Raw genomic sequence first — 72,089 nt, 5'->3', positions numbered from 1 at the left:
AAAGCTTCATCAATTAGTAAATCAACCAAGCTAGAAAAGTTACTAATTCTTTCACGATCATCTTGATAAACTTTCTAATAGGCACTAGAGGGGAATTTTGGCTTGTTCCCTGTGGCATTCTTGAATCTGTACATATAAGTTCCCTGTGGAAGTAGGATCTATATCATGCTCCTTTTGGACGTACAATCTTTAGTGCACGAAGTAAATCTTTTGTGATCTTGTAACTTTTCTATAGGCACAACCTCCATGCCTAATTCTTTTCCAAGCCAAACCAGTTCACCTAAACCTCTGTATACATCGTCTCCTTAGCCTTAATTGTTGCTGATTAACCAGAGGTCCGAAAAACATAGCCAGAACATCATTAACCACAGCCAGTTTGGCCAAATTATAACCACAATCTAAATAGCTTAATTAGCCATAATCTAGCCAGAATTCATTTTTCTCACCTTTAGCCACAACCCATCCTTATCACACCTTTCTTTTAGCTTTCATTGTTCTCTGTATTTACCTCCCATTAGAGTCCACTATTTTCAGGAAGCATGACCATGGTGCCTAAAACCTTCCTAGCGTGCAACCATGGCCCATAACCCTCTTCTCTTCATACCATACGAGCCATAATTTTATTTTCCCCCCATTATCCCCTAAAATTTGGATCAGACAATCTACACTTCCAATCAGCAAGTTAAATCATCATAGACGAACAAAAAAAAAAAAAAAAAACAAATTCTTAGATACAGATCTGTAAAAGAGTACCTCTTCAACATTGAGATCCATATATGAGGAAAAAATGATTAATAATTTTGCTTTTTTGAAAAAAAAGAACCAAGATATTTTATTGATACCTGACATTCAATAAGAGTGCCTCCAGACTGCACCAAGTCGTCAACAATTACGACATGCCGACCCTCAGGGTTGCCTTCCTTAATTCGAACTATCCTCTTATCACCTTCACGAACTTTTGCACAAACAACCTGGCATTCACAACTTACAAGGAAAATTCAGGGAAAGATTACAAATAATAAAGATTGGCACATTCTATGCTCTAGACCAACAATCTAACCATAGGAAAATTTAGCAGTTGCTTGTGAAAACGCTTCCATGCACCATCATCTGGGAATGCTATTGTTACCTGTAGAGAAGGAAGAAGAAAGAAGATAAATTAGTTTATCGAAGTGTTAGCAGATAAAGTGCTTCCTCTAAAAATCTAACTTGAAGCTACGACATGACAGAACTAATGTAAGTAAACGCTTTTCCTAAAATATGTAATCATGAACAACAAAAAGTGATGATACCACAGGTTATAATGGAAAAATAACAACAGTACACACATTATCGGCATCAGGAAGCTGGCGAAGACGTTGCAACAACAGAGGTATACCACTTTCAAAGCAAGGCAAGACATCATCCCCAAAGTAGAATCTTTCCTGAGAAAATCATGATTAAGATATCAATACATGGCAAGATTAATTCTTGGTAATGGCGCGAATCCTTATGTACAGCTACTAAAATTTCATGAGACAGATACCCTTACGGGAAAAGGCTCAGTACATACATATGCAATGGAAACAGAAAACAGAAAATTTTGAATAGAAACATGAGACTCAAGCCATGCAAAAGTAGCAGGTTTTAATCAAGGCAATAATTCACTTATTGATTATCGATTTTTTTATATGAAATTCTTCAACAACAATAAAGAACAGTACATACACCAGATCCAAAACCAGAAGCATATAAAAACAAAATTGGCAATTAAAATAAGTAATAGCTAGAGAACAAAGCCATCTCCCCAGATTTTAAGTCATAATTGTAACCACAAAGATATTGCAAATGGTTCAAATTTGAAAAATAAAGTTAAAAGCTTGAAAGTGAGAAATATAACAAAGTATTACAAGAAAACTTTATGTTATAGAAGAGGATATGAATGAAAAAAATAATATCAAAAAGTTATCTGAAACATGAAATAAAAACTCACACATTAGAAAATGTTGATTAATACAACTTTATTACAAGGTAAATTTGAGATTAATGCCACCAATTTTTTTTTTTTTTAAAAAAAAGATGGCATTTCAAGGATTAAAGCATAAGCACGAAACATAAACAAATCTTTTTCATATAATAAACCAAAAATCTGGAGATACAACCTACGCATAAGATATTAAAAAAAATATATAAGTTAAACTTTATCATAATAGGACACTCTAGCAATATGCTTCAAGCCGGCTTTTAGATATTCACGAATCCATGTGTGTGTTCCCAAATAGGGAATCTGAAGTTAAAATATTCATAAAAAGAGGCATTGTTTAGCAATATAACATTTAGAAGGAAGTCAATAGCCTCAAAATAGAAGGATGACAGGTGAGGAAAAACTGGAAGTAGATAATGGAAACCTGGAAATGTAGTCCTAAGAGATGGAAATTAGGCAACAACAAAACATGGCGGCAGCCAGCAACAGCATTTCATCCTGAGTAATTACTTATAAGATAAGATGCAGATATTTGCTATATGGAACAATAAAGCAGAGTCAATCAAAACATAAATAAGTTAATGAAGATGCATATAAGTTCATGGAAAATGACAAATCCAAGGATATAAATTCCAGATTTATCTGCAAAGAAATGCAACCTGCAGAGCATGTATGTCATAGATGACCACACTGGTTGGACCGCCCCTAGATTTAGGGATCATTGACAATATGCGTGCCATTGTAAATGCAGTAGCCACATCTCCTTCTTCTTCCACACGTTCGAAAGAACCAGTTGGGAAGAATGGTAAAACCAATGTAAAGGAGGCAATGAAGAGTTTTGGCAATGCAAATATTGCAGAAATCTGCTCAAAAATTACTCCAGGAGAACTGAAAGAAGCTAAAAAAGCAACGTGCTGCCCTCTAATATCATGTGCATTCTTGATAAAGAGATTTGGGAATCCATCATCAAAGCTTCTGCAATAAGCAGAACAATGCATCAGTTCTCTTAAATTAACATAAGCAACAGAGAGCATTAGTTATTGCATGGTAATTTAAGCTTCTTGACTTTGTATCGTTATTGGAAATTTGTATTAGAGAAAGGGAGAAAAAAAACTCTACTGAGTAGTAATGGACAAAGTCAAGATGAACAAGTTCAATATAAGCAAGAAATTTTATTAGCCTGCTACATAGAACAAGTATTAGGAACATCCGATGCACCCATACATGTAAAAGCATTGTTTGTGGTTTGCAGGATTAAGAGGCATGGAAGAAGAAGTATTATTCCCAAAAACAAGTGCAAATTTTGCGTGACATATGAGCTAAAGTCAAGAAAGGATTGGACAATCAAGATTTGCATTAACTTTACTTCCCTAGGCACTGCATTCTGCTTCCCAGGGCCTTCATTCTGCTGAATTAGCTTACTGCAAATTCTATTGAGGCTATTACTGGTTCAATAGTTTTATTTATGGATTCTAGTAACTTAAGTACCATTTCTTTCCCTTCAAATTTACTGCACCAATTGCCACAAAATTTTAAAGAAAGAAGCTTCTTACACAATGTCTTACATAATCAAAGTAATTAAAATGAATAAGAAATTGCTATATAAATATATGTCATCAAAAGGACAGTTAATGGCAATAAAATCAGCATTACACATGTTCCACTTACTTTTAGCTTCCTGCAATTTCCAAGCAAGAATACTTCACAAAGTTGCCTTAATAAGATGGGTAATATATGTGACTCCATAAGCAGATATCACAAGTGATCTGAAAATTTGTCTTCGTATATCAAACATACCAGAAGCTAGAAAATATTTCTCAGAGAAAATCATTCCGTCTATTGACAACTTAAAGTCATACAAAAACTTTCTATGATATATGAGAATGTTTAAATAAAATTAGTTTCCACAGCAAACTCAATGAAATGACTGCACTTCAATCCAGACTACACATGCCACAATGTCGATAATTGTACCTTATCTAAATAAAAGAAAAGAAAAAAAGCATGGTGGTATTCACAAAATTAATGTGCACCAAGCAGGTTTCTTTGTAAAGTACAATTTCAATGGAGAAAAGCACCAAAAAGTGGGCTAACACTATAAGACTAAACAGGGGAGCACCGAAAGGAGAGACAGATACCCCCAACTTGTCCCCCACCCCCTCCTCCACCAAACAAAAAAAAAAAAAAGAAGATTAAGAGATCTTTAAAAAAAATGGAAAAAAAAAAAAAACAAAAAGAATCTTCAGTGTACCGGCAAAAAAGGTCTCTACAATCTTCTTCTTCATAAATTGAAAAAAAAAAAAAAAAAAACATGAAACAATATATGAAGAACCAAAAGGTGTCATATTTTAGAAGATATACATATATGTGTATGTACAGACCTACATAATATGCATATATGCAGAAATACGTGCTCATGCCTTTAAACATACACAAAAAGACATTTGCATACGCATACATAGGCAACTTTAATTGGCAAGAACAAGCATCATCATCATCATATAAATGAAACTAAATAAACCTCGATCAACTAAACAAATGGAAATCTTAAAATATGCCACTGTCAAACATATTAATTTCCTTAAAACATATAAGTTCATCCATGATCATCTATCAGAAAGATGATATAGAATGGGTGCTTGAATGTACTGGTCAAAGATGAAAGGCCAAATTCGGAATGGCCTAGCTTACCATAATCACTTCACAATCCTACTCGAATGGTAACTGATGTATCAAGCATCGTTAGAGAAAAGTTCACAGTCCTCGTAAGAAGACTACAGCAGTAGCCATGGCAAGTTATCTGAGTCATCAGATAGAAATCCTATAGAAATCCTTGATTACATTCCATATCACATCCATAAACTTCAGAATTCTTCTGCTAAACTTCTTTGGTGGGTTCATGGCTATGGTTCATTCTTCTTCTTCTTTTATTTTCCTTTTTTTTTTTTTTGGCTTCTTCCTCCTTGCTTATCTCTTGTTAACTCCATTTGTTGTGCCAATCTGAGAAGGTTGGGTATTGTGTGCCTTCTATGGCCTTTTTTGGTTGAAATTGTAAGTTTTTGCAAGTTGCATGCGAGTAACCTTGTTTTTTTATTTAACAGATCTGTAAGTCATGAACTCAGCACCTCTATTTCACAACACAAAAGAACAATAAAACAGAATAAAAGAAAAACACTTTACCAACCCAGTGACCTTCCATTTCACAGACAAGACCCGCAACTTCAAAAAGCAAGACGCACCTAAAAGCATAAAAATTTGATCCTTATGGGAAAAATCCCAAATCCATCTAATAAAATTATATTATCTATCATCTTTGCTTAAAATTTTTCCAAACAGAAGCCTCATAATCCAGAAATTTATGAGTTCAGCACTTTTATGGAAAAATAAAGAAATAAAAACCTAAGAATACATCACCAGTGGTGCCAGAAAGAATAAAAATCTAATCTTTGGGGAAATTTGACAAATCCAGCTCGCAGAATAACCTGTCTAACTATGTTTTTCAAAAAGTTTTCCAAATAAACACCTCGGAATTCAGTATTTCATTGACTCGGCATTTCTTCGGCACAAAAAGAGGAGAGTCTAGGCAACAACCTAATCATTTTACATGTGGTACAAGCATCTCAAAAAAATCACGGGCCGCCCCGAAAACGACCAGAAAACCAGATCTTCAGGGGAAAAATCACGAGACCAACAGCAAGCAAACTAATCCACATACCAATCTACCTATTTATATGTAAAGATGTGAACAGAGAACGAAGAAAAGGACCATAAGAGGTGAGAGGAAGACCTCCAAGAGATGGATTGGAGCTGAATGGCGTCGGATTGCTCCGCAACCTTCCTCGCGAGCTCTTCGCACTCCGCGCAGTAGAAGAGATGTATCGGCTTCTTCGCTCTCTTCTCCATCGCCGCTCTCTTTCTCTCTCCCTCCACCCGCCGCCAACTTCTTTTGGGAAATTTTAGAATGTGAGCTGAGCTGAACCCTCCCAAGAAAATTGGGATTTTTCTTGGCACACCTTCTGGACCCAACTCTAGTCCTCGCCGTGTTGACCGCTCTTAAAAAGGAAGTGATCCAACCAGGTCAATTTCCCAGTCTTTGAATTCAGATGCTAGAGGGTGTGTATCCACCATCCATGATCTAGAGGATGGGGTGTGCTTTACATATACAGACATGCATAGATGAAAATGGCCTACATATACTTACATACATGCATGCATATATACATACATGCATGCATACATACGTACATATAATGGTGCTCTTGTGCCCGTAGAGGTTATGGCGCAATTCATGCAGTTCGTCGGTGGCTAATGCTAAACCCTATATGCATGTATGTTTAGCCCTGCATTTAAAAGAGAACATATTGTGGTCCAACAAGATTTTCATGCGGAATGTATCTTTGTCGATATTATTTTAATGACTTCATATGATGTTGACAAGGATTTGAAAATTCGAGTACTCGAGTTTTTGAGTAGATTGGCATGGAGAAATGGAGTGATGCAAATATTTTGGATGGAAGAGATCATGAGTCCGCTATTGGAGGATGCTTGTATAAATATTTTTAAATTATTGCAAGTGTGGTATTGCCGGAAGCATTGGTTATATATGGAGATATAGTCTAGATGAGCTTCACCGTTAGTTTGAAAGTTTAGACCAAACTTGATTTAATTTTCATCATTGGAACCTCGATTTGAATTAAATTTCGAACCAAGCAAAAAAAAAGCTTAAGCGATTAGCTTAAAAAAAAAATCCGAAATCGAGCTAAAAATCAACTCAAATTTAATTCAAACATAAATTAGTATTTGATGAATTTAAAATTAAATAAATAGTCAAGTTTTTGAAAATCACCTTAATACCATCATAAACTATTGGGATTTTTTTTCTCTTGGCTTGAAATCAATTTTGAACGTAGTTGCTCCAAGCTTGGTTCATTAGATTCAAGCAGAGCTTGAACTGAGCTTTTCTAAGCCAAGCTTGGGCTCTTCAGATAGATAACACCCTTAGCTACATCACATAGATGCGAAGTAGAGGGGCTGGTGAAAGCTAATTTACGTCGGTCCACTGTCCAGAGAATATAGTGTCATCTGCTTAGGCTTAGCAAGGGTGCCACTGAATATAGCCGCTAGCAATCAATTATCACAATTAAAATAGGTTATTAGGATGCATGACGCACAGGAAGTCTCTAACAGTTGCCCATTGTGAGTTTGCTTTAGTTTGACCAAGTTTCCAATCTTGTTTACCAACAGTGCTTCTCATTTCTAGCTTGTGAGAATTAAGCAATCATGGTTGATTGATTCCATCCAGATTTCTTGGATCAAATATTTTGAACTACATAATCTATCATACCGACAAGGAAGATGGACGTGTTGGTAGGCACAGAAATGTGTGGTCTGGAGCGTAATAGATAAATTGCATGCGCATATGTTGGATTAAAAATAAAAGAATCTTAGTTATCAACTTGCTACTAAGTTATAATAGAATGTTTCCTATGTTAGCTAAGCGAGCTAAGATTCAATGTGCCAAACTACCGCAATCAGCAAGAAATCCATCATTATCGGCCACAATGAAGTGCGCTTTTACTGGGCACACTTTGAATTATTCTTCATGGAAGGCCCAACCTTTGCACGAGCATAAGAATAATTCTTTAAGCACGGGATAAGATACCATCCTTTCCCTTTAATTAAGCATAACTTATACAGATCACCTCTATGATCTTGATGGCAACATCACCTCCATAGTCACCTGCTAGTCAACAGCCCAATGAGCCCGGTGTTATAAAATCGACATGCGACTTTGCAGATGACGAAGGGAGAAGAGATTAAAAAAAAAAAAAGTTATTGGGGGTTTTTTCGAGGCATCTATTCAGAATTACGATTTCAATAGATATCCGATTTTCTTAGCCGGCCGAGGATTGATTGCCGTCTACATTATCAGTCTATTCGGACGACTATTGACAATATTCGAAAATTAATCGAACAATACAATCATTGATAGATTGATAACTATGTCGACATCAAATCAATCATCCAACTCAAAATCTATGATTAGGGGTTAGTGGAACGATTATAACGCACGACGAGGATATTAACCGTTCATAACTAAAAAATTGTGAGCTAGATTAATTATCCATTAAATCTGCATTGAATTCGGTAACTTTCATGTTTCCATACTTCAAGAGACAGAAATTACAAAACAACGACATATTCCATCTCTATATAAAAGGAAGTAAAAGGAGAAGAAATGTAAGATTTTTCTAGTTTAACAAGCTCTCGCTTTTATGCTCTTCCATCTGTATCTAATTTAATTATCAAAGGCTTCTGTCGGATAAATTTTGATTAGAGAACTTTTTATATATACATTCTCCATCGAGAATAAGGCACACTTACTTGGCTCGGCTCCATATTGTGGTCTTCGCTAGAGCTTAGCAGCAACAAGTTCTGTTGGGTATAAAATACCCACAGCCGAAATCCTCGACGGAATCAACTTCGATCAGCACAGTTCCGCCCGGACTCCTACGGGAGCCGGGCTCCACCGCCGACATCAGCACAGCTCCGCCCGGACTCCTACGGGAGCCGGGCTCCACCACCGACTTCGAGCAGCTCAGCTCCGCCCGGACTCCTACGGGAGCCGGGCTCCACCACCGACTTCGAGCAGCTCAGCCCCGCCCGGACTGCTACGGGAGCCGGACTCCACCGCCGACATCAGCACAGCTCCGCCGGGCTCCTACGGGAGCTGGGCTCCACCGCCGACATCAGCGTAGATCCGCCCGGACTCCTACGGGAGCCGGCTCCGCCATCGATAGCAGTACAGCTCCGCCCGGACTCCTACGGGAGCCGAGCTCCGACCTCAATATCAGCTGCTGGTAAGCTTCGTCCGGACCCCTACGGGAGCCGGACTTCACCTTTAACTTTGATTGCAGCCAGCTCCGCCCGGGCTCCTACGGGAGCTGGGCTCCACCGCCGACATCAGCGTAGGTCCGCCCGGACTCCTACGGGAGCCGGGCTCCGCCATCGATAGCAGTACAGCTCCGCCCGGACTCCTACGGGAGCCGGGCTCCGACCTCAATATCAACTGCTGGTAAGCTCCATCCGGACTCCTACGAGAGCCGGACTTCGCCTTTAATTTTAAATTGCAGGAGGACTTCGCCCGTGCTCTTAAGGGAGCCGAGCTTCATCTCCGACGCCAACGACTACAGCCGCAAGCAGACTCCGCCCGGACTCCTACGAGAGCCGGGTTCCGCCCGCAACTTCGGCCCCGAGAGGGTTCCGCCCGGACTCCCCCGGAAGTGGGGCTCCACCCACGACCCCAACCGTCAGGAGGACCTCTCCCGGACCTCAACAGAAACCGGGCTCCGGCCGCTGCCGAGCTTCAATCGACAGATCCACGCCCCCTGACAGGCCACCAAAACGACCACGACCCTGCTCCACTTCCTGTGGCGACTCCGCGCAGTTCCATCATTCCCTGACAGGCCACAGTAACCATCGCCACCCTGCTCCACTTCCTGTGGCGGATTCCGCACAGCTCCACTATCCCCTGGCAGGCCACAATAACGGCCACGAACCTGCTCCACCTCCTGCGACGGATACCATGCGATTCTCCTATCCGCTGGCAAGTCACGACAACGGACGCTGCTCCACCCCTCATAACAGATTCCACGTGGCGGGCCGCGGTGACGGCCACGTGTCTGCTCCACCATCTTTCGCAATCAATTCCCCTGACCACGGGCGGCCCACTACCAGGCGGTTACAAACGTCGCCATCAATCCGTTGCCTCCTCCGCCTATAAAAGGGAGACCCAGATACGTTATTCTTTAAGCTCATTTTTCTTATATCAAAACTCTGCTAAATTCTCCGTTCGAGCACTCCATTCTTGTTGAGACAGAGAACTGACTTGAGCGTCGGAAGGTCTTGCCGGAGCAACCCCGCCTCCGGTTTAGACTTCCCTTGCAGGTCCCGACGGCGACCGCGGCTTCCCCGACTCCAGCTTCTCCGGCGCAAGCGGATTTTTGCACCAACAGGATTGGCGCTAGAGGAAGGGCCTGTGTCTTCGCAGCACCCTTGTTCTTAAAGGAGTGTTCAACGGAGCTGCCTCCGACCGTTTCTCCGTCATCCACTCCTAATCCCCCCCCGCAAGATCGACACCCGATGCCTCCGCGCAGGGCGTCCACCCGGCGGTCCACGGCCTCCGCGGCCAGATCTCAGGCTCCGGCCTCCCCTCCCGTTTCTCAGCCTCCTCCTCCTCCCCCTCCAGCGACGGCGGTCAGCACGGAGTAGTTTGACTTGCTGGCGCAGCAGGTCAAAGGCCTCGTCGAAGCCGTACAAGCAATGCAGCAGCAGCCACGGCAGGCGTCGGCGCATCCGGAGGGGGCATCTCCGGAATGCCAGAACCCGACGGTGGGGCGGGCCACCTGGGCCAGCCGCCCCGTCCTTCCCGGGAAGGCGAATCCGAGGGTAGAGAGCCCTCAATCGGACCACGACTCCACCCCTGGAAGATCCCTGCCCCCGTTCTGCCAAAGGACCCTCGAGACTCGAAGTCGAGAGGACTTCCTGGACCGGAGGCTCCAGGAGATGAACCGGCGGATCGAAGAACTCCGCCACGCACCTCCCGCTTATGGTGAGGATATTTGCACTGACCCTCCCTTCTCCCAAATGATTATGCAGGAACCGATCCCGCCGAATTTCAAGCTTCCCCAGTTCGAAAGCTACGACGGGACGTCGGACCCGGTTGATCATCTGGAGGCCTTTCGAACGATGATGCTGCTTCACGGTGCTCCTGACGCCATCTTGTGCCGGGCTTTCCGTCTACTTTAAAGGGAGCAGCAAGAAACTGGTACTCGGCTCTGAAGTCGGGTACCATATTCTCCTTCGATCAAATGAGCCACCAATTCGTGGCCCATTTTGTCAGCAGCCGACGTCCCCGAAAGGTTCGGAGTCCCTCATCAACATCAAGCAGAGGGAAGGGGAGTCCATACGGGCCTACGTCAACCGCTTCAACATCGCGGCGTTGGAGGTCCGGAACTTGGACCAGTCAGTTGCCATGGCCGCCCTGAAAGGTGGCCTTCAGAAGAATGATCTCTTGTACTCCCTGGAGAAGAAGTACCCCAGGAATTTTGCTGATCTGCTGGCTCGGCTGAAGGATACGCCCGAGCGGAAGAGGCCTTCAAAATGAAGGACGAAGAGACTGCGAGGGAGCGTCAGGCGGGAGATTCTGGTAAGCCCGCAGTTGAGAAGAGGCCAAAGGAAGCTCGGCCTCGCTCTCGATCCCCTCCTGGACATAAGCGCGCCCATACTCCCCCCCGGGCACGCAGGCAGAGAAGCCCGGACAACAGGTTTCGGCGGGGTTCCCCGCCAGAGAAATTCCGCAACTACGCCCCCCTCAACGCCTCGAAGGCCCAGGTGCTGATGGAGGTCAGGGAGCAGCTCCCTAGGCCGGAGAGGATGCGCACGCACCCCGGGAAGCGCAACCCCAACAAGTTGTGCCTCTACCACCGCGACCACGGCCACGACACGGAGGAATGCATCCAGCTCCAGGACGAGATCGAGGATCTCATTCGGCGAGGTCGACTCGACAGATTCGTCCACCGCAGGCCTGGGGATAGAAGAGACCGGCCAAGAACCCTCCCGCCGCCTGAACCGCAGAAAGGGGAGGAGCAACCCGGGGACCGGCCGCCCATCGGGACCATCGACTCCATCACCGGAGGGCCTCAAGGAGGAGCGGGAATACTGTAAATGTATCGCTTACTATTTCGCTTTGAATCTACTTTTCTTTTTAGCTAACATGCTCCTCCCACCTAGCGTGGATGTATTATGACTGGATATGATCCATCCAAGAACACAGCCATGTCAGGAACAGGAGGAGAACCTCGTCCTGACGTGAGCAAGGTCAAAGGCCCGGTTCTTTTAGACCGGATGGGGGGAGAGGCCTCACAACGCCCTAATGTGCCCCCACAGCCTTGTTAGGGACAGGAGGAAAACCTCGCCCTAACATGAGCAAAGTCAAAGGCCCGGTTCTTTTAGACCGGATGGGGGGAGAGGCCTCACAACGCCCTAATGTGCCCCCACAGCCTTGTTAGGGACAGGAGGAAAACCTCGCCCTAACATGAGCAAAGTCAAAGGCCCGATTCTTTTAGACCGGATGGGGGGAGAGGCCTTACAACGCCCTAATGTGCCCCCACAGCCCTGTTAGGGACAAGAGGAAAACCTCGCCCTAACTTGAGCAAAGTCAAAGGCCCGATTCTTTTAGACCGGATGGGGGGAGAGGCCTTGCAACGCCCTAATGTGCCCCCACAGCCATGTCAGGAACAGGAGGAGAACCTCGTCCTGACATGAGCAAAGTTGAAGGCCCGGTTCCTTTAGACCGGAGGGGGGAGAGGCCTTACAGCGCCCTAACGCGCCCCCACAAGCCAGGCTGATAACGAGAACCTCGCACCGGCTCAAGCAAAATGAAAGGTCCGGACTCCTACGGGAGCCGGGTTCCGCCGCCCAGGAAAGCTTCACCCGGACTCCTACGGAAGCCGGGTTCCACCGCCAAGGAAGACTTCACCCGGACTCCTACGGGAGCCGGGTTCCGCCGCCAAGGAAGGCTTCACCCGGACTCCTACGGGAGCCGGGTTCCGCCGCCCAGGAAGCTTCACCCGGACTCCTACGGGAGCCGGGTTCCGCCGCCAGGAAAGCTTCACCCGGACTCCTACGGGAGCGGGTTCCGCCGCCAAGGAAAGCTTCACCCGACTCCTACGGGAGCCGGGTTCCGCCGCCAAGGAAGGCTCCGCCCGGACTCCTACGGGAGCCGAGTTCCGCCGCCCAGGAAAGCTCCACCCGGACTCCTACGGGAGCCGGGTTCCGCCGCCCAGGAAAGCTTCACCCAGACTCCTACGGGAGCCGGATTCCGCCGCCAAGGAAAGCTTCGTCCGGATTCCTAAGGAAGCCGGGCTCCATCCGCTACTTCGCCAGCAAGGGTTAAAAATGGTGGCGAGACTTGGCCACATGACGAGATCGGAGGGAAGGGAAGAGCCCCTTCCCACGACGACATCTAAGCCAAACAAGCCAAACGACGAGAAAGGGTCAACGGACGACAATATCGGTGCTACGCGTGGACAAGGTAACACAAAGCGCTTTTTCTTCATTTTCGATATACGTACTACAGGGCCAGGACGGCCAGGGAAAGAGGGACGAAACGACAAGAAGAAAGCAGCCACAAAAAGGGGATGACTACAAAAGAACTCTAAGGAGGTCCTGCTCCCTCCGACCTAGGGTTATCACCTCCATCCCTCAACCAGGACTGCCTCAGGTTCTCCACTGCTTCTTCTAGTTCTTCCTTCTTCCGCAGCGTATCTTGGAGCGTCTGACGAAGATGTCGGCTCTCTGCCTCCGCTTCTCGACGCCGCTTCCGCAGAACTTCGGACTCCGCCTCTGTATCCGCGACGGCCTTCCGCTCAAGCGCCAGTTGGATTTTCACTTGTTGAAGCTCAGCTGTCTTCTCCCCAAGAGAGACGAAAATCCCTTCGACAGTGCCTCTCAGGGCTAGGAGCTCTTCGGTATCTTGGGCGTTAGTAAGCTGCGCCCTAGTAACCAACTGCCTCTGGAGACGAACAACCTCGTCCGCCGCCTGACGGAATCTCCCTTTGTACTCTTCCACTTGCCGGCGCCAGCTGGCCCGCTGCACATCGTGGCTCATCTCAGCATCTTGAAGTTGCTTCTGGAGGTCGGAGACCTTCTGCGACCATTTTTGTTCATCATCAACCCGTGCCAGGAGCCGGGATGAGTTTCCTTCCAGCTGGCCGATCTTCCTCTTCGCAGCTGATAGCTCCACCTTAAGGACGCTGATCCTGGCTTCTTGAGCCCAAGTTCGGTCGCTGGCGCTCTTCTTACATTCCTCGAGCTCCTTTGTGAAGTTCGCCTTCCTCCGGCTGTAATCCATGATTGCCTTCACTTGGAGACTCCTGAAGTGGGCGGCCTCAGCGGCGGCTTCGGAATAGCATTTTCTCGACTTGCGGAGCTCGTCCTCCGACTTCTTCAACTTCTTCGTCAGGTGGAGGACCTCCTTTTTCAGCCGCTGGACAGCTGACTTCAGCGGGACCCCCAGGGGCAAGGGGAGTGCTTCAGCAGGGCACTGCCATCGGAAGGTGCAAACGTCAAAGACCAGCTCATTACAAGAAGAAAGGCAGAAAGGAGGAGGAGGGGGAAGGAGAGGCCATCCACAACAAGAAATCTGACTTTATTGATTAATTTTGAAGACAAACGGAAAGGAAATATGGCGACAAAAGAAAGACACAAGGTCGGAGGTCTCAGACCTCGGGGGCAGGGGGTGGAGAGCTCGGCGCGGGGGGTGCGACTGCGGTAGCGGAGGATGAAGGGCCGGCCTCATCTTCAGACTCCTCCAGAAAGCCGAGATCAAGGTCGGGGTATCTGCTGGCCACCCTCTCTCGGCAGAGCTCGAACCCCTTGGTGAACGCCTCCAGGACGAACTGGACGTTCAGTTCCTCATCTCCGCGGAGGCCTTGAACTCCTCCACCGCAAGGGTCCTGGCCTCCGAGACCAGAATCGGAGTTTGCTCGGCCAAATGGGCGACCTCGGCCTCCGCCTTCCTCGCCGACTCCTCCAAGCTTCGTCTCTCCTCCTCCCAGGCTTGTCTTTCCTCTTCCCGGGCTTGCCTCTCTCTCTCCAGGGCCTCCTGGAGGGCGACTACTTCGGCCGTCTTCGCTTGAAGGCGGGCAACCTCGGCCTGGCAGCGCTCCTCCGCCTGAAGGAGGTCCCTTCTCATACGGCTCGACGCCTCGACATAGGCGAAGAGCTGGTGCCCAATCTGCAAGGACGGATAGAGAATCACAACAAAGGCCGAGTGACCATGCAAATAAACATCCGCTTACCTCAAGGAAGGACCCCAAAGAGTCCCAAGCCCGCTGCTCGGGATCGGCGCAGTCGATCCTCTCCACGACATCGGACAGAATGCAGCCATCGAGCAGCCGCCTGATCAGATCTTTGTCGTTGAAGGGGTTCTCCGATCCCCCCTCGGAGCAGACGGACTCGTCTACAGCAGCTCGGTGGCTGCTCGCCCTGCGAGCCACCGATTTCCTCCTTCTCCCCGCGGCGGGCGCCTCCGTGGGGCGAGCCCCCGGAACAAGGGCCCCAGTCGGCGGGCTCCTTGAGGAAGCCCGGGGGATCGCTGACTCGGCATCCGAAGGAATGTCGATGGCCGGGGTCGCCTGGACGGGCGCGGCCAAGCTCGTCTCCTCCACCCTGGCCCTCTTCGCCGATCCGGAGGCCGACGCGCCCTTCCTCTTCTGAGCTCTCATAGCCTTGGCGAGCATCCGCGTGGCTTCGGCGTCCATTGCTAAAAAAACAAAAAGAACAACAGGAAAAGAAAAGAAGAAAGAAGAAGCGGCACCGATCAGTCCAGAGTCAAAAAAAAAAAAAAAAAAAAGAGAAGAAAAAAGAAGAAAGAAAGAAAGAGGAAGAAAAGAGCGAAAAAAAAAAGAAGAAATAATAATAATAAACAAAGAGAAGAAGAAGGCGAGAAAAAGAAAGATAAATACTTGCTGGATCCTGGGGGCTCAGGCCGATGTTGAAAAGAAGCTGCTCCCTCAGAAGGTTAGGAAGGGAAGGAGCGGGATAACTTAGAAGCTTCTGGGCGGCCTGGAGGTCGTCCTCTCCCAGGCTGGGAGCCCGGCGGACGGAATCCCTCAAAGACCCTCAAGGGGGCAGACCCAGTTCCAGGGTCGGGCAGTAGACGAAGAAAAATTTTCCTTCCAGTTGTAAATCGAAGAAGGGGCGCCCTTCAGCAACCCCTTCTTACCAAACTGGGGGGAGAAATACCACCAGTTCTTCGCTGAAGGATGGCGTTTGAAGGTGTAAAAGTGCCTGAAAAAGGAGAGGGATGGCTGGACCTCGGCTATGTGGCAGAGAGAGAGAAACCCTATCAAAAATCTAAAGGAATTCGGAGCCACAGAGGCGAGAGAAATGTTAAGAAGCGAAAGAAGGCGGCAACAAAGACAGGAAGCGGAAGCCGGAGTCCGGCACGAAATGCCTCCTGATACAAACAAAAGCGACCAGGAGGGGGAGCGCTGGCCCGGTCAGAGGGGCCAGGAAGCTCCAGGTCGTACTCCGAAGGAACCCCGTACCGAGCCCTTATCAGAAGGAGTTCATCCGGAGTCGACGAACATGGAATGGCGCCCGGTGCAAAAATCGGGCGGGGCCCTGCCCCGGATGCGGGTTCGTCCGCAGAGACAGGGACCTGGGGGTTCGAAGCAGAAGAACTCTCAGATCTGACGGGGGCAGAAGAGTCGGAAGATATTTTGAGCAGTTTCGGAGGGAGAACCTAAAGGATCCTAGAAAGGCAAACCGAAAGGGGAACGAGATGCCGAAGGAGACACAAAAGTAATGAAAAGAGGAGAAGCCCCTAGGCGGTAAGAAGAAGGTTGGCACTAACCTATATTGCTCTGGGGACCTGGGGAGCGAGAAGCGGGAGGCGCCTACGGCTCGAAAAGATGTTCACTAGAGCAGGCTCTCGAAGAGAAGACAGATGCCAGCAAAAAATCAGAAATGAAGTAGGACGCCTGAAGGGGGGAGGACGGGTTTAAATAGACCCTGGGATCCGGCGCCATAATGATCGCGAATCTCCCCAGGCCAGTCCACACCCGACACGTGTCCCACTCCCCCTGGCAGGCGGCTAAAAGCAACTGACGGTTGGTAGGACCATAATTGTGCCGTACCTAGGCCAGTGTACCTGCGGGATTTTCGAAGCGTCCCCTCGTACCGCTCCAATTCGAAAAGACTCCGGCACGCGCTCATTTAATGCCAAAATATCTGGAGGCGGCAGTGCGCAGAATTCGAAGAAACGGTTCCGACTGTACCCACCTTTCTCTCTGTGTACTTCCTTCGCTTGAAGTTCAAACTCGGAAGTGGGGGGACTGGTGTTGGGTATAAAATACCCACAGCCGAAATTCTCGACGGAATCAACTTCGATCAGCACAGCTCCGCCCGGACTCCTACGGGAGCCGGGCTCCACCGCCGACATCAGCACAGCTCCGCCGGACTCCTACGGGAGCCAGGCTCCACCACCGACTTCGAGCAGCTCAGCTCCGCCCGGACTCCTACGGGAGCCGGGCTCCACCACCGACTTCGAGCAGCTCAGCCCCGCCCGGACTCCTACGGGAGCCGGGCTCCACCGCCGACATCAGCACAGCTCCGCCCGGGCTCCTACGGGAGCTGGGCTCCACCGCCGACATCAGCGTAGATCCGCCCGGATTCCTACGGGAGCCGGGCTCTGCCATCGATAGCAGTACAGCTCCGCCCGGACTCCTACGGGAGCCGGGCTCCGACCTCAATATCAGCTGCTGGTAAGCTTCGTCCGGACCCCTACGGGAGCCGGACTTCACCTTTAACTTTGATTGCAGCGCAGCTCCGCTCGGGCTCCTACGGGAGCTGGGCTCCACCGCCGACATCAGCGTAGGTCCGCCCGGACTCCTACGGGAGCCGGGCTCCGCCATCGATAGCAGTACAGCTCCGCCCGGACTCCTACGGGAGCCGGGCTCCGACCTCAATATCAACTGCTGGTAAGCTCCATCCAGACTCCTACGAGAGCCGAACTTCGCCTTTAATTTTAAATTACAGGAGGACTTCGCCCGTGCTCTTAAGGGAGCCGAGCTTCATCTCCGACGCCAACGACTACAACCGCAAGCAGACTCCGCCCGGACTCCTACGAGAGCCGGGTTCCACCGCAACTTCGGCCCCGAGAGGGTTCCGCCCGGACTCCCCCGGAAGTGGGGCTCCATCCACGACCCCAACCGTCAGGAGGACCTCTCCCGGACCTCAACAGAAACCGGGCTCCGGCCGCTGTCGAGCTTCAATCGACAGATCCACGCCCCCTGACAGGCCACCAAAACGACCACGACCCTGCTCCACTTCCTGTGGCGGACTCCGCGCAGTTCCATCATTCCCTGACAGGCCATAGTAACCATCGCCACCCTGCTCCACTTCCTGTGGCGGATTCCGCACAGCTCCACTATCCCCTGGCAGGCCACAATAACGGCCACGAACCTGCTCCACCTCCTGCGACGGATACCATGCGATTCTCCTATCCGCTGGCAAGTCACGACAACGGACGCTGCTCCACCCCTCATAACAGATTCCACGTGGCGGGCCGCGGTGACGGCCACGTGTCTGCTCCACCATCTTTCGCAATCAATTCCCCTGACCACGGGCGGCCCACTACCAGGCGGTTACAAACGTCGCCATCAATCCGTTGCCTCCTCCGCCTATAAAAGGGAGACCCAGATACGTTATTCTTTAAGCTCATTTTCCTTATCTCAAAACTCTGCTAAATTCTCCGTTCGAGCACTCCATTCTTGTTGAGGCAGAGAACTGACTTGAGCGTCGGAGGGTCTTGCCGGAGCAACCCCGCCTCCGGTTTAGACTTTTCTTGCAGGTCCCGATGGCGACCGCGGCTTCTCCGACTCCAGCTTCTCCGGCGCAAGCGGATTTTTGCACCAACAAGTTCCATGGGCGTTAGGCATGGATCTGCTGATGTGATAATACCCATGTTTGCATGTAAACTTTCCGAAGTGCGTTAATTGCATGCCACGATAAACTCATGAGTATAAATCTCTCTCTCACCTAGTTTGGCACTTAGAGTTTGCTACTTTTTAATGGCCTTGAAGAAAAATAAGAGCATATATTAACTTCACTCAAATTCGCCAACTATTGGAATATCTTAGTTCCTCATGGATGCACTTCCACGTTTCCATGGCGGTGCACCGGACTAGCTTAGCCCCTCTTTTGTAGCCACCTTTTGCCTTTCTCCTTGTTACAGAAGAGACTATTAGTGGGTATATTAATTTTGAAAGACAGCCTTTATCAGCCACAATGAAGTTGTGCTTTTATTGGGCATATTTGGAATTATTCCTCATGGAAGGCTCATATTAACCTTTGAGTGAGAATAAGAATAACTCGCAAAGCATAGAATGTGATACCACCCTTCCTCACTAAGTACAACTTCCTCGTCAAATTCCCCATCCATCTAATCAAAGCTTTCCCCAATTAATTAGAAATTAGAAGATGAAGTTTCTCAAAAAAAAAAAAGGATTGATATTTTTGAGATAAAGGAGGGGAGGATTATTCAAACTAAGATATATAGGTCTAGACTAAATTAAACCAAAATCTCTGTTACCAACCAAACCAAACTTTTACTACAATTTTGATGATATTTGCCAACAGTGAAAATTTTACCACAAGGATTGTTGCATGCTACCAACCAGACTTTATCTCACTGGGTCTGTGTTTCTTTGTTGTGTTAGAGGCCTAAGATTCAAACTTTAGTGGTGGCAACCCCATCAAACTTCTCAAAAGAGAAATGTTGGATATTATTTATGGAAAGATATTGAGATGATCTAAAATGATTTGCTAAAAATATCTAAAACGAAAAGATAGTAATGTGATGCGCTTGCTCGTTGCACATACACCTCAGCCACCCAAAAATGAATGAAAACCTCAGAAAAAAAAAAAAAAAAAAAAGAGGAGGGAAACATCTAGTGACGATAACAAGTACGTACTATAGTACTTGAGCTAGCTCAGCCAAGGGACCAAGAAAAGATATAAAGGGAAAAAAAAAAAATCCAATGAGCATTGGCTTATTTTCACTTTAGTGAGCAGATTCTCACGCACGTTAAGCTTAAGAACTATTTATCATTTTCTTTTGGTAGAAGAAGAACTATTCATTGTGGGAGAATAAACTCGAGCACGTACAAAGGTACCTTTATCTAAAGAAATGATGCCGTGACCCCACAAAAAGCCAACTCCAATTATGCTCTCTCTATATAAACTCAAGTTTCTTTCCATCTTCCATACATGGTTTCCTTCGCACAAGAAGGTAAATCTCTCGTTAGAAGTTTTAAATAGTCTTTAGTTTGGCTTTACCAATTGTTTCTGATTCTTGGCATAATATCTGCAGCACGTATAGCAGTATAGCTTTTAATTCCTGGCTAAAAAGGAGAACATCTTCGAATGGTAAGCCTCAAAGTAAACCTAGAGTAGGAGTGCAAATTGAAACCATTCTATAAAGATCTGTTTCTTGAGAGAGTTAGTTTCAAGGATGGCGAAATCTTTAAAAATCTGTTCTATATTCATGATTTCACTCATAAGGTTATCATGTTTCTAATTAGGATGTGTTTGGATGCACCAACAATTTCCAATGGTCGGTGTCTTTTATAACACCCGATGAAGGATGCCACATTTATATATATTCGTTAAAGTAAATTATATATAGCCCATATAGGTTTGACAGAATATCCAAAATCTTAGAAGCATGAAATTTTTTGCTACATGAGTATCTCCATCCTCACATGTTCACATGCTCTTTTCTTTCATCCACTCATACTTCCTAAATATTTTGATTTCAAACTCCACAAGTTCAAATTAAAGAGTATGGAGAAAGCAACATAATTACTTGTAACAATTTATTTTCATTTATATAATGAATTACTATGGCTCATAAAATAAATTGATGGAGGGAGTTCCCCTCCCTTTTAGTCAAAAAAGGGGGGCTCTAAGCTTAATTCATTCTTTTTTCATTCTGATTTTTGGATCCAAGATTTTTGTGGTTATTAAATCTCATATTATTTAATGGATTAAAGAGATTAATACAAAACAATTAATGAGATTATATCGTTAATCCATTTTCCAAACTTATGTGGCTTCACAGAAGGGTAGTATGTTTCTCCTTGGAAGGTTTAAATAGTTTTTAGGGTGGCTTTAGTGGTTATTTCTGATGGAGTTTCTGGGAATAATATCAACATGCAATATAGTAGCATAGCTTTTAGTTCCTTGCTGGAAGCAAGAACATCATTATGCTGAACTTTATACTAAACCTATGTTAAAGAAGATGATCAAGTTTTTAAGGATATACTTTGATGCACCAAATTCTAGTGGATTCTATCTTAGGTAGTTACTGGTGAAGGATATCATGATTTATACATGTGCATTAAAATGGATTGCATATAACTATTGTAGGATTGAGGGAGTAATCAGAAAAAAATTGAAGCATGAAATTGTTGACTGCATGAGTTTAACTGTCCTCTCATGTGCACTTGTTATTTTCTTCTATGCAGTCACACCTCCTATATATTTTGATTTACATAGAAAGGAACTATGCAAAATAAACTTTAGGATTCTTAACAGGAATATGTATTATTTAATTGATTAAGAGCTTAATACAGAACACTAAGATTCTTTCTTTTTTTTTTTTTTTTATTTGATAAATTTGAATATATTATACCAGTCTATTATAAAAACAGCCAAGGGATTCAAGAATGAGTTTCTTATCAAACTCGATGCCCGAGGGAATCCTTCATTTGGACTTGAGAATTGGGATGAGGTGCTCCTTGGTGAGCTCAGGCAAATTCTAATTTCGCATGGAGATGCGATCAACTCCATCCAAGTGGCATACAATATAAGAGGATCATTGTTTCTTTCTCATAGGCATGGAGGAGGTGGAGATAAATTTGATTGTGTAAGCAAACTAAGTAAGTTTTTGGCATCTTTCATGTTTGTTTATATGAACATGATTGCACTAGCTTCAATGTTGTGCAGGTTAATCTAGAGTCATGGGAGAATCTTACCATGGTGAAGGGATACTATGGGCCCCTGAGAGGGCACAATGCAAGTGTTGTAAGATCACTCACTTTTGGCACCAATGGAGCCGCATATGGACCCTTTGGCATGGAGGAGGGAACACTCTTTTGTTTCAATATTCCACCTGGTGTTAGTTTTGGGGGATTCCATGGGCGTTCTGATAGCGGTTATCTTCGCGCAATTGGCATATACGTCGAGCCCATGGCTCAGTATCATCTCGACCCAAAACCTTTGGCAGCCGATTTTTCGCGCCATGGTTATGCACCGGATTAGAAAGCCATTGCGTTTGGCTCATCTTTCTCTCATGTCTCCCCTTCCCTCCTTGTTTCGACTAATGCATGCAGACAAGTCTTGATGTAAACTTCCTGAAGTTGGTTAATTGCATCCATGATGATAGATTGATGGATATAAATTTCTTTTTTGATGTAATTATTTTAGGAATTTCACTTTGAAAAAGCACTCACAATTGATATGGCACTTGCTTTTGGTCCTTTATGTCTGATCTAGCTGAGAACAACAATAGAATTTCACCATATGGGCTTTCATGGCAACGGGTATATGTCTACCGCGGAGGCAATCAAGTTGTGGTTGGTTGGCTACGAGAGTTCTTGTGGTGAAGGTGATTTCTCTAAAACTTTTCCCAATTGCTAAGTGCACGAGGAATCATACTATTTTATCAAAACTCATTATATCTTGATGTTGATCTTCCAATCTGATCTCGAAATTGAATTTTATATTATTTTATTATTATAATTATCATTACGTTATTACTGGATGCGGGTGTAAATAGAGAGGTTATTGGTGTGGGTACAATGCTTCTTGTTGAAGCGTCGAGTTGGTTTCCTGTCTCTGTGATTCAATCCGTATCTAGATTAGATTCCCGCAATGGTAGCAGAAGAGCCGCTCTGTTTAGTCCCACATCGCCATTGACAAGACAATATAATGCTTCAAGTGAGAGAAGTCTCGCGCTGTCCCTCGCCGAGCTCGGTAGCGAGAGCTTGTAACCCGAGTGGGGGCATAGGGTGGTTTGGAAGCTGGGTTAGGCCTGTGGGTCTGGGTGCAGATGGGGCTGTATGGCTGGCTCGCCCGTCCCAAGTTGGGCAGTTGAGATGCGCGGCTTGGGCGAAGGCCCGGATCGTGTCTCTCTTAAAGCGGAGGAGACCGCGTGAGGCTGGCTTCACAGAGCAGCGAATTACTTCCCGCTCCCAACGGTGGGAGGATAACGGGCCACCGCACCACGTTACCCTCCACGGCCCCCGGGCAAACCAATTAGCGGACAGCCACCTTTTTGGTCTTTTTTCCCCCCATATGCCCTTCACACATGCTTAAAATATATTTGTTTTAAACATGGGAACCAGGCATTTCTTCCGACATGTATGTTTCTTAATGCCTGCATAAAAATCTTTTATACAGATACTCTATCTTGTGCTTACAAATTCTTTCATATTCTCTTTCGAAGTCTTGTTACATCTTCTCATATTTCATGCATTCAGGCTGGCTATTCTAGGCTAGTAAGCCAATTGAGTGGTACAGAGCCTACAATATCGTCTCAGGCATTGTATCCTGGGAACATCTAGTAGCCTGCCAACATCTATTCTTGTTATTGTCCGTGTAAGTAAGCTGGATTTAAAGGAACTGTTCAAACAACAGCCATTGATTAGCTCCACAGTGGTAAAATCTCTGTAGGACTGGGGAGAAGTGACCAATAACCAACCATGCTGCCACAGGACATAGAAGAGATCGATCGTCACTACTAATCTTCTTTTGCTTCTAATGAAGACATTGAAACAAGTGCAACAAAGCATTGGGCAAGTATTTTATTTATGTTATCATCCTTAATGGAAGAAGGAGAGAAATATTTAATACTCCTTTTCTTATCCCTCTATAATGTATTGCTTTTTCTTATCTCTGTATAATATCTATAATATACTAGCAATCAGACATGTGGAATGATTATTTAAAAAGTTAATGGAAAATAGTTAATTGGAGAACGAGAGAGACAAAATACATGGAGGATTAGAGAAATAGTATCACTATTTTTATTTATCTTTTTAAGTTTGAAAAAGAGTCCAATAAGTTGGGATGCGAACAGAGATGGATGAAGGTTGCTTTTTTAATTTAGATATCTCGAAATAGTGTAGATGAAAGTTAAAGGTCAGTGTTGATAATATATCTAACTTGTTAGTCATATTTTTTTTGTAAATATACATGAAGGGAGAATTAAAGATACTTTAGCCATTAAATTTAAAGGGAGGGAATGTTTCTGTCCTTGTTCACACTCATTCTCAATAGAAATTTAAGTATTCTTTCTTTCATGATCAAGACCTATCCATTAGCCAACTTCAAACTCCCACTCAGTTCCCCACCTCTTCAGAGTTTCAGATGCTTGAATCTCTTCTCCACAACATAAACCTATCACAATCGCCAAGCAAGAAACTCTGGAGGTGGACTCCCAATGGGAAGTTTGCAACTCGAAGCCACTATCTCTTCCTAAAAAATGAAGAAATAAATTCTCAGATTGGGCAGATTATTTGAAAACTACTAATATCTGAAGAGGTGAAATTATTTGCCTGGCTATTTTATTACAATAGGATACTTACAACTGAAAATCTGAAGAAAAAAGGTGTTCAGGGACCCGACACTTACCCTCTGTGTTGTGTTCACTCAATGTTCTTATTCCACTCAACTTTGGCATCTTCTATTTAGTTCGGGTAAGAGAGGTAAGATTTCTTCTTCCTATCAGAATCTCTGGAGCAACTCTCGCACAATCGGCGAGAACAGGGAGGAATCATTAAGTTGGGATTGCTTGCAAGCCATTTACTGCTGGAGCATCCGGTTAGAACGAAACAAACGACTGTTTGCATTTGAGGCACAAGCTTTTTTCCAAACAGGTAAATCTATTGCTTGCTTATTCAATGACTGGCTGGGAAGAGTGAATAACCATTTTATCACACAAATTGGCCACTCGTTGAAAGCTATTGGAGGCTGGGTTTCTTGGGTTGGCCACAGCTAGCTTATCAGATGCCAAACAAACTAAAATTTGCATTTCCTCTTGGATGTTTCTCTGAATTAGTACCATTCGCAGAGATAACCCATGCAGTCGTTGACTGTGCCTTAGAAGGTCTCCTACATATTCTATTTTGACCGGCCTTTCGGTGAATTGAAAACTCTGGCTAAGTAAAGATACTGCCTGACTTCCAATGAACTTGGCGGGTGGTGTTAGGACTGATAACCAGAGGTGATGGCTAGCGAAATTCATAGCACTGCTATAGGTCTGGCAAGCTCAGTATGCTGACGATTCTTGGTATTATATTGGGAATGGGGATTGCACTATGAGACCTCATCCTAGCCGTTCTCTGACTGGAAGAATATCCACCGATTCGCTGAAGGTGATGTCATGGTGGTGCAACACAGATAGATCTTCAGAGGGCCTTGTATGTGGGAATTTATTAGACTCTGTTCTTCACCTGTCCACTTCTCTGTCTATAGTCTGTTCAGGTTGCAAGATTTTAGTTCATAAGTTTGTTCAAACGCTAGGCATCACTCCCCTTCACATGTACTTGGGTGTTACATCATGTGGCGGATTTTACCCATGTAATATCCTATCTATCATTATCAATATAGCTATCTATGGTGGAAGTATCTTACTTCCTCCTTTTCTCCAAAAAAAAAAAAAAAAAAAAAAGAAGGGAGGGATATAAAAACAACATATTCTTTTTTATTCAATAATATAAGATATAATGGTGTCCCTACTTCGATAATAACAATAATAAATTACTTGTGGTGGTATCCTCGCAGTTTACTCCAAAAGAGAGAAGCATTTGCACCTATGACCCTCAATAGCGAATTCGGTTTAAAAAGACATCGCTCTCAACCCTTGGCATATTCCAATGTTATGTTCTAACAAATTGGTTTACTTAAAGCTTTACACACACGAGAGAGAGAGAGAGATTACATTTCAGCACTAAGTCAAACTTCATCGAGCTTGTCTTTTTTTTTTTTTTTCCTCCTCAAATTGAAATCAGTTTTGAACCAAGCAGGTTCAAACTTGGTTCAAATAGATCTTGAACCGAGCTGTTTTAGGCCAAGCTCGGGCTCGATCTTCAGATGGTTTAATGCCCTTTAGCTATACGAGTAGAGGTGAAGTAGAGCGGCTTGTGGAAGCTAATTTACATCGTTCCACTATATAGAGATTATAGTATCTTTTGCTTAGGTTTAGCTAGGACGCCATTGAACATAGCCACTAATGATCAATTATAACAAATAAAAAACAGACTATGGGGATGCATCACACACGGGAAGTCTCTAACCACCTTCCCTTTGTGAGCTTGCTTTAGTTTGACCAAATTTCCAATCTTAATTATTTACCAACAGTGGATCTCATTTCTAGCTTGGCAGAATAAGCAATCAATATGGTCACTTGATTCGATATAGATTTCATGGATCAAATATTTCAAACTGTATAATCTATCACGCAGAGGAACTCAAATACAAGTTGAACTAATGTACTTGTTGGTGCAAAATCTGCTTGCGCCGGAGAAGCTGGAGTCGGGGAAGTCGCGGTCGCCGCCGGGACCTGCAAAGGAAGTCTAAACCGGAGGTGGGGTTGCTCCGGCAAGACCCTCCGACGCTCAAGTCAGTTCTCTGCCTCAACAAGAATGGAGTGCTCGAACGGAGAATTTAGCAGAGTTTTGAGATAAGAAATGAGCTTAAAGAATAACGTATCTGGGTGCCCCTTTTATAGGCGGAGGAAGCAATGGATTGATGGTGACGTTTGTAACCGCCTGGTAGTGGGCCGCCCATGATCAGGGGAATTGATTGCGAAAGGTAGTGGGCTAGACCCGTGGCTATTGTCATAGCCTGCCACGTAGGGCCTGTTGCAGGTAGTGGAGCGGCGTCCGTTGCCGCTAGCTGCAAGTGAGTAGTGGGATCGTGCAGCACCTGCCGCAGGGGGCGGAGCAGAATCGTGGCCGTTGACACAGCCTGTCAGAGAGTAATGGAGTCGTGTGGAATCCGCTGCAGGTAGTGGAACAGGATCATGGTTGTTATTGCGATCTGCCAAGGGGCGCGGATCCGTTGATCGAGGCTCGGCTGCGGTCGGAGTCCGGCCTCTGTAGAAGTCCGGGAAGGATCCTCCTTTCGGTTGGGGTCGTAGGTGAAGTCCGGCTCCCGTAGGAGTCCGGACGAAGCTTTCCTGCAGTGGATACTGAAAGTGGAACCCGGCTCCCGTAGGAGTCCGGGCAGAGCATTCTGCAATCAAAATTAAAGATGAAGTCCAGCTCCCGTAGGAGTCCGGACGGAGCTTACCAGCAGCTGATACTGAGGGCGGAGCCCGGCTCCCGTAGGAGTCCGGGCAGAGCCGAGCTGCTGTTGATGTCGGAGGCGGAGCCCGGCTTCCGTAGGAGTCCGGGCAGAGCTGTGTTGCAACCAAAGTTAGGGTGAAGTCCGGCTCCCGTAGGAGTCCGGTCGGAGCTTACCCGCAGTTCATGTCGGAGGCGGAGCCCGGCTCCCGTAGGAGTCCGGGCGGAGCTGAGCCGTTGTTGATGTCGGAGGCGGAGCCCGGCTCCCGTAGGAGTCCGGGCGGAGCCGTTCTGCTGTCGAGGGCGGAGCCTGGCTCCCGTAGGAGTCCGGCGGAGCCGTTCTGCTGAGGATTTCGGCTGTCGAGGGCGGAGCCCGGCTCCCGTAGGAGTCCGGGCGGAGCCGTTCTGCTGAGAATTTCGGCTGCGGGTATTTTATACCCAACAGTACTTAACCAAGATTCACACACCAACAGAGAAGATCAACTTGTTGGTAGGTATGGAAATTTGTGGTCTTGAGTGCGATAAGATCAAAATGTAGGACATGTAGTTTTTCAGGGGCTGGAGAGAGGAGAATTTTCTTTTTTTTTAAATAAAGAGAAATAAAGTGATCACTCACAATTATAATTATCTAGGTATAGATAATATGGAATTCAAAACCTATAGTGATTAAGCAAAGGGTCATGGCGATCAGGGCAAGCCTAGTTCACATTTATATAGCTGTTATATCTTTTTCAAAATAAAAAGGACCATGATAAATTTCACAGCAAGGATTATTGGATGTTGCCAACAAGCCTCATTCAGGATCCAAACTTGGTGGTGGGAAACCTGTCATAAAATTATCAGAAGAGGATTATGGATGTTATACGTGAGAAATTCTCTCTCTCTCTCTCTCTCTCTCTCTTCTTTTGGGTGATGGGATTACATGGGTCAAATTAGCCCTAAATGTGACAGTAGCATCCAAACACCAATGAAACCTCAAAAAATAACGAGAAGAAATGGATGAGAATAAATACTACATATACTTGATATCACACCTCGAATTCAATATCTGAATCAGATAAGTGATGACCACATACTTCTTAGGATAAGATCCTAAAAAATATGTAAGATTTGTATTTTCATCATTACATCAATCTAACTTAGTCAGTAATAAAAATAAATTTATTAATTTTTTATTCAATAAAAAAATAAATTTTTTAAAACTAATAAAAAATAGAACAAAGATCCAAAATATATTTTATTTAAAAATAGCTAAGTAAAAATATCTAAAATCCTATGCTTCACACTGATCAGTTCCAAGACCATTGAATCTTTTGAATCTGAAACAAAAAAAATAATAAAAAAAAAGAGCTTCACGGGCTTAGTAAGTTACTAGTACCTCTAATTTATTTAAATATTTATGTAAAAAATATAGTTTCATAAGTATAAAACAATCAACATATGTATTTTTCAATTATCCAAAGGTTGGCATTGCACTCTCATTCTCCTAATCCCTCTAACTATAGCCATGATCGGCCCTAGCTAGCCTCAAAGAAGACTAGATCCTGACTACAATATGCTATCTATTAGTTATGCACCAGTAATCATCCCACTGGAGGTCCGAAAGAAAAACTTACTTTGATATCATATAGAGAAATGTGCTTTCACCAACACATACTAGCGATCAATCCCACCTGGCTAGGTCCAGAAAGAAAAGCTAGCGTCTTGACTACAGCACCCTGTTTGTCGGTGTGTGCTAGTGATCACCCTATTTGAGATATGAAAGGTAACTAGATCTTGAATCTATATGATTATAGTTAGACTAAAGAGCAATAGACCGATAGACAACATATTTTGATGCAGAAAAAGATAATTCATTTTCTATTAAAATATGCATATTTGATCAAATATTTCGCTAATTATTTTCATATAGAGCACATAAGATAATTGATTTAAATATAATACTATAGCAATAAATAAATATATAATCAAATATCATGCACAATAAAATACATTAAGAGTAAAGGTAACTTACAATTAATTTTTGTCCTAGATTTTTGTGAAACTTCATCAATAAGAATATCAACCGAAATCTTTATGTAACGGATTTAGCCATGATCAAATTTCCTCGCTATTTGGATCTACAATTCTATTTGATCAATTCAAAGTTTTTAAGTCAAATCTCATTTTGTGGTATAGAGAAAAGTTGGAAACTTAGGCTTGACCGATTTAGACCAATTGAAATAGAGAAGAGAGAGAAAGTGAGTGTGACTTAGGTAAGATCAAAGTTGAGGGATGATCCATCAATGATCATGACATCCTGTGTAAGAATCAGATGAGGGAGATCAATTAGAATTTGTAGGAATTAATAATTAAGAAAAAAATAGAAGAAATAAGAAGAAATTGAAAATGAGAGAAGGAATAGACGGGAAAGGAAGGTAAGAGGAGAAAAGAGCAAGGGGAGAGACTTGGCAGCTGGTGGCTGGGGAGGTCGGAGTGGTTAGCTGTTCGCTAAGACAGTTGACGTACGGCGACGGCGGCCAAACCAAAGAAAACATCCAAAATTAGGTGTTTGATCGGCTAGAAATGAAAAAATCAGACTCTAATTAAGGAAAATAGAGAAGGATGAGAGAAGAAGACTCACCGACTATGGCAAAGGCCATCAAATCTCGACTGACGATGGTGATTTTTCTTTATAAAAATGGGGATGGATCTGAAACCAAAAAAAAAAAAGGTAATAAAGAGAAAGTGGAGGTTTTGGGAGGTCAGTCTTGGGCTAAGATGGCTCAACAGCCACTAGAGAGGAGGAAGGGAGGAAGAGGTGAGGGAGTGCTCGATGATGCCGAAAGCAAAGGAGGAGGGGGAGGTTTAAATAGGGAAGGATGTGAAGGATAAGACCGGTCTAATGCTGGCCATTCGCCGATTGCACGGCCTCCAATGACCATCAGCCATTCGCACCAGCTAGAAGATCCCACGTCAGCCACCATTGAGTGGCCTTATCACTGGAAGATGGGGATTGGGCAAGGGATTGGGATCTTTCCGATTCTAGTCCTATAATTTTTTTCTCAAAATACGAATCGAACTCCACAGTAGATTTGCCGATTTCAATTCAAAACTGTCCTAGGTAGGCTTGTTTCACACTTGATTTTAGTTAAAATGTTTTCAAACATACAAAAGAAGAAGCAAATCTGGTGAGAGTTGGCCTATTCTGACTTTCGTGAGCAGATTGCTAGATATCTCTAAATGCACTTATTTATTTTCTCAAAAAAAAAAAAGAATAGAATAAATTCGATCAATAATGTACATCATCTAAAGAAATGATGCTTGTGACCCCCCACCGCAAAATAAAAAAAGCCAACTCCATTGCTAGTCTAACTATTTAGGGTCATTATTTCTTTCCTTCCATTTTCCAAACTTACACGACTTCACCTAAAGGCATGTTTTTCCTTGGAATGTTTAAATAATCTTTGGTGTGGTTTACCCATTGTTTCTGATAGTTTTTCTGGGAATGGTATCTGCAGGCAACATAGCAGCGTAGCGTTTAGTATCTTGCTGAACAGGAGAACATCATTATGGTAAACTTTATATTGAACCTACATTAGAGGAGTGTTAATTGAAGCCATTCTGATCTATTTTTCGATAGAGCTTTTTTTTTGTTTTGGATGTGGGGTTCTATTTTATGTTAATGAGTTTACTGATGAGAAAATACCACCGGAAGGAGGTTAAGGATGTGCTTGGATGCACCAAATTCCGGTGGATGTTTCTGATGAAGGATGTCACAATTTACATACGTATGTTAAAATGAATTGCATATAACCATTGTAGCTTTGAGGGAATAATCAAAAGAACTTTGAAGCACGAAATTATTCTGTAATTGTCCTCTCATATGCATGTATATGTTCTTTTCTTCCATGCAGTCACTCCTCCTATATATTTTGATTTACATGGAAAGGAACAGAACCAAATAAATAAATCTTACACGAAATAACTTGCAACAATTTGTTTCTATAAATATTGTTACTTACAAGGGCTCCAGGCTAAAACTGTTTTCTGTGCATTCTATTTGGAAATTCCAGCTAGACTTTCTCGTATCATGTTATTGTGTTGCTGTTTTCTTAATGGGAATGTATGAATTAATTGATTACAGAGCTAAATACAAAACAATGTGATTCTCTCTCTCTCTCTCTCTCTTTTGATAAATTTGGATTTATTATATCAGTCTGTTATAAGAACATTCGGATTCAGCAATGAGACTTTTATAAAGCTTGGTGCCCGAGGGAATCTTTCATGTGGACCTGAGGATTGGGATAAGGTGCATATGGTAAGATGGAGCAAATTCTAATTTTGCATGGAGATGCCATCAACTCGATCCAAATGGCATATATATACCACCCCAGAAGGGTCATTAGTTCTTAAAGAAAGGCATGGAGGAGATGGAGATACATTTGATTGCGCAAGCAACTTCAGCAAGTATTGACACATCTCATGTTTGTTAGGATAAGCATTGCATGACTGCACCAAGCTTTGGATGCCGCAGGTTAATTTAGAGTCATGGGAGACTCTCACCATGGTGAAGAGATACTATGGGCCCCTGACGAGAAGTAATGCAGCTGTTGTAAGGTCTCTTACTTTTGGCACCAACAAAGCCACATATGGACCCTTTGGTGTAGAGGAGGGGAGACGCTTGTGTTTTAACATTCCTTCTGGTGTTAGTTTTGGGGTTTCCATGGGCGTTCTGATGGCCGTCATCTTCATGCGATTGGCATATATGTCAAGTCCATGGCTCAGTATCATCTGGAGCGAAGGCCGTGCTATGAACTCGCCGAACCCTGTCCACCATCGTATCCATACTAGATTTATATGACTGTTCCGTCTTACTTTTTCTTTAAGAAAAAAAAAAAAAAACTATTGCATGCAAAGCAAGTCTTGATGTAAACTTCCTGAAGTAATTATTAATGGACATAAATTCATGGACATGAATTTCTTCTTGATGTAATTATTAGTGGAATTTCACTTTGAAAAGCACTCACTTGGTATGGCACTTTGTTTTTTCTATGGTATGTCTGGCCTAGAATTAACAACAATAGAACTTCACATATGGCTTTCATGGCGACACAGGGCTGGTGATTTCTCTATGGGCAGATCCTCACAGTGATGCATATGGAATCACATTCTCCCGGTTTTACAAAGTATATTTTGATCATAGGTTAAAATTATGGCAATACACAGTATGTACATATATTCCTAAATATTCTTCGATAATTTATTTTTTATTTTTAATGAAAAATGAGAGGACAATTGTTAGAGTATTTTTATTTTTTTAAAAAAATAGCTTTTTACTCTTTAGTTACTGGACTTAATTTTGGGAAATGTTTTTAAATATCGGAAACCAGGCATTTCTTCCAATTATATGTGTGCTTCTTAATGTTGCAAATACAGTTCGAAACTATTGAGTCTTTTTTGTTTTAGATCAGCTTTGTATTATTAAGATGACTATTAGCTGAATATTTATTTTTTTTTATTTGATGATTGTTTGGCAGTAAACAATCATCTGTATCCGGCTCCTTATCCTCCATATATAGAGTTTTATTGCATGAGAGTGAATTCATTTTTTTTTAAAAAAAAATATATTTTATACAAATAGTCTCTCTTGTACTTACGAATTCTTTTATTTTTTTTTGAAGTATGGTTATATCTTCCCATATTTCATGCATTTACGTTAGCTATTCTGATTTAGCAAGCCAACTAGATAGTACTATACCAATAATCATATTATTTCAGGCATCATATCCCAAAAATATCTAGAGCATGCTCGGATGAAGAGAGGCTCCAAAATGTAAATGAAATGAGTGCACTTATTTCAACTATTTAATTGGAAAGGAATCTATTCATTTCGATTTTAATGAAAAATTGGAATACCCAATCCTCAAAATGCAATCTAAAATTTTACCTAGTATTTAAATCCGATTTTGGTTTCATTCAAAATTAAATATATTATAAATATGATTAATTTCGATTCTCATTCAATCTATTTTTTATTCCGATTCCACTTACGAATAAGACGCACCCTTGGTAGCCTGCCAACATTTATTCTTATTTTGTTGCAATAAGCAAGCTGGATTTAAAGTATTCAGACCACAGCCATCAATCAACTCCCCAACAAAATTCATTGAGGATCGGAGAGAAACGACCAACTACTGTCTATGCTGTCACAAGATACGAGATTGACTGCCTCTATTAATCTTCTTGCTTCTGCCGAAAATTCTCCAAAACTTTAGAATAAAATAAAATTAAAAATCCAGTGTAATTAACTTGTCTATGATGTATACCTATATATATATATATATATATATATATATATATTATATATATATATTATCATAAAGATATATCAGGATACAGGCTAATGCAATGCACATCCTAGCCATTAAAAAATTATATCTGCGTATATGAGAACTTTGCTGAAGCTGGCTTTATCACTCGTCAACCGGATGTGCCAGATGCTTCTACTGTTGCTTTTCATAGATTTTATTGATTTGGGATCTTCCTGCTTCCTATATCCAAAAAAAAAAAAAAAAAAGTTTTGTCTGTTATTACACGGCCTGCTGGGCGATGGGGCTTTTTTTTTTTTTTATCTGTAAGCATTTTCTAGTCCAGCATCAGTTTTTGGATAATCATCTTTTTAATCTTGTTTTTTTTTTTTTTTTTTTTTTTTTTTTTTTTTTTTTTTTTTTTTTTTTTTTTTTTTTTTTTTTTTTTTTTTTTTTTTTTTTTTTTTTATTTTTTTACACAGCTGCATTGGGATTGACATGAAGCAGCTAGCATTGAGTGCAGTATATGGAGGGTAGTCGACTAATGGATTGCTAAGCTGATTATTGTGGGCCCAACAAATTATTTGTGCACTCGAAACAAGTGCAACAAAGCAATGGGCAAGTATCTTGTTTACGCTATCATCCTTAATGGAAGAAGGAGAGAAATATTTAATACTCCACTACAGTAAAAAAAAGAGAGTTAGTCATCATTTTTTGCCAATACTTTTTGAAGTATCGAAGGTTGCGCTGACTGCCGATGCTTTTAAAAAACATCGTTTCTCAACGATGCTTAAAAGGTTGTAAAATTTCAGTATTTTCAACACCGACGCTTTTAGCAAAAACGTCGTTAAATAAAAAAAATACTGACGCTTGTTCGCATCATTATTTAACGACGCTAAAAAGCATCGTTAGGTTTGATTAATACCCCCATTCTCCTACCTTAATCTATCTGCCGCCGCCTCCTCCATCCATTCTCCATCTCCACCGACCCTATCTCCATCGATTCTCCACTGCCGGCCCTCCCACGCTCCATTCCTCGCACGTCTGCCATCGCTCGGATCACGATGATCGGTATCCCTTGCCAATGCTTGGATCGCAATCAAAAGGCCACCATAATCCCTGTGTCGGATCCCCATCAAGCGCGATGCGATCGTGGCCCCTAGTCTTAACAGCGTCCAAGTCCTATCTGCCGCCACCCGTGGGATCGTCGTCGAGTACCGACTGCGACCGCAATCCCAGAGTCTCGACCGTGATTCATAGTACATATATTATATATATATATTTTTTTTTTTTTTTGAAACAGGTGGCCAATTAGACTTTTTGTTTTTTTAAGAGAAAAGGAGTGCTTCTTGGTTGGAGAGTTTCCATCACATAGCCTCAGGAAGTCGTTAGAAAAATATTTTTGGTAGAGTAGTCCTTAAGAATCTATATAAAAATTATGTTTCACCAAAACAAGTTATTATTTATTTCAAATGTATATAAAAATCTTGAAAAATTTTTTGTCTGTTCAATTAGTTCTACTAATCTTTATTGATCGAACCCTAGTTAAGGTTAATTAGGATAATATCCTCTTATTTTAACAGTGAACTAGGCATGGGATTTAGGTTCTCACTCCCCCCTTTTCCAACTTGGGATATGGCTTGCAGGGAATATCGATGCTGGAGATGCCAGAGGACACGTGTTTTGGGTAATTGTCAATGTCACTAAGCCTGTAGAGAATAAGGGTCACTATAGAGCAAGGTGACGATGGCAACGGTTCTCTTTTGAGGGCTTACCTAACTTGTGTTATCTTTGGTGTCATCTGAAAAATTCTTAGTCGATTCAATGACATCAAAATTTAAATTTTATATTAATATAATATTTAAATAATATATTTATATTTTATTAGTAAATTTTTAATTTATCAGAGACGAATCAATCATAACATTCGTCCTAATGCAAGGATTGAACAGCGATGGTTGATCGAGTTATTCCCTATGTGACTTTCGAATCAGATGTATTTATATTTAATTGTGGATACATTAATTTTTGATACATATTTAATATCAGATAACTCAACAGCACTTCATATCATTTTTTTTAGGTATCAAAGATGATGGAGAGAAATAATTCAGATGAACTAATAGTCTTGCTCAGGACCTAACAAGATTGTGAATAGATATAACGGTTTCATAATTAATGACTTTAAATTTCATACTAAAGAACGGAAGAAATTTAGAAAAATACAGAATAGCGATGTTATGATGGAAGCGGATGGAAAATTCTATTATGGTGCACTTAAAGATATCTATGAGTTGGATTATTATGAAAAATTTAAAGTAGTATTGTTTAGATGTAATTGGGTAGACATAAACTCACCAAGAGATTTGAAACAAGATACAAATGGATTTACACTTGTAAATTTTTCAAGATTGATACATACTGGTGTGTTATTGAAGGATGATCCATTCATTTTTTCATCTCAACTTGTCAAGTATTTTATGTAAAAGACGCAAAAGATAAAGATTGGTTTACTGTCATCAAAACAAAATCTGGAGACTTATATGATATGGAAAACCAAGTGGAGGATGATGACGATGACACTTATACACAATGTATGTCCTACAATTTTGTCAGCTGATAATTTAAATGCTACGACGACATTGGTTAGAACAGAATTTGAAGGAAACACTACTGCTTGATTGTTACTGATAATAATTATTTATGATGTATATAATTTATATTAATTATTGTTTATTTTATTCCATATATTAACTGATTCTACCTTTTATTTATATAAATGCTAGGTGACATCATGTGTCGCAGGAGATGATATGCTGGTGTGCAATTCCAGTTTTCACAGATAGAGGCGGTACGTCTTCTTCAGTACAGCAGCATGAGGCCAGTTCAGCTGCACAGCATTCGAGCCCTGTCCTTCTTCATCATCAGCACAGCTCGATCCTCCTGTTCATCAGCCAGATGATGAAATAACGTGCAGGTATATATTATCTTTATGTAATTTTATTTTTATTTTATTTTATGTATATTTATGATATCGTTACTTTTATGTATTTTTTGCAGATGGATCCAAGAAAGTACGCCCCAGATGCGGATCCACAGTAGTACGAGATGTGTGGCAGATGCGTGAGAGCGAGAGAATTTTGTGGAGTGCAATCAACTAGGTCAGCCAATTAAGAAAGCTGCCTGCTTATTGACTTCATTTTTGGGGACTGTTGCTCGGAGGCCTCAGCTATGTCCGTTGGGCTATGCAAAATGGAATGACATGCTTCCAACGTATAAAGTTGAGCTCCTCCGAGTTATAGAGGTAATGAATTGATGTTCATACTGTATATTAATTGTTAATCACTTATATAATTTATTTCATTTAACTTTTTTTTTTATAGAGCAAGTTTGTTCTCCCTCCATCCACTCATGATTTTGTAATAAGTCTCTCAACCGCAAATGAAAGAATATAGAGCACAATTGAAGAGGGACTATATGAGATAGGGTATGACAGAGGAGGAGGTTGCTAGGAATTGTCCTCCTGATGTACCCCCTCATCAGTGGATGGAGTTGGTTCATTATTGGTTCTCTGAGAGGGCACAGGTATATTATCTACTCATTATCTTTTCTTTTAAATATTTTATAAAAATATTTATTTATATTATATATTATATATTATATATATAACAAGTTCTTTACTTTATTTTACAGACTTATTCTACTATTGGTAGAGCTGCACGAGCAGCTCAGTCTGTTCCTTATACATCGGGGTCGAAAGTTATGCACGACTCCGACAAGAGTTTGTATGTTCTTAAATTTCATAATTACTTCTAATTTTTATGTTGAAATATTTATATAACAATATCATTATGTATCGTGGACCATGTCTGTATCATGATACTCATATATTTTTTTAAATTATTATAACTATTTACTTAAAATTAAAATTATTTGTGTAGGTGGATGAGCATGGGAGGGAACCCGATAAAGTGGAGTTTTACCGAATGACTCATACTCATCAGGATGGTACTTTTATTCGATATGAGTCGAGAGATTTCTATGTACAGAATTATTAATATTCTATTTTTTGTAATGATTTTAATTTAATTTTGTTAGCTATTAATGTATAACTCTTATTTTCAAAATAAATACAGGAGAGGTCTACATCTCTCATTGCGGAGCGTGACGACGAGTCCGCAGCATCTACGCAGCAGAGCCGTATCGAGGTCGAGATGTTCACAGAGTTGATGGGACCAGAGCACTACAGCCAAGTGAGGGGTTATGGAGTAGGAGTCACCCCCACTCAGTTATCTGAGATTAGTAAATATACGTAGCATGCTGCAGTAGATTTTCAGGATTCACGCATCCGCAGACTCGAGACGGAGATACAAGAGATTAGACAGAGTCGTGTCGCTGAGATGGAGGAGATGCGACTAAGCCGTGCCAAGATGCAGGCCATGAGGGGACAGATTGATCGGCTTACATCTTTATTAGAGATATATGGCCCATCTCAGGTAAACACATATTATTAAATATATATTTTTATATTAATTTAATGATCTATATATTTTTATTTATAGATATGCAAATCAAGCTTTTCATATATTTTTTGTAGACTCCTGGCACATCAGGCACCCGTCGAGATGGTGGCACGTCACGTGGAGACAGCGACGACTATCACCTGTAGATTGACATCATTTTATTTTTATTGTAGTCTTATATTTATTTATATTACTCTTGATTGTAAGGACGATTAGTACTTTTTTTTATTTATATAAAACATGTCTTTTGGTTTGGTTAAATTTGCTATTGAAGTTTGCTTTTGGTGTGAATGGTGGTGATTGTACAGGTTTATGTTTGAATAATTGATATAATTTTATACAGAAATGTATGTATTTTTTTTTTGTATATAAAATCTGTATTTTTTTTTCTGTTAAAAAATGTAACGATGCTTATAAGCGTCGTTAATAGAGTGTTAACAATGCTTATAACGTCACTAGTGACTTAACTGCCGACGCTGCGAAAAGCATCTTCGAAAAAGGTGGAAGACGCGTTTCATTAACGACGCTACAAAGTACCGCTAAATTTTAATTTTACAATACTTTAAAACATCGTTAGAAAATATTGCGATCTTTTTAAAAGCATCGATGCTTGTCGTCTCCACTCTTACATAGGCAACGTTTTTGCGATGCTTTTTGAAGCGTCGTAAAGTTTTTTTTCGATGTTATTAGCATCGTAAAATACCTTTTATAGCATCGCTTTTTACCATTTTCACTGCAGTGCTCTTTTTCTTATCCCTCCTTAATGTATTGGCTATAATATACTAGCAATCAGACATGTGGAATGATGATTAAAAAAGTTAATAGAAACATAGTTAATTGGAGAACAAGAGAGATAAAATACATGGAGGATTAGAGAAATAGTATCACTATTTTTATTTATCTTTTTAAATTTTAAAAAGAGTCCAATAAGTTGGGATGTGAATAGAGATGGATGGAGGTTGGCTTTCTAAAATAGAATCTAACCATGATTTAGATATCTTGAAAACAGTCAGAGGGAAGGTAAAGGACATTGTTAATTATATATTTAACTTGTTTAGTCATATTCTTTTGCAAATATACATGAGGGGAGAACTAAGGATATTTTTGCCATAAAATCTGAAGGGATATAAAACAACAGGTTTTAATTTTATTCAACAATATAAGATATAGGGTTCCCCACTTCAATAATAACAATAATAAATAATAAATACTTGTAGTGGTACCCTCACATGGTTTACTCCAAAAGGGAAAGCATTTGGATCGATGACCCCCAACGGTAGATTTTTATAAGGAAAAAAATACATTGTTTATTTAGTCATTCAAAGATACTCCATAAATTCAAGATGTGAGAGAATCTCTACACTTCAAAGAGATTATCAAACTTGAGGCTTTATGGACTAAATTGCAGGGATTACTCTCAAGCTCCTTAGGGTCCAGTGGAACTACCAGTACATAAAGTTCCTATAGCCTCATTATTTATTGAGATGAAAATCATGGGCAAAAGATGAGCAAAAAAGATGTTCAAGTTCCAATTCAGTTGTCACATATAGACGAGTATAACCTTCTTATTTTGACTGTTGCTGTAACCTTAATGCTCTTGCTTGGAGGAACACATCCTCTTTAATACTTTGCTCTTTGCTGTGTCTTGTATATCTTTTTGTTGTATATATGCATCTGAATAAAATCGGACAGTAATTTATTGCTTTTTTTTCCATCAAAAAAAAGATGACCCCCAACAGCACGTGCGTGTGCACGCACACCTGCACCGCACACACACTTGAGAGAGAGAGAGATATTACATTTTCAAGACTAACTTAAGCTTTATCGAGCTTGGTTTTTTTGTTCAAATTGGAATCAATGTTGACCCTAGTGGGTTCAAGCTTGGTTCATTTAGCTTCAAACGGAGCTCGAAGTGAGCTTTTTTTAAGCCAAGGGCAGGCTCTTTGGAAAGTTTAATGCCCTTAGCTACATGAGATAGAGGTGAAGCAGATCGGCTCATGGAAGCTAATTTACATTGGTCCACTATCTAGAGATTATAGTGTCTTTTGCTTAGGTCTAGCTAGAGTGCCATTGGATATAGCCACTAACGATCAATTGCCACAATTACAAAAAGGCTATCGGGATGCATGATCCAGAGGAAGTCTCTAACCACCTGCCCTTTGTGAGCTTGCTTTAGTTTGACCAAATTTCCAGTTTTATTTACCAACAATGGATCTCATTTCTAGCTTGGCAGAATGAGCAATCATGGTCAATTGATTCGATTTAGATCTCACGGATCAAATATTTCAAACTCTATAATCTATCATGCATAAGAACTCAAATACAAGCTGAACTATTAGTTAACCAAGATTCACACCAATATAGAAGATCAACATGTTAGTAGGTTTGGGAATATGGGGTCTTGAGTGTAATAGCCAACTTGCTACGAAGTTTACAATAAAATGTTTCCTATGTCAGCTAGGCTAGCGAAGGTTCATCGTACCAAACTACCGCAATCAGCAAGAAAAACATCATTATCAGCCGTACTAAAGTTTGCTTTTATTGGGCGTGCTTTGAATTATTCTTCATGCAAGGCCCAACCTTTGCATGAGAATAAGAATAATATATTATTGAAGCATGGGATATGATACCATCCTTTCCCTCTAAGCATAACCTATCCAGTCAGATCACCTCTGTAGTCTTGATGGGAAGATCACCTCCACAGTCCCAATGAGCCCAAGTGCAATAAGATCAAAATGTAGGACATGCAATTTTTCAGGGGCTGGAGAGAGGAGATTTTTTTTTTTTTTTTAAATAAAGAGATCACTCACGGTTATAATTATCTAGGTATAGATAATATGAAATTCAAAACTTATAGTCATTAAGCAAAGGGTCATGGCTATTAGGGCAAGCATTGTTCACATTTATATGGCTATTGTATCTTTTTCAAAATCCAGAGGATTACCATGATATAAATTTCACCGCAAGGATTATTGGATGTTGCCAACTAACTAGCCTCATCCAGGTCCAAACTTTGGTGGTAGGAGATCTGTCATAAAATTATCAAGAGAGGATTATGGATGTTATATATGAGAATTTTTTTCTTTTTTTAAAAAAACTTTTGGTGATGGGATTACATGGTTCTTATAGTTGGATGGCGCACTTCTTTTTTGCACATGAACCTCATCCAAACACCAACGAAACCTCAAAAAATAAGGAGAAGAAACAATGACTAGAATAAATAAATCTAGTTTCATGGATCTAATATTTGATCAAACTGTATAATCTATCTTGCATAGGAACTCAAATACAAGTTGAACTATGTAGTTAATCAAGATTCACACCGACAAAGAAGATCAACGTGCCGGTCGGTACGAAAATTTGTGATCTAGAGTGTAATAGCCAACTTGTGCATATGTTACATTTTTTTTTTATTTATAGAAATAAAAGAATCTTAGTTATCGACTTGCTACTAAATTACAATCAAATGTTTCCAACGTCAGCTAAGCTAGCTAAGATTCATTGCGCCAAACTACGGCAATCAGCAAGAAATCCATCATTATAGAAGTGCACTTTTATTGGGCACGCGTTGAATTATCCTTCATGGAAGGCCCAACCTTTGCACGAGCATAAGATTAATTCTTGAAGCGTGGGATATGATACCGTCCTTCCACTCTCAGCATAATTTATCAAAAGAAGATTATGGATGTTATATTGGGAAATTTTTTCCCTTTTCTTTTTTTTTTTGGTAATGGGATTGCAAGGGTCTCAACCCAAATGTGCTCGGTGTTAAGCAAATTGATATTACATGAACCTCACCCAAACACCAACCGAAACCTCAAAAAAAAAAAAAAAAAAAAAAAAAAAAAACTTATGAGAACAAATACTACGTACACTTGATCTTAGTTAAGAGGTCTGGAAAGATATAAAAGAAGAAGCAGCAGCAAATCTGGTGAGATTTGGCCTATTTTCACTTTAGTGAGCAGGTTGCTAGACACATCTAAATGTACTTAATTACTTGTTTTCTCAAAAAAGGAATACAATAAATTGGATCAATAATGTACATCATCTAAAGCAATGATGCTGTGAACCCCCACAGCAAAAAAAAAAAAAAAAAGCCAACTCAATTGCTACTCTCACTATTTAAGGTCATCATTTCTTTCCATTTAATTCCAAGCTTACACGGCTTCACATAAATGTACGTTTCTCATTAGTCTTTAGTGTGGCTTTACTGGTTGTTTTCTGATGGAGTTTCTGAGAATAATATCTGGAGGCAATGTAGCAGTGTAGTGTCAATTAGTATCTTGTTGAACGGGAGAACATCATTATGGTAAACTTTATATTGAACCTACATTAAAAAAGTGTCAATTGAAGCTATGCCGATCTATTTTTGATAGAGGGCTTTTTTCCCCCTTTTATTAATGAGATTGATGAAAAAATACCACATCGAGCAGGTGATCAAGTTTGTGAGGATGTGCTTGGATGCCCCAAAATCCAGAAGATGCTATCTCATGCAATTACTGATGAAGCATGTCACTGTATATTTAGACATGTGCATTAAAATGAATTGCATACAATTATTGTCGGTTCGGAGGGAATAATTTAAAGAACCTTGAATCATGAAATTATTGGCTGCATGAGTCCAACTGTCCTCTCATGTGCATGTGCTTTTTTTTCCAAATTATATATATTATTTAGGATATCGTATATGTTCACAGAAAATCATATAAAATATTAAAAAGTCGTATATATTATTCAGGATGTCATATGTATTTACAGAAATTATATAAATATTAAGTGCACTATGTGGTCCAATATAATTAGATGGTATGCTCCACATCAATTTTATTGCATCACATGCAGTGCACAAAGACTTTCTCTTCTTTCATATCTCCCATTCCATGATTGTCAATTTCCTCCGATTGTTTCGACTGCTGCATGCAAAATGATTTTTGACTGTAAGCTTCTTGAAGTCAGTTAATTGCATACCATGTTAAACTCATGGACATCAATTTCCTTTTGGTGTAATTATTTTAGGAATTTCACTCAGAAAAAAGATCTCACTTTTTTTGGTAAAGTGAAAAAAGAAACTCACCTGGTGTGGCACTTTGCTTTTGCTACTTCTCTATGATCAGGCCTTCATGTATTAACTTAAAGTCCTCGGAAGCATTTTACTGCTCGCCAGCTATTGGAATATCTTAGTTCTCGTGGACACACTTCCGCACTTCCACGTCGATCCACCGGAGTAGCATATTTAGAAGGACAGAATTTATCAGCCATAATGAAGTTGTGCTTTTGTTGGGTACTTTTGGAATTATTCTTCATGGAAGGCTCATGCAACATTTTGAGAGAGAATAAGAATAACTCCCAAAGCAGAGAATGTGATGCCACCCTTTCTCACTACCTACAACTTTCTCATCTGGTCAGATCACCTCCGAAGTCACTAGCTACTCAATTCCAATGCCCACAAAAGTACCCATCCATCTAGCCAATACCTTTCTAAATCAGAAATTGCAAGATTCAATTTTTCAAAAAAAAAAATAAGAATTAATATTTTTGAGATAAAGGAGGAGAGGTTTTTTCAAACTAAGCTGGCTTGCATCAAGCCGAATAACAAAGGGTTATGACTATTGATAGGGATTGGGATAGCAATTGATTGGATGTAGGATAGGTCGATCAATATCCATATCCATCTCGTAATTAAAATCTTATATCTATACGTCCCATACCCACTTGGATAGGGTCGGATAAAGTTGGTGATATAGGTTGGATCAAGTTGGGTAGATAAGACAGATTTGATCAAATCGGATCGGATTAGATAAAGAGCTCACCATGCACATATTCTAAAATAATTATAATTTAAAAAAAATTTTGATTAAGATTATATTTAATCAAGTTCATATTAAGGTATACTATTATCGGCATCCGATCTGAATCCATTTTGGATATTTTATCAAGAATCCATATCTATTTTGATTTTAATTAAATCGGATCGGATATACGATAGATCAGCTATAATTACTATCCCTAATTATTGAGACAAACCCCAATTCATATTCATGCAGTAGCCATTTCTCTTTCAAAATTTTAAGAATATTTGCCAACGGTAAAAAATTACCATAATGGTTGTTGCATGCATGTTACCAACCACCCTTTATCTTATTGGGTCAGCATTTGTTTATTGTGTGATGGAGACTTGCCGCAATCCCATCGAATTTCTCAAAAGATAAATATTCGATTTATTTATGGAAAGATACCAAGATGACCTAAAATGATTTGTTAAAAATATCTAAAATGAAAAGATAGCAGCATGCAGTGGCAAGCCTGACATCAAATGTTGGAAAGATTATTAATAATTTTTAAATAATATTTTTAATAAATAATAAAATAAATATATATATATTCAAAAATATTATAAAAATATCAATAATATTTAATTTTATGTATAAACAAAGATAAATAAAAAATATTATCTTATGCTATTTACAAAATGATTTTGATTGTATAAAAATCTCAATAATCTTCCATTAGTTGGAGAATAAATAAAGGTTGAAGAATAAATAAACAACTATTTTTAAAAAAAAATATTATTTTTAATAAAAAATTAATATATAAATTAATTATATATTTTTTTTTCAAACCGATGAATTCGTAACGTGTGTAAGTCTAAAATATTGGAGAGGCCATCATATATATAAATATATAGATAATAAATATTTTTAATTTTAATATTGGTAGCATGATGTGCTTGCCTGTTGAATATAGACCTCACCCACCCACTGATGAATGAAAATCTTAAAAAAAAAAAAAAAAAAAAAGGTGGAGGGAAACATCTTATGATGAGAACATGAGAACAAGTGCTACAGTTGAGCTCAGCTAACAGGCCAGAAATTAAAAGACGCAAGTGAAGAAGAAAAAGAATCTGGTGCGAGTTGGCTTATTTTCACCTAGTGAGCAGATCCTCACACGTTGAACTGAATAGCCTTTTTTTTTTTTGGTAGAAGAAGAACTATTCATTGTTGGAGAATAATATTTAAACTCAAGAAATACGGTACATTTTTTATGGAAAGAACTGTGGTACCTTTATCCAAAGAGATGATGCCGGGACCTCATAAAAAGCAAGCTACAAGGCTGCTCTCTCTATATAAGCTCAAATTTCTTTTCATTTTTCAAGCTAACATGGTTTTCTTTGACATCCACACAAAGAGGTAAATCTCTCCTTGGAAGCTTTAAGTAGTCTTTTGTTTGGCTTTACCAATTGTTTCTGACATAGTTTTGGGTATAATATTGCAGCTAGTATAGCAATATAACTTTTAGTTCCTGGCTGAAAAGGAGAACATCTTCAGATGGTAAGCATTAAATTAAGTGAATCAAGAGTAGAAGTGCAAATGAAACCATTCTGTAAAGGTCTATTTCTTGGGAGAGTTAGTTTCGAGGGGGCAAAAACTTCAAAAATCTGTTCTATATTAATTAAGAAGTTTTTGGATGCATGCACTAACAATTTCCAATAGTTGGTGTCTTTTATACTAGTTGATGAAGGATGCTATATTTATACATGTCCACTACGACGAATTATATAACCGTTATAGGTTCGACAGAATAACCAAAAACCATAGAAGCATGAAATTTTTGGCTACACGAGTATTTCCATCCTCTTAATTATGTTCATATGCTCTTTTCTTGCATATACTCACGCTTCCTAGATATTTTGATTTTAAATTCCAAAATTTCAAATTAAAGAGCTTGGAGAAAGCAACATAATTTACTTGTAACTATTTTTTTCATTTACATAAAAAATTACTAGGGCTCATAATATAAATTGTGGGCTCCAAGCCAAATCCATTCTTTGTTCATTCTGATTTTTAGATCCTAGATTTTTCATTGTTATTAAATCTCATATTATTTAATGGATTACAGAGCTTAACACAAAACAATGAGATAATATTGTTAATCCTCTTTCCTAACCTATATGGCTTCACATAAAGGTATGTTTCTCCATGGAAGGTTTGAATAGTCTTTAGTGTAGCTTTACCGGTTATTTCTGATAGAGTTTCTGGGAATAATATATAGTTTCAGGCAATATTGTATTATAGCTTTTATTAGTTCCTTGTTGAATGGAAGAACATCGTTGTGGTAAACTTTATACTGAACCTACGTGAAAGGAGTGTCAATTGAAGCCCTGATCTATTTTTTGGGAGATCTTTTTTTTTTTTTGTTTTTTGGAGGGGGGATCTGTTTTATGCTAATGAGTTTACTGATGATCAAAAGATATCACATCTAGGAGGTGATTAAGTTTTGAAGGATATTGAATCTAAATTCCAGTGGATGTTAATAATGAAGGATGTCACGATATATAATATACACACACACACACACACACACATATACATACACATATACATACATACATTAAAATGAATTGCATATAACTATTGCAGGTTTGAGGGAATAATCAAAAGGACTTTGAAGCATGAAATTATTGGCTGCATGAGCGTAACTGTGCTCTTATATGCACATGTTCTTTTCTTCCATGCAGCCACGATTTCTATATATATGTTTTGATTTACATTCGAAGGAACGAAACAAAATGAATAAATCTGACACGTAATTACTTGCAACAACTTGTTTCCATAAATGCATGCAGCAACTTAATATATAGGGCTCCAAGCCAAAACTGTTTTTCCTTGCATTCTTCCTAGATTTTTCTTGTAAGTCAATATCATATTATTGTTTTCTTAATAAGAATATGTATTATTTAATTGATTGCGGAGCCTAATACAAAACAATGAGATTCTTCTGGTAATTCTCCAATAATTTTGGATTTATTATACCAGTCTATTATAAATACATCCGCACCCGGCAATGAGTTTCTTATTAAGCTTGGTGCCCGAGGGAATCTTTCATTTGGAGTCGAGAATTGGGATGAGGTGTTCAATGGTAAGCTCAGGCAAATTCTAATCTCACATGGAGATGCCATCAACTCCATCCAAGTGTCATACAGTACTACCCCAGGAGAGAGATTAGTTCTTGCTCATAAGCATGGGGGAGATGGAGATGAATTTGATTGCGTAAGCAACCTCAGCAAGTTTGACACATCTCATGTTTTCTTTTTTTTTGGATAAAATAAATGACAGCACCAATCGTTGTGTGCTGCAGGTTAATTTAGAGTCATGGGAGAGTCTTACCATGGTGAAGGGATACTATGGGCCTGTCAGGAGAAATGATCCAAGTGTTGTACGATCACTCACTTTTGGCACCAATGGAGCCACATATGGACCCTTTGGCACCGAGGAGGGGATACCCTTTTGTTTCCATATTCCTTCTGGTGTTAGTTTTGGGGGCTTCCATGGGTGTTCGGATGGCCGTTATCTTCATGCGATTGGCATATATATCAAGTCCACGGCTAGACATCATCTTGGGCCAAAACCTGAACGAGTTTACTTTGGACGCTCTGTTCATTCGGTGGAGTAAGTGTAGAAAGCTGCAAGTTTTACTGATATTTTTCTCGTGCGTCGCATCCCATGGTTGTCAATGCCCTTCAGCCAAAGCGTTGAGCATGGATCTGCTAACGTGATGACCATATCCGGGTTCGACTGCTGCATGCACAACAAATCTTGATGTAAACTTCTTGACGTACCGAGTTCATTGCATCCCATGATGATAGATTCATGGAAATAAATTTCCTTTTGATGTAATTATTTGAGGACTTCTTCCACTTTGGAAAAGCGCTCACAATTGATATTGCACTTTGTTTTTGCTACTTCCATAATGTATCTGGTCGAGAACAACAAAAGAGTTTCACCATATGGGCTTACATGGTGCCACATGTCTACTGCGGAGGTGGTCAAGCTGCTGTTGACATGAGCTCTTGTAGGTGATTTCTCTGTTGGCAGTCAAAAGCGAATTTATTGGGAAGAGTTGGCCTTGAGAATGAAAATGGAAATGGGTGGTTTGTACTCCAGCTATTTGGTTGGACCAAATCCTGTTGCCACCAGAAAGATTATCTGGTTCAGACTATCGAGCTGGAGTCCAAAAAAAAAAAAAAAAAAAAAAAAAAAAAAAAAAAAAAAAGATGAAGCAGTCTCCGATAGGCTAGTCAAACCTTTGAAAACTCACCGATCGGATTTTAGTCCCCGGGCGGTTTCAGAAATCGGATCCTGCAAAACTATCAAATATAAGAAAAGTACCCACACCGAATGGGAGGTTCCCAGCGATGGATCCTCTGATACCTAAATCAACCTCTCACGGAAGCAAATAAAAAGATCTGAATTTTTGAGGGGGATCTGTGATGATCCAAATCGAGTATGAAATGGAGTAGGGTGTAATAGAGAAATAGATTGTGAAAGTCCAATGGACTCTGGATGATACTTGTAGTATCCAGATGGGTTTCGAGATGAGCTCAAGATTGGTGGGAGAGACGGATCCAGTACATATGGAGCTCGTCTTCAAAAAATGGCATATGAAGGAAGTGTTCACTTATGTGGAGGATTTGAAGAACTTAGTGTTTGTGGACGAAGGTAGGTACCTACATATGGGGGACGTGTGCTATTATTCCCTCTAGGGCCCATAGAGGAGTGCCTAGGTTGTTAGAGAATAACAGCTTGCACATCCTGAGTTTGTTGAGACCGTATAGTGGAGGAGCAGAGGTGGTAGCTTGTTGCTTAGCGGATAGAAGGCTCTATAATTTCTTTGGCGCAGTCGTGCAAATTCATGTAGTGGTAACTTAGGCTACTCTGGCACCTGTCAACAAGAACACGTGCAAAACAACTATTGGGATGCCAGTGCATGGTGGATGGAGCATTTTGAATGTATCAAGTCCGATTTTCATTCTCTTGGAGGAAATGAGAATCCTCCAACCATTCAAAATTCAATTTCTACTCTTCTTCAGTATTCAAATCCTATTTCGATTCCGATTTTCATTCTAATCCATTTCGATTTCGATTTTGAGAAAATACCATATTTGGGAAGTGATCGAGCTTTTAAGGATACTTGGATGCACTGTATTCCAATAGATGTTCTCACATATTCGGTGGCAAAAGATGTCATGATTTATATACGTACATTAAAGTGAATTGCATATAACAATTGTAGGTTCGAGAGATTGCTCGAAAGCACTTTGAAGGATGAAATTATTGGCACGAGTTTAAATAATAACCGTCCTCCCACCTGCATGTGTTCTATTCTTCTAAGCAGCCAAAACCATTTTTCTTTGCATTCTAGTTTGAAATCCTAGATTTCCTTGCAAATCAATACTATATTATGTTTTCTTAAAAGGAATGTACTATTTTAATTGATCGCAGAGTTTAATACAAAACAAGCAGTTTCTCGTGAAGCTTGGTGCTGTAGGGGATTCATTTGGACCTGGCTGGGATGAGGCGGGCTACGGTGAGGTCAGAAAAATCCTTCTTTCGCATGGAGACGCCATCAACTCCATCCAAGTGTCATATTGTACAGAAGGAACATCAGTTCTTGCTCATAGGCATGGAGGAAGTGGAGATAAATTTGATTGTGTAAGCAACCTAAGCAAGTTTTTGGCACCTTAATTTCGTGTTTGTTTATATGAACTTGATTGCATTAGCTTAAATGTTTTGCAGATTAATCTAGAGTCGTGGGAGACTCTTACCATGGTGAAGGGATATTATGGGCCACTGGCAGGAAGATATGAGAATGTTGTAAGATCGCTCACTTTTGGCACCAATGGGGGCACGTATGGACCATTTGGCATCCAGGAGGGAACACCCTTTTGTTTCAATGTTCGATCTGGTGTTTATTTTGGGGGATTCCACGGCCATTCTGATGACCGTTATCTTCTTGCAATTGGTATATATGTCAAGCCCATGGCTACATATCATTACCGGCCGAAACCTGGACGGTCCGATGCGCCACCGTATTTTTATTCGGCAGATTAAGCCATAGCTTTTTGTTATGAATCACACTCCATGGTTGTCGATGCTTGTCGTTGTGCCAAAGCGTGAAGTATGGAAAATAGGGAGTTTAGTATTCATGACATCAATGTTTTAACTACTGGATTTGGAAAAGAAATCCTTATGCAAACACCATTTAAGGTTGCAAAACAGATCTATTTCTGCTTGGTCAAATAAGATAAAGTTTATTTCATGGAATCTAGAGATCAAAATTGCCTTTGCCCAAGGTATCTTTTTGCCCCTATCCCCTCTACGAACGTACGAGAAACAAGACAAGGACAGCTTACGATCTACCTCTGTGAACCCTTATGTACTTACCAAGTCTGGAGCAGTACACTTGAGCCGCACTGGATAATTAAGTTTGGAACAGTACATTTGAGTCACATTTGAAAGTCCAATCCCGAATGGTGCAGGTCATAGCCTTCCATCATGACAGCTTTAAAGCGACTCATGTAGCTCCAAAAAAATTCTTCATCTTTCTACTAAATAAAGAAGAGGACGTTAATACTCTTTTTTGACTTCCTGCTGCTCTAAAATTGAGCAATAAATTGAGAACCAAACTCCTCAAAAGAGTGGATGAAATTCGACTAGAGCCTGGTATACCAAACTCGAACAGCATCTTAAAGATGGCAAGGAAGAACTTGCACCACAAGCATCCAAGGTCCCTTGCAGTATTATGAGAGTCTTGAAGCTCTTCAAATAGTTGTAGAGATCAGTGGTGCCATTGTAGAACCCCATCGATGGTGTCTTGAATTGGTGAGGGATTAGCTCCCTCATAATCTGCTGCATAAAGTAAGGGCAATTGATAAACAAGGGCTCTCCATTAAAGCCAACTGGTGCTAGCGAATGACCTTGAGATAGCGATCCACCTACTGGATCTTTTGATCCAGCTCATCCTGCCACTCGGACCTCCTCTTGGGCTAGTGACTTGCAAATCCACTCACAAATGAGTCCTATGAGGAAGAAGAGAGTGAAAAAGAGGGAGAAGTAGGTTCATGCTCCTTACCTCACTTACTGCTCCTAGAGTGAGGTTAAGGGACACAGGTCACCCCTTTTGAACTAGACGATCGAGGGTAACAATGAAGGGAAGCTCGCTCGGAGCTCTGATGGATGGATCGAAAGATTTAGAGGACTTCTTCTAGGTTGGTGGGGCAAGATTGGTTACTCCATTTTAGGCTCCTTAGGAAAGGAGGAAGATTAGGGGCCATCAGAGTCGAATGATCGCTCGGCACTGGAGTGGGTTGATGGGTCGACTACTACAAGCCATGTACTATAGCCGTTAGTATCTGAACCTACTACAGGAGCTACTAGAACTACTCGAAGATGAGTGTAGGGGCAATCCGAACCTCCTGAACATTGAGATCTCAGTGATCGAGGTCAACGAATTCCATAGATACCTTCAAATGGGTGGTGGAAGATGTCGCCACAGTCTTCTTATTTTTCATACTCAGATAATTAAGAGAGAGGCTCGGAACCTCAAATATGAGTCGTGCCCTTTCTGTAGTACTAATCTATTGCCGCCGAAGAGTCAAGCTGGCTCAGATTACTGAGTTGGAGTTGAAAAAGAGGAAGAGAGATAGTCGCAGGACAACTAGCCAAGACCTTTGGAGTCGGGTAGTAGCACCAAGTCTTTAATTGATCCATTGAATTGGACTCTGCAAAACCATCAAAAATAAGAAAGTCCTTACACTAGGGGGTTTCCTTAATGGTGGACCCTTTGATGCCTAAATCAGTTTTTCATGAAAGCAAACAGAAGATATCTAAATTCTTAAAGAAGATGAGAGGTGGTGTCCAATAGAAAGTGTGGAAAGTGGGTGTAAGAGTATAGACATTAGGAGATAGAGGATTCTATGTGGAGGACGAAGATCAAAGGCAGAGTCAGAAGAACTCAGAGTTCTGTGGAGAAAATAGATTATAGTTCATATAGAATCAGTCTCTAAGAGAAGATATGCGAAGTAAGTATTCACTTATATGAAAGATTCCTAAAGAGTAGAGTTTTATAGATAAAGATGGATGCATATCGTCTTCGCAAATGTACGCCATTCACTAGCGAGCAGCGGTTGTGGGGCCATACTTTGGCTGTAAAGGAATAACGATGTGCACATTTCAAGATTGTTAAGATTACAGATTTCATTAAGTGGAGGACGAAGTGGAGCAGCAAACGAGACAACAAGATAGCAAGCGAGCTGACTGCTTGTCGTCTTGTAGATAGAAGACTCTAAAACTTCTTTAGCATAGTCATAAGAGACCACATGGTGCTTGATGATTGCTCCATTACTTTCTACTAAGGGCACGTGTCGAACTGCCATAGGATCATCATCGTCATGGTACACGATCTTTCCTTGGGTGTATCACATATAATTGGCATATATGCAAATGCCAACAAGCAGTATACATCCATCAGTGGGCATATTTCTAATTATCAGCAAGAGATGTCATTTATCAGCACAATGAAGTTATGCTTTTATTGGGCACATTTGAAATTATTCGTCATGGGAGGCTCGAATTATCCTCCGAGTGAGAATAAGAATAACCCGCAAAGCATAGAATGTGATACCACCCCTACCAACTACATCTTCCTTATCGGTTAGATGACATCCAAAGTCGCTTGCTACTCAATTGCAGTGCCCACAAAAATCCCCATCCATCGAATCAAAGCTTTTCAATGTTAGAAATTAGAAGATGTAGTTTCTTCAAACAAATAAAAGGAATTAACTTTTTTGAGATAAAGGGAGGACTACTCATGCTATAGCCAAATTGGTCCAGGCTGAATTAAGTTGGAATCTCTGGTTACAAGCAAAGGGTTGTAACTAGTGGGATAAAGCCTGGTTCATATTCATGTAGTGATTATCATTTCTCTTTCAAAATTTTGAGGATAATATTTGCCAACAATAAACATTTGACCATAAGGATTATTGCATGTTACCAAGCAAAATTTATCACACCAGGTCATCATTTCTTTATCGTATGAGAGGTGCAAGATTCAAACTAATGGTGGCAACCCGTCATATTTCTCAAAAGTGAGATATTGGATATTATTCATGAAAGGATACTGAGGTGATCTAAAATGATTTGCTAAAAATATCTAAAATGAAAAGATAGTAACATGATGCGTTTGCTTGTTCTACATAAACCTCAGCCACTCAAAGATCAATGAAAACCTCGAAAAAAAAAAAAAAAGGAACCATCTAATGATGACAAGAAGTGCTATAGTTGAGCTCAGCCAAGAGGCCAGAAAAAGATATAAAAGAAGGGAAAAAAAATCTGATGAGAGTTGTGTTTTTTTTTTTTTTTTTTTACTTTAATGAGCAGATTGTTAAACTGGAGAACCATTTAAATCATCTTTTGGGTAGAAGAAGAACCCATTATTGTTGGAGAATAAACTCAAGCACTAAGATGCCTTTATCTAAAGAAATGATGCTGTGATCCCCCGCTTACACCACCACACAAATCAAACTCCAATGCTACTCTATATATAAGCTCAGGTTTCTTTCCATTTTCCAAACATAGGGTTTCCTTCGACATCCGCAGAAAAAGGTACATCTCTTCTTAGAAGTTTTGTATAGTCTAATTGGTTTGGCTTTACCAGTTGTTTCTAATTCTTGGCATAACATCTGCAGCCACTACAGCTTTTAGTTCCAGGATGAAAAGGTGTTCACATCCTCAGATGGTAAGCTTTAAAAGGAACCTAAAGTATGAGTGCAAATTGAACCCATTATGTAAAGATTTATTTCTTGAGAGAGTTAGCTTCCAGGGAGGCGAAAACTTTAAAATTCAGTTCTATATTAATGATTTCACTCATGACAAAGAACCACATATATCTAGGAGGTAATCAAGTTTCTAATTAGGATATGTTTGGATGCTCCAACAATTTCCAATGGTTGGGGTACATCTTTTATAGTAGTTGACGAAGGATGTCATATTTATATATATACACTAAAATAAATTATATATAGCCATTATAGGTTTGACAGAATAACCAAAAACCTTAGAAGAATGAAGTTTTTGGCTACATGAGTATTTCCATCCTCTCATGTTCCCATGCTTTTTTGTTGCATGTACTCACACTTCCCAAATATTTTGATTTCAAATTAAAGAGTACGGAGAAAGTAACATAATTGCTTGCATCTACAAATTATTTTCATTTATATAATAAATAACTAGGGCTAATAAAAGAAATTGATGGGGGCCGTTCTCCTCCCTTTTACTCAACAAAGTGGGGCTCATTGTCAAATCCATTCTTTTTTCATTCTTACTTTTAGATCCTAGATTCCTGTTGTGATTAAATCTCATATTATTTAATGGATTAGAGAGGTTAATACAAGATAATGAGATTATTCTGTTAATCCATTTTTCAAACTTGGGAGGCTTAACTGTCTTTAATGTGGATTTATTGATTGTTTCTGATCGAGTTTCTGGAAATAATATCAAGTGTAAATTTTAGTTCCTCACTGCACGGGGAGAACATCATTATGGTAAACTTTATGTTGAATCTAAGTTGAGTGTCAATTGAAATATTTTTCGAGAAAGTTTTGTTTTGTTTTTCTTTGGTGGAAGGACGAGGAGGGATTTTTTTTTATATTAATTAGTTTACTGATGAGAAAATACTACATCTAGGAAGTGATCGAGTTGTTAAGGATATCTGGATGCACCAAATTCTAATAAATGTGATGAAGGATGCCGTGATCTATATCCATACATTATAACAATCATAGGTCCAAGCGAATGATCGAAAGCACTTCGAAGCATGAAATTATTGGCCGCACGATTTTAAACCGTCCTCCCACACTCACATGTTCTTTTCTTCTGAGCAGCCACAACCATCCATTTTTCATTGCATTCTATTTGGAAATCCTAGATTTCCTTGCAAATCAATACCAGATTGCTGTTTTCTCAACGGGAATGCAGTATTTTAATTGATCACAGAGTTCAGTACGAGACGACGAGGCTCTTGTTAAGCCCGGTCCTGGAGGGGATCATTCATTTGGACCTGAGGACTGGGATGAGGCGGACTACGGTGAGGTCAGGAAAATCCTAATTGTTGCGGCCAATCCCCCCATCATTCGATCACCGATATCGTACATCTACAAAAAAGAGTCCTTGCAGACCGAAAATATCTCCGATGAAGACCTTCCGACGGTCAAGTCAGAAAGGAGACTAGGCAACAGTGGAAAATCAGGAGCTCAGCAGGAGAGAGAGAAAGAGAGCTCAAGAGCTTAAAGACGCTCTTTGAAACTTAGCCCTTAGGACTTGGAACTCACCAATACTGTTGCCTTACCCCATTTTATAGTAGAATGCGGTATGGTCCCGTCATTAATAATGCAGACAACTGGGGAGTTGTCAAATCGTCGGGGACTGTCAAGTCGCCGGGATTAATCTATGTCCTTGGCAGGACAATGTCCCAGAGCGGCCATGCCACATGTCCTTGACAAGACAATTGCCCATAGCGGTTGTACGGCGTTTAGGCGGACTGACCGACTATATATCGGTACTCAGTTGCCGGGACGTCGGGTGATGATCCGGAGACATTGTCGGCTAGTTCGGTGCTTCGCGAAAGTCGGACGTCGGCTGCCACCCCCGACACTGAGTCGGTAATTTGAGCTCGGCCGCTAGGCTGGCCAGGAACAGTATGGGTCTGTTCGGCCAGCATACCTTCGGTCGGATACTATCGGCAGCCATTGTCGGCAGTCATTGTCGGCATCGACTGTCGGAGTCGTTCGTCGGGGTCATCGGTCGGGGTCGTCTGTCGGAGTTGTCCGTCGGGGTCGTCCATCGGAGTCGTCCGTCGGTCGTCGGTCGAATCGGTCCGAGGGTAAGTCGGCGTATGGGGTCAGTCGGTATATCCCAACAGTTGTCCCCCCCACTCCTGAGTCCGATGTCGTGTTGGCTCGCGTGAACACGTGGGCGACGACTTCGAGCGAAAGGACTGGTTTTCCGTCACGTCTTGCCCCGACTTTGGCGATCGCATCAACGAACGATCCGATGTCGGTCGTCCCGACTGTAGGTCGAGCGTGCACGTCGGGTCGGAGGTCGGCCAACCTCCGAACGTAGCATGACACGATCATCTCGTAGAGTCTGATAGTCGAGTAGCATCCGACGTATCCGATAGTCAAGTAACGTTCGACGTATTCGGATAGGATAACGATAGCAAGTCGAATATCCATTGTCCGGCCCTTGGTCGACGTAGCACGTAGGGACGTATGACAAACGTTGGCAAGTCGAATATCCTTCGATCGGTCGTGACCAAGTCGGTATGTCACAAGTTGAATACCCATTGCCCGGACCTTGGTCGGGCGAGTACGTCACGGTGCATGATAAACGGTGGCAAGCCGAATATCCTTCGACCGATCGTGACCAAGTCGGTATGTCGCGAGTACGACTGCGGTCGTCCTAGTATTTTGCCCTTCGTAGTCGGAGCTAAGTCGGTAAGTTAACCAGCCGCATTGGTCGAAGCCCTTTGCCTTCAGAGGCGGAGGCCATCGGTTCGGCGATCAACAATCGAACCATAGATTCGACGTAGATTCGACGATCGAACCATCGGTTCGGTGATCGATGATTGAGCCGTAGATTCGACGATGGGCTATCGGGCCGCATTGGTCGAGGCTCTTTGCCTTCAGAGGCCGAGGCCGTCGTAAATTCGATGATCGGCGATCAAGCCGTGGATTCGGCGATCGGCGATCGGGCTGCATTGGTCGAGGCCCTTTGCCTTCAGAGGCCGAGGCCGTCGTAAATTCGGCGATCGACGATCGAGCCGTGAATTCGACGATGGCGATCGGGCCACGTTGGTCGAGGCCCTTTGCCTTCAGAGGCCGAGGCTGTCGTAAATTCGGCAATCGACGATCGAGCCGTGGATTCGACGATCGGCGAACGGGCCGCATTGGTCGAGGCCCTTTGCCTTCAGAGGCCGAGGCTGTCGTAAATTCGGCAATCGACGATCAAGCCGTGGATTCGGCGATCGGCGAACGGGCCGCATTGGTCGAGGCCCTTTGCATTCAGAGGTCGAGGCCGTCGTAAATTCGACGATCGACAATCAAGCCATGGATTCGGCGATCGACGATCGGGCTGCGTTGGTCGAGGCCCTTTGCCTTCAGAGGCCGAGGCCGTCGTAAATTCGGCGATCGGGCTGCGTTGGTCGAGGCCCTTTGCCTTCAGAGGTCGAGGCCGTCGTAAATTCGACGATCGGATTGTAGATTTGACTATCGATGATCGAGCCGTAGATTCGGCGATCGACAATCGAGCCGTAGATTTGATGATCGACGATCGAGCCACTTTGGTCGGTGATCGAGCCATTGGTTCGACGATCGGGCTGCGTTGGTCGAGGCCCTTTGCCTTCAAAGGTCGAGGCCGTCGTAGATACTCCGCTCCTTCGATCTCTATCAGGATCTGCGCACGAGGAGCGGGGAGAGAGGTGTAGGAGTCATACCTGTGATGCGTCGGTCTCAGACTCCATTGTCGAGGCGAGACCCGTCTATCGGTGGGGACTGCTGGGTTCAGCAGGAGCCCAATTTTTCTTCCGCTTCTCCTTCTGACCCGTGCCCTCGATCAGGTGCCGATCGAAAGCTCCTTCGTTCGCACGCATGTATTTATATGCACGCTCCAGCAACTCGGCATACGTCCGGGGGAGGGTCTTGTCCAAGGAATAGGTGAACCGGGACCCCCTTAGCCCCTCTTCATGGCCGAGATAGCCATGTCTTCGTTGAGGTCCCGGACCTCAAGCGTAGCCACGTTGAATCGGGCCACAAAATGTCGGAGCATCTCATTTTCTCCCTGTTTAAGGGAGAAAAGACTGTCCGAGGTTCGTGGCGGCTTCCGACTGGTGCTGAAGTGGGCCACGAAAGAATGCTCGAGCTGTCCGAAAGAATGGATACTCCCTGAGTGGAGGCCGGAATATCAGGCCAGAGCAACTTTACGGAGCGTTGCGGGGAAGCCGATGCAAAGAAGGGCATCGGTCGCCCCCTGAATTGTCATGAGAGCCTTGTAGCTCTCCAGATGGTCAACTGGGTCGGTGGAGCCGTCGTAGGGCTCCACATGCGGCATCTTGAACTGACCAGGGATCGGTTCATCGAGAACAAATCGGGAGAGAGGTTGGGTGGTCCGAAAGTCGACGTCGTTCAAAGACTTCTGGCCATCCACCTGGAGTTGGGCAAGCCGACGATCGATTTTCTCGAACCTGCGTTTGTAGTCGTCCAACCGTCGGTGTTGAGAAACTCCAGGAGTCGAACCTCCCGAAGAATGTGAGAATGAGGCGGACGGTGTCCGCGGTCGCTTCCCCTTCCTCGCCCGCTCCAGCTGGGAAGGAGAGGGACGTTGAGACCGGTGGGTGTCGTGCCGCAGTCGTCTAACCCTCTCTCGATGGGAGTGTTGAGATGGTTGCTCTTGAGGAGGAGATAGAAGCTGACGCGGATGTCGGTGGCTGCTTCTAGACGGCAGAGGGTGCGCTGTCGGTTGTTTCGCCGATGGTTGCGGCAACTGAGTCGGTTACTGTTGGAGGCTTTTGACCGCATCCGTCAGAACGGTCATTTGCCGCACTATTGCCGCGATTTGCGCCTCTGTAGTTACCACCGGATGCGGAGAGCTGGGCTCCGCCATGGAAGGTGAGGGAGGGGCCTCTTCCCGGTGGGAAGAGCATCTCACCGACTCGGTAGCTCTCAATCGTTGAGCTCTGATTTTCGTCATTTCGAGAGATTTTTCGAGCTTTGTGGAGTCCGCTGGCTTACCTCTGTCGAGTGCCCCTACCTAGTGCACCAAATCTGTTGCGGCCAAATCCCCCATCGTCCGATCGCCGGCGTCGCGCACCTGCAAGAAAGAGTCCTCACAGATTGGAGATGCCTCCGGTGGGGACCCTCCGACGGTCAAGTCAGAGAGGAGACTAGGCAACAGTGAAAAATCAGAGGCTCAGCGGGAGAGAGAGAGAAAGAGAGCTTAAGAGGTTAGAGGCGCTCCTCGAAACTTAGCCCTTAGGATTTGGAACTCACCAATACTATTGTCTTACCCCGTTTTATAGTAGAATGCGGTATGATCCCGCCATTAATGATGCAGACAACTGGGGAGTTGTCAAATCGTCGGGGGCTGTCAAGTCGTCGGGATTAATCTGTCCTTGACAGGACAATGCCCCAGGGTGGCCATGCCACATGTCCTTGACAGGACAACTGCCCATAGCGGTTATACTGCATTTGGACGGGATGACCGACTATATGTCGGTACTCAGCTGTCGGGACGTCGGGTGATGATCCGGAGATATTATCGGCTGGTCCGATGCTTCGCGAAAGTCGGACGTCAGCTGCCACCCCAACATTGAGTCGGTAATTTAGACTCGGCCGCTAGGCTGGCCAGGAACAGTATGGGTCTGTTCTGCCAGCATACCTTTAGCTGGATACTGTTGGCAGCCATTATCGGCAGTCATTATCGGCGCTGACCGTCGGAGTATGGGGGTCAGTCGGTATATCCCACACTAATTTTGCATGGAGATGCCATCAACTCCATCCAAGTGGTGTATTGGGCAGATGGATTAGTTCTTGCTGATAGGCATGGAGGAAATGGAGATAAATTTGATTGTGTAAGCAACCTAAGTAAGTTTTTGGCACCTTTCATATTTGTTTATATACATAAACATGATAGGGCAGATTTGGATAAGATCGATCGGATCTGAACTTAAATCCAATTAGATCAAAACTGAATAATAGAGATCTCACATCGATTATTCCAATCGTTAAATATGATGTGCTATCTCAAAACTGCTTGCACATCAAAAATTATATGATTTAAGAATCTCTAACCTATGCATCAAGTGATTAAAAAATATATTTAATTCAATTTTATTTAAGCCGTCTAATTTTTCATTGCTTGATGCAAAAGTTAGAGGTCTCTAAATCATATGAATTTTTGTATGCAATCAATTTTGAGGTAATAGATCACATTCAACGACTTGAATTATTGATGTAAAACTCTTATTATAAAATTTTGATCTGATTTGATTTGAGTTCAAATTCGATCGATCTGATTCTAGCTTGACTCCGAACATTATTGTCCTAATATATTTTGCAGGTTACTCTAGAGTCATGGGAGACTCTTACCATGGTGAAGGGATACTATGGGCCTTTGAGAGTACACAATGTAAGTGTTGTAAGCTCACTCGCTTTTGGCATCAATGGAGGCACGTATGGACCTGTTGGGATATACCGACTGACCTCCATATGCCGACTTACCCTCGAATCGGTCCGACCGACGTCCGACTCTACCGACTGGACCGACAGACGACTCTACCGATCGGACCAACAATGACTCCGACAATGACTGCCGACAATATCCGACCGAAGGTATGCCGGCCGAACAGATCCATACTGTTTCCGACCGGCCGACCGGCCGAACCTATATCACCGACTTACTGTCGGGGGTGGCAGCCGATGTCCGACTTCCATAAGGCACCAGATCAGCCGACGGTGTCTCCGAGTCACTACCCGACAATCTGGCAGCCGAATACCGACATACAGTCGGCCAGCCCATCCAAATACCGTACAACCGCCACGGGACGTTGTCCTGCCAAGGACATGGGTTAATGACCTGACAGCCCATGATGATTTGACAACCCCCGGCGATTTGACAACTCTTCAGTTGTCTGCGCCATTAATGATGGGACCATACCGCATTCTACTATAAAATGGGGTAAGGCAACAATATTGGTGAGTTCCAAATCCTAAGGGCTAAGTTTCGAGGAGCGCCTCTAAGCTCTTGAGCTCTCTTTCTCTCTCTCCCTCCTGCTGAGCCCCTGATTTTTCACTGTTGCCTAGTCTCCTCTCTGATTTGACCGTCGGAGGGTCCCCGTCGGAGGCATCTCCGGTCTGCGATGACTCTTTCTTGCAGGTGCGCGACGCCGGCGATCGGACGATGGAGGATTGGCCGTAACAGATTTGGCACGTCAGGTAGGGGTACTCGACAGAGGTAAGCCAGCGAGCTTCACAGGGCTTGAAAAATCTCTCGAAATGATGAAAATCAGAGCTCGACGATCGAGAGCTATCGGGTCGGCGAGGCGCTCTTCCCGTCGGGAAGAGGCCCCTCCTTCACCTTCCATGGCGGAACCCAGCTCTCCGCATCCGGTGGTAACTACGGAGGCGCAAATCACGATGATCGTACGGTAAATGATCGTTCTGACGGATGCGGTCAAAAACCTCCAACAGCAACCGACTCAGTTGCCGCAACTACCGGTGGAACAACCGACGGTGCACCCTATGCCGTCTAGAAGCAGCAGCCGACGTCCGCTTCAACTTTCGTCCCCTCCTCAAGAGCAGCCATCTCAGCACTCCCATCGAGAAGGGACGAGGCGGCCACGGAGTGACACCCACCGGTCTCGGCATCCTTCTCCTTCCCAGCTGGAGCAGGCGAGGAAGGAGAAGCGACCGCGGACACCATCCACCTCACTCTCAAGTTTGTCGGGAGGTTCGACTCCTGGGGTTTCTCAACACCGATGGCTGGACGACTACGAACGTAAGTTCGAAAAAATTGACCGTCGGCTTGTCCAACTCCAGGCGGATGGTCAGAAGTCTTCGAACGACGTCGACTTTCGAACCACCCAACCTCTCTCCCGATTTGTCCTCAACGATCCGATCCATAGTTGGTTCAAGATGCCTCACGTGGAGCCTTACGACGGCTCCACCGACCCAGTTGACCATCTGAAGAGCTACAAGGCTCTCATGACAATTCAAGGGGCAACCGATGCCCTCCTCTGCATCGGCTTCCCCGTCACACTCTGTAAAGTTATCAGGGCCTGGTACTCTGGCCTCCGCTCAGGGAGTATCCACTCCTTCACGCAGCTCGAGCATTCTTTCGTGGCCCATTTCAGCATCAGCGGGAAGCTGCCACGAACCTCCGACAGTCTTTTCTCCCTTAAACAGGGAGAAAATGAGACGCTCTGACACTTTGTAGCCCGATTCAATGCAGCCACACTTGAGGTCCGGGACCTCAATGAAGACATGGCTATCTCGGCCATGAAGAGGAGACTAAGAGGGTCCCGGTTCACATATTCTTTGGACAAGATCCTCCCCCGGACGTATGCTGAACTACTAGAGCGCGCATACAAATACATGCACGCGGACGAAGGAGCTTCCGATCGGCGCCTGACCGAGGGCACGGGTCAGAAGGAGAAGCGGAAGAAAAATCGGGTTCCTGGTGAACCCAGCAGGCCCCATCGATAGATGGGTCTCGCCTCGACAATGGAGTCTGAGATCGACGCATCGCAGGTATGACTCCTACACTCCTCTCTCCGCTCCTCATGCGTAGATCCTGATAGAGATCGAAGGAGCGGAATATCTACGATGGCCTCGACCTCTGAAGGCAAAGGGCCTCGACCAACGTGATCCGATCGTCGATCGTCGAATCTACGGCTCGATTGTCGATCATCGAATTTACGACGGCCTTGGCCTCTAAAGACAAAGGGCCTCGACCAACGCGGTTCGATCATCGATCGTCGAATCTATGGCTCGATCGTCGATCGCCGAATTCACGACTCGATCGTTGATCGTCGAATTTATGACGGCCTCGACCTCTGAAGGCAAAGGGCCTCGACCAACGTGGTCTAATCGTCGATCGCCGAATCTATGGCTCGATCGTCGATCGTCGAATTTACGACGGCCTCGGCCTCTGAAGGCAAAGGGCCTCGACCAACGCGGTCCAATCGTCGATCGTCGAATCCACGGCTCGATCGCCGATCGCCGAATTTACGACGGACTCGGCCTCTGAAGGCAAAGGGCCTCGACCAATGCGGCCCAATAGCCGATCGCCGAATCTACGGCTCGATCATCGAATCTACGGCTCGATCGTCGATCGCTGAATCTATGACTCGATCATCGATCGTCGAATTCATGGCTCAATCGTCGATCGTCGAATTTACGATGGCCTCGGCCTCTGAAGGCAAAGGGCCTCGACCTACGCAGCCCGATAGTCGATCACCGAATCTACGGCTCGATCGCCGAATCTACGCCGAATCTATGGCTCGATCGCTGAACCGACGTCTCGATCGCCGAACCGACGTCTCGATCGCCGAATCTACGTCGAATCTATGGCTCAATCGTCGATCGCCGAACCGATGGCCTCCGTCTCTGAAGGCAAAGGGCTTCGACCAACGCGGCTAGCTAACTTGTCGACTTAGCTTTGACTAAGAAGGGCAAAACATCAGGACGACCGCAGTCGCGCTCGCGACATACCGACTTGGTCACGACCGATCGAAGGATATTCAGCTTGCCACCGTTTATCATGCACCGCGATGTACCCGCCCGACCAAGGTCCGGGCAATGGGTATTCGACTTGCGACACACCGACTTGGTCACGATCGGACGAAGGATATTCGGCTTGCCACCATTTATCATACGTCCCGACGTGCACGTCCGACCAAGGGCCGGACAACAGATATTCAACTTGTCATCGTTATCCTATCCAAATACATCGGACTCTACTCGACTATCAGACTCTACGAAATGATCGTGTCATGCTACGTTCGGAGGTTGGCCGACATCCGACCCGACATGCACGCTCGACCTACGTCAGGACGACTGACATCGGATCGTTTGTTGATACGGTCGTCAGAGTCGGGACAAGACGTGACGGAAAACCACTCCTTTCGCCCGAAGCCGTCGCCCACGTGTTCACGCGTGCCAACACGACATCGGACTCAAGAGTGGGGGGCAACTGTTGGGATATACCGACTGACCTTCGTACGCCGACTTACCCTCGGACCGGTCCGACCGATGCCCGACTCTATCGACCGAACCGACGGACGACTCTACCGACCGAACCAAGAACGACTCCGACAATGACTGCCGACAATGTCCGACTGAAGGTATGCCGGCCGAACAGACCCATACTGTTCCCGACTGATCGAGCGACCGAACCCATATCACCGACTTACTGTCGGGGGCGGCAGCCGACGTCTGACTTCCACAAGGCACCAGATCAGCCGACGGTATCTCTGAGTCACCACCCGATAACTCGGCAGCCGAATACCGACATACAGTCGGCCAGCCCGTCCAAATGCCGTACAACCGCCGTGGGCGTTGTCCTATGAAGGACATAGATTAATGACCTGACAGTCCACGGCGATTTGACAGCTCCCGACGATTTGACAACTCTTCAGTTGTCTGCACCATTAATGATGGGACCATACCGCATTCTACTATAAAACGGGGTAAGGCAACAATATTGATGAGTTCCAAGTCCTAAGGGCTAAGTTTCGAGGAGCGCCTCTAAGCTCTTGAGCTCTCTTTCTCTCTCTCGCTGAGCCCCTGATTTTTCACTATTGCCTAGTCTCTTCTCTGACTTGACCGTCGGAGGGTCTCCACCGGAGGCATCTCCGATTTGCGAGGACTCTTTCTTGCAGGTGTGTGATATCGATGATCGGACGCTGGGGGGATTGGCCGCAACAGGAGCCATTGGCATGGAGCCGGGAAAGCCCTTTTGTTTCAATATTCCACCTGGTCTTTGTTTTGAGGGGTTCCATGGTCATTGTGATGATAGCGGTTATCTTCGTGCAGTTGGTATATATGTCAGGCCCGTGGCTTCTTGATGTGAAAAACACTCCATGGTTGTCGATGCTTGTCGTTGTGCCAAGGCGTGAAGTATGGAAAATAAAGAGCTTACTATTCATGACATCAATGTTCTAACTACTGGATTTGGAAAAAAAATCCTTATGCAAACACCATTTAAGATTGCAAAATAGATCTATTTCTTTCTATTTGGTGAAATAAGATAAAAATTTATTTCATAGAATCTAGAGATCAAAATCCTTTGCCCAAGGTATCTTTTTGCCCCTATCCGAACAGAGGGGAAACAAGACAAGACGGCTTCTTACGAGCTACCTCTATATGAACTCTTTATGTACTTTCTAGGTCTGGAACAGTACATTTGAGCCACCCTTGCTTACTATAATCATTTTATAATCCCACCAAGGTAAAGTAATGTATCAAGCGTTGATAGAGAATAAATTCGAGGCGATGGAAAGTTGATCGAGTCGTCTAATTAATCCTCAAAATAAATGAATTTAGCACTTATTGTAAGGGACCCAAATAAATAAATAAATAAACAATTAACAATACTTTAATGGTGGCATTGAAGAAGAATTTTTTTGTTTTAAAAAAAAATCTAATCTTGAGGCCAGATATGACAAACATACCATGCAAAAGTTATTTATCTACCCATATTTGCACAAGATTTTCCAGCTAACCTCCTCCAAATTCATATTTACATGAACTTATCATTTCTTTAGGGGAAAATAAATCAGAACCGAGCCAATAATATAATTAGAATAGACTCACAGTTCCCTTTCCCTCTTGCCATTGCCGACTAATTGTGTAGACCTATTGGTGGGCATATTTCGAAATCCGCAAGAGATAGCATTTATCAGCCACAATGAAGTTTGCTTTTATTGGGAACATCTGGAATTATTCTTCATGGAAGGCTCGTATTAACCTTTAACTGAGAATAAGAATAACTCGCAAAGCATAGAATATGATACCATCCTCACTGCATGCAACCATCTCATCTGGTCAGATCACCTCCAAAGTCACTTGCTACTCAATTGTACCTACAAAGTCCTCATCCATTGTTACAAAGATTTTCTAAATTAGAAATTAGAAGATGCAGTTTCGAAAAAAAAAAAAGAAAACAAAGAATAATTTTTTTTAGATAAAGGAAGAGAGAATAACTCACTGTAAGCTACCTAGGTCTAGATTGAATTGAACCAGAATCTCTGGTTAGTAAAAAGGGTTGTAGCTATTAGGTCAAACCCCAATTCAAATTCATGTAGCCATTATCATTTCTTTTCAAATTTTGAGGATATCTGCCAATGATAAATATTTTACCACAATGATTGTTGGATGTTACCAACCACACTTTGTCTCATCGGGTCGGCATTTCTTTATTGTGTGAAGGGACCAAGATTCGAATTCTAGTGGTGGCAACCCCATCACAAAGAAATATTGGATATTATTTATGGAAAGATACTAAGATGACCTAAAATGATTTGTTAAAAATATCTAAAATGGAAAGAAAGTAGCATGATGTGCTTGCTTAAACCTTACCCACCCAAAGACCAATGAAAATCTTAAAGAAAAGGGGGGAGAAAACATCTTAGGATGAAAATGATAACTACAGTTGAGCTTAGCAAAGAGGCCGGAAAAAGAAAGACAGAGAAGAAGAAGAAAAAAATTGGTGAGAGTAGGCTTATTTTCACTTTAGTGAGTAGATCCTCACACATGTTAAACTCAAGATTTTTTTTTTTATTTTTTTTGGCGGAAGAAGAACAATTCATCGTTGGAGAATAAAGTCGATCACTAAGGTACCTTTATCTAAAGAAATGATGACATGACAATATAAAAAGCCAACTACAATGTTGATATCTCTATATAAGCTCAAGTTTCTTTCCTTTTTTCAAGCTTACATGGTTTCCTCCGGCATCCACACAAAAAGGTTAATCTCTCTTTAGAAGTTTTAGATAGTCTTTATTTTGGCTTTACCAATTGTTTCTAATGGAGTTTTTGGTCACAATATCTGCAGCTAGTATAGCAACGTAGCTTTTAGATCCTGGGTGAGAAGGAGAACACCTTCAGATGGTAAGCTTTAAAGCAAAGCTAGAGTAGGGGTGCAAATTGAATCCATTCTGTAAAGATCTATTTCTTAAGAGTGTGGGTTTCTAAGGGGGCAAAAATTTTAAAAATCTATTCTATATTAATGATTTCATTCGTAAGAAAGAGCCACATCTAGGAGGTTATCAAATTTCTAATTAGGATGTGTTTAGATGCACCAACAATTTCTAGTAGTTGGTGCCTGTAATAGCAGCTGACAGAGGATGCCATATATATACATGCACACTAAAATAAATTGCATATAATTATTATAGGTTTGTCAGAATAACCAAAAACCTTAGAAGCATGAAATTTTTGGCTACATGAGTATTTTCATCCTCTCATGTTCACATGCTCTTTTCCTTCATCTCCTCATACCTCCTAAATATTTTGACTTCAAACTCAGAATTTCCAATTAAAGAGTATGGAGAAAGCAACATAATTACTTGTTACAATTTATTTTTCATTTATATAACAAAGTACTAGGGCTTATTAAAGAAATTGATGGGGGAGTTCCCCTCCCTTTCACCCAAAAATAGGGGCCTCCAAGCCAAATCCATTCTTTCTTTCATTCTGATTTTTAGATCCAAGATTTTTGTTATGATTAAATCTCATATTATTTAATGGATTACAGAGGCTAATACAAAACAATTTGATTATTCTGTTAATCCATTTTCCAAACTTACACGGCTTCACAAAAAGGTATGTTTCCCTTTGGCAGGTTTAAATTAATACTCTATAGTGTGGCCTTACCAATTATTTCTGATGGAGTTTCTGGGAATAACAACTACAAGTAGTATAGCAGTGTAGCTTTTAGTTCGTTACTGAACAGAAGAACAACATTGTTGTAAACTTTATGCCGAACCTATGTTAAGGAGTGTCAATTGAAACCATTCTGATCCATTTTTTAAGAGTTTTTTTTTATGTTTTTATTTTTTTTTAGTAGGGGCAGAGGCAGGGGAGGAGGGATTTGTTTTATGTTAATGAGTTGACTGATGAGAAAAGACCACATCTAGGAGGTGATCAAGTTTTTAAGGATATGTCTAAATGCACCAAATTCCAATAAATGTTATATCATGTAGTTACCAATGAAGGATGTCACGATTTACACATTTACAATAAAATGAAGTGCATATAACATTTGTAGGTTTGAGGGAATGATCAAAAGAACTTTGAAGCATGAAATTATTGGCTGGATGAATTTAAACTGTTCTCCTATGTGCATATGTTATTTTTTTCTATGCAGCCAAAATCATTTTTCTTTCCACTCAATTTTTAAATTCTAGCTAGATTTTCTTGTAAGTCAATATCATGTTACTGTTTTCTTAACAGGAATTTAATTACAGATCTTAATACAAAACAATGTGATTCTCTTTCCTTTTTTTTTTTTTTTGATAAATCTCGATTTATTATGCCAGTCTATCATAAATTCAGCAGTGGCCGGTGGAGAGATTGTTATTAAGCTTGGTGTCCGAGGGAATCTTTCACTTGGACTTGAGGTTTGGGATGAGGTGCTAAATTGTAAGATCAAGCAAATTCTAATTTCTCATGGAGATGCCATCAACTCCATCCAAATGGGATATACTACCCCAGCAGGGTTATTTTTTATGGCTCATAGGCATGGGGGAGATGGAGATACATTTGATTGTGTAAGCAACTTCAGGAAGTATTCACACATCTCATGTTTGATAGGATAAACATGCATGACTGCACCAAGCTGCTTTGCATGCTGCAGGTTAATTTGGAGTCCTGGGAGACTCTCACCATGGTGAAGGGATACTATGGGCCCCTGACAGGAAGCAATGCAGCTGTTGTAAGGTCACTTAGTTTTGGCACCAACAAAGCCACATATGGACCCTTTGGTACAGAGGAAGGAACACCCTTCTGTTTCAATATTCCCTCTGGTGTTAGTTTTGGGGGGTTCCATGGGCGTTCTGATAGCCGTCATCTTCATGCGATTGGCATATATATCAAGTCCATGGCTAGACATCATCTCGGGCCAAAACCTGAACGAGTTGATTTCACACGCTATTATCATGCGGTGGAGTAGAAAGCCAGAAGTTTGGCTGATCTTTCTTTCATGTGTCCCATTCCATGGTTGCCAATGCCCTCCTTGTTTCGACTACTGCATGCAAAACAAGTAGACTTCCTGAAGTGAGTTAATTGTATCCCATGATAAATTCATGGATATAAATTCATTCTTGATGTTATCATTTAAGGAATTTCACTTTGAAACTTACGATTGTGAGAGCTTATTTTTCCCAAGTTTACTCAGATTCAGCCAGTACACAAGTGTTGGTGAGCGTGATAAGAGCTGAAGTAAACTAAGATGCCTCAAGTTAGGATCTATGATACAATCGTTCTAATGGTGGAATTGCGTGCGGTGTCGGGAGGGCTGATGTATGCTTTTCTAACATTGAGGATGACCTAATATTTGCTTGGAGGGAGATTGCCTAATAGTTAGCTATTAAAAGGCTGTCAAATCCCTTATCGGTCGAAATCAGACTCCATCCTCTTCTACCAGATTGCTAGCGGTTATTGTGTTCATTGCTCTCTTTTAAGATTTCTCATATTTATAGTGCAGTCAATTGGATGGCATCTTAGAATCAATATTATGGGATTCTATGACAAATCTTCCTTATTTGTTGTTATAGATATTTTGTTTGCTAATTCCCATGAAATCAACAAAACGATTATTAGAGCCAAACCTTACAAATGAGTATAGACAGTTATGTTTATCATCATATAGTAATATCAAGATCTCGTCGGTGAGAACGAAAACCAAACAAGTAGAACAGGTTCCATGTCAGACACTACAGCAATTCTATAATGTAAGTCGAAGATATTGGCCACCATTCAATACATATTTGCATTTCCAATAGCATTCGTTTAAGATAAGATATACTTTAAACAATCGCATTCAGAATGAATAAACCTAGAGCTTGCATGACACAAAATTTGGTATTATTTTGTCCAACATTTGTCTGATTCAGAATAGCATGACAAACTTCATCCCCCTGCATCCGGCATAGTACGAAAAATCAAAATCAGGATTGTATCAGACAAGTGTGCACCATACAGAAACATCAATATCTTACTCGGGTATCAAAAACACCAAAGCATGAAATGATGAAGTTCCACAGGCCCACAATATATGTCTGAAAGACGGTTTCACCATAAAATGCTATCAGGCTTCTTAGCCAGAAAAAGAAAGTCAGTCATCTGCCTGAGGACTTGTTATAGAAGATAGTATCTGAGCAATCTTGGCACCGACTCAGGTGTCTGTTTAAGTGCGGCAAAAAACAAAGTTTAGCATCACCAATCACATCATAGCAACAGGAGTGAAGAAGTCTCTACATGGTAGTTAATTGTATGATAATAGAATAAATATGTCTAATCATCTGCATATGGACCACAGTATAAACAGATCCAGGTAAGAAGAGAATGAATATTATAATGTACTGAAATGATATGTGATTATCTGAATGATTATGGTAAATTGAAGGCAACAAGGTTTGAGAACCAAGTGGCTTCATTACTTCTTGTTTTCATTTGCCTGACATCAACCTTTTTTATAAGAAAAAGACTATAAAGAAAACAAGTTCCACCCACCTAACCTAACAGTTACAACAGAATAGCAAACAAAATAATCTACTTGCTGCAAAACGGGGTAGCTCAACTTTATATGATTTGGAAGGAACAGATCCAACAGTTTCCCGCACTTTATAGTAGCCATGATCAGCTTCTCCTTCTTGCTATTCCCGATTTCTTTTCCTTAGTACCATAAATTCAACACCATTTCCAAATTATAAAAAAAGGTACAATTTTGGACATCAAAAGAACAAGATTAATCCTCCAAACCTTCAAGAACATCTTCAGAATCCCTCTCTACATCCACGAGTTACCTCTTTGACCCATGAGCCGGCGACCCATGAAGGGTGGCCGGTTCCTTCTGATTCTTGATACTCATCTCCACCTCATGCTTGCCTCTTGGTCTCTTCTTAATGCATTTTTGTTTTCCAGGCGATGGGAAATTTTTGGTCTATGCCTCATCAAAGGTTGTCATTTGTCAGTGGGCCTTGTCAAAAAGATGAAGAATTTAAGATATTTTCTATAATCAAAAATTTTATTATGAATTGATAAAATACACTCCTTTTGGATGTAGCTAAAACACACTTAATGTTCTTTTGCATCATAAACATTCTGGAGAGAGGAAAATTTAATTAGAAGACCTCAAGGACAAAACTCAATAATGTTCATCGACAAAACAAACAAAGCAGTGTTTCAGCTAAGTTAAGCAGGCACGGATCACTCTCCATGACTGTCCGCTAAAAATTTTAAGCAATTTCAGCGGGAGCAGCAGAATTCTGTAGAAATAAGCAGTCAGAAACCTGTGAAGGTGAGAGCAGCAAGATGCAATAAACTATAAAGCATAACATGTATCACTAAAATCTTCGTAATGGAACTACTCAATGAATGAGATTTTCAATATACAAAACAAAGTTGGTAAATTCTTATTTTGTAATCAGTGATCAAATGGGTTACAATACATGGTAAAGCAAAGGTAAAAACAACAACAAACAGTTTTTGATGGAGAATTGCCCTTGCTCAAGGAATTATACTTTTGCCAGGATAATAACATATCATGTAAATTAAATATGTAAGAGATATGAATATATTATACAGCCAGATGACAGAGTAAACAAAGGATGTTTCTAAAATCTCTTCGTCCACCTGGGTTCTGAGTCCTATGTCTCAAATCCACCCAGCAGTCTTCGCATAATTTATTCAACCAAAGTGAAGAGATTCCCAAATCCCACCAAAAATTCAGTATCATGAATATCTTCAGACACCTGGCTCAGAGTCCTATGTCACAGATCCAAACAAAACATTCTTTGCATAATTTATTCAACCAAACTGAAGAAACTGCCAGTTCCTGCCAAAAAATTCGGTGTCATGATAAAATAACCATATCATGCCAAGCTACAACTCACCCTATGTTAATTTCCATGTTCCTGTTAGTCTTTGCATAAATAGAATGTAGTCTCTTCAGATGAGAAACAGTCCTTATTCCTTCAACATTACCAATAATCACCGCAAGAACATGACCCATCCCTGAAATGATGGAAACGATTGATATCCCTTATGATAATCTCCCTTGAAACAATTTGGCTGATGAACTTGAATGCTGTGTGGCAATCCTTACACACACGAAGATTTTTTTTCACTCTGATGGGGGCTCCAGCTGGAGTACTAATCAACCCAAATGCAACAGCAAGCTTCTCACTATGGTGAAAAAGAAGCACCTCTTTTTCACTTTGCTCCACGTCATGGAGGTCAGTTCCACCATAGGAACATACCCAGCTCTGTTCATCAACTCACCCAATTCTTCTAGCTTAGCATATATTTCTGTAGTCCTCTCATGGCTTCTGTCTCCCACAATGAAAGTGTATACTCTGTCCTTCAACTCCATCCAACTCATGCCAGGCTCCTTCTTCACCCCGCTATCTTTCATCAACCTTCTCACCTTGGCAACATCGTCCCACATACCAGATGAAGCATATATATTAGCAAGAAGAACATGGGTTCCAGACTTCTCTGGCTCCAGCGAAAAGAGCATCTCAGCCGCTTTCCTACCCAATTCTATATTCCTATGCACTCTGGATGCCCCCAGGAGTGCTCCCCACACTGAAGCATTAGCTTCAAAAGGCATGCTATCTACAAGCTCCATTGCCTCGTTTAGTCTCCCAGCACGGGCCGAGAAGGTCAACCATGCAGGCATAATGCTCGTGCGTCTGTTCAATGCCAAACAGCTCTACCATCAACTCAAAAATATCGTTTTGCCTCATCAACAAGACCAGCGTGATTACATGCAGAAAGAAC

The 72,089-nt window shown here is 42.1% G+C and overlaps 4 protein-coding genes and 1 long non-coding RNA gene across 8 annotated transcripts in view; 4 read left to right on the top strand and 1 right to left on the bottom strand.

The window, feature by feature from the left end:
• LOC105052850 (ribose-phosphate pyrophosphokinase 4) overlaps positions 1-5,961 on the bottom strand; it is a 7,410-nt gene extending 1,449 nt beyond the window's left edge. The window contains exons 1-5 of the mRNA XM_010933811.4: positions 5,751-5,961; positions 2,623-2,938; positions 1,329-1,424; positions 1,061-1,129; positions 843-971 (exon numbers count right to left, since the gene is read on the bottom strand). Of these exons, the coding sequence (XP_010932113.1) occupies positions 843-971; positions 1,061-1,129; positions 1,329-1,424; positions 2,623-2,938; positions 5,751-5,866 (726 nt within the window). The 5' untranslated portion in view covers positions 5,867-5,961. The remainder of the gene's footprint in view (positions 1-842; positions 972-1,060; positions 1,130-1,328; positions 1,425-2,622; positions 2,939-5,750) is intronic.
• A 13,840-nt stretch (positions 5,962-19,801) lies between these two features.
• Positions 19,802-22,872, top strand: LOC105052851 (inactive protein RESTRICTED TEV MOVEMENT 1). Its single transcript, XM_010933812.4, has 4 exons — positions 19,802-19,823; positions 19,905-19,960; positions 21,231-21,461; positions 21,542-22,872. The coding sequence occupies exons 2-4, from the start codon at positions 19,958-19,960 to the stop codon at positions 21,854-21,856; spliced, it is 549 nt and encodes a 182-aa protein (XP_010932114.1). The 5' UTR covers positions 19,802-19,823; positions 19,905-19,957; the 3' UTR covers positions 21,857-22,872.
• Positions 22,873-44,751: 21,879 nt separating this feature from the next.
• Positions 44,752-49,605, top strand: LOC105052852 (jacalin-related lectin 19). Of its 4 annotated transcripts, none has more exons than XM_073245045.1 (4): positions 44,752-44,883; positions 44,969-45,024; positions 49,009-49,185; positions 49,270-49,605. In XM_073245045.1, the coding sequence occupies exons 2-4, from the start codon at positions 45,022-45,024 to the stop codon at positions 49,582-49,584; spliced, it is 495 nt and encodes a 164-aa protein (XP_073101146.1). In that variant the 5' UTR covers positions 44,752-44,883; positions 44,969-45,021; the 3' UTR covers positions 49,585-49,605. The 4 variants fall into 4 exon arrangements, with proteins under 4 accessions (XP_073101146.1, XP_073101145.1, XP_010932116.1 ...); XM_073245044.1 differs by having other exon boundaries at positions 48,997-49,185; XM_010933814.4 differs by having other exon boundaries at positions 48,976-49,185.
• Positions 49,606-52,996: 3,391 nt separating this feature from the next.
• On the top strand, positions 52,997-54,639 carry LOC140852152 (uncharacterized). Its single transcript, XR_012135127.1, has 3 exons — positions 52,997-53,136; positions 53,220-53,269; positions 54,526-54,639. It is a non-coding gene; the product is annotated as an uncharacterized lncRNA (long non-coding RNA).
• Positions 54,640-65,866: 11,227 nt separating this feature from the next.
• On the top strand, positions 65,867-68,490 carry LOC105036654 (agglutinin). The gene is made up of 4 exons (XM_010912405.4): positions 65,867-66,051; positions 66,139-66,194; positions 67,625-67,855; positions 67,942-68,490. Exons 2-4 carry the CDS (start codon positions 66,192-66,194, stop codon positions 68,254-68,256), a joined length of 549 nt encoding a protein of 182 aa, XP_010910707.1. The 5' UTR covers positions 65,867-66,051; positions 66,139-66,191; the 3' UTR covers positions 68,257-68,490.
• Positions 68,491-72,089: the final 3,599 nt, after the last annotated feature.

This window comes from Elaeis guineensis, chromosome 10 (assembly GCF_000442705.2).
Source record: "Elaeis guineensis isolate ETL-2024a chromosome 10, EG11, whole genome shotgun sequence".
NCBI lineage: Eukaryota > Viridiplantae > Streptophyta > Magnoliopsida > Arecales > Arecaceae > Elaeis > Elaeis guineensis.
This window is presented reverse-complemented; position numbering and strand designations above follow the sequence as displayed.

Excerpts from the sequence above, each read along its gene's own strand:
- LOC105052852 (XM_010933813.4), top strand. Across the intron at positions 46,744-46,831 it reads ATGGAGATGAATTTGATTGC|GTTAATTTAGAGTCATGGGA; the intron begins GTAAGCAACCTC and ends TGTGTGCTGCAG.
- LOC105052851 (XM_010933812.4), top strand. Across the intron at positions 21,462-21,541 it reads GTGGAGATAAATTTGATTGT|GTTAATCTAGAGTCATGGGA; the intron begins GTAAGCAAACTA and ends AATGTTGTGCAG.
- LOC105036654 (XM_010912405.4), top strand. Across the intron at positions 67,856-67,941 it reads ATGGAGATACATTTGATTGT|GTTAATTTGGAGTCCTGGGA; the intron begins GTAAGCAACTTC and ends TGCATGCTGCAG.